General features: G+C 35.6%; 2 protein-coding genes and 1 pseudogene across 12 annotated transcripts; 1 reads left to right on the plus strand and 2 right to left on the minus strand.

Annotated features, from left to right (window-relative positions):
• The first annotated feature begins 3,926 nt into the window (after nt 1-3,926).
• Nucleotides 3,927-8,925, plus strand: LOC132280236 (uncharacterized). Of its 4 annotated transcripts, none has more exons than XM_059782420.1 (4): nt 3,927-4,265; nt 4,492-4,627; nt 7,597-7,802; nt 8,032-8,925. In XM_059782420.1, the coding sequence occupies exons 1-3, from the start codon at nt 4,020-4,022 to the stop codon at nt 7,653-7,655; spliced, it is 441 nt and encodes a 146-aa protein (XP_059638403.1). In that variant the 5' UTR covers nt 3,927-4,019; the 3' UTR covers nt 7,656-7,802; nt 8,032-8,925. The 4 variants fall into 4 exon arrangements, with proteins under 4 accessions (XP_059638403.1, XP_059638404.1, XP_059638405.1 ...); XM_059782421.1 differs by having other exon boundaries at nt 7,548-7,802; nt 8,032-8,924; XM_059782422.1 differs by having other exon boundaries at nt 6,512-7,802; nt 8,032-8,911.
• An 831-nt stretch (nt 8,926-9,756) lies between these two features.
• On the minus strand, nt 9,757-21,085 carry LOC132278129 (uncharacterized; annotated as a pseudogene).
• On the minus strand, nt 13,874-41,913 carry LOC132280238 (uncharacterized). 8 transcript variants are annotated; one of them, XR_009471522.1, is made up of 12 exons: nt 41,762-41,913; nt 39,678-39,755; nt 38,866-39,311; nt 38,635-38,713; nt 38,094-38,510; nt 35,998-36,095; nt 35,819-35,856; nt 35,634-35,716; nt 32,783-33,040; nt 17,345-17,427; nt 14,462-14,595; nt 13,874-14,204 (listed from the first exon to the last, which is right to left on the minus strand). XR_009471522.1 is itself a non-coding variant. In XM_059782427.1 (11 exons), the coding sequence occupies exons 4-10, from the start codon at nt 39,210-39,212 to the stop codon at nt 32,795-32,797; spliced, it is 1,308 nt and encodes a 435-aa protein (XP_059638410.1). In that variant the 5' UTR covers nt 39,213-39,311; nt 39,400-39,490; nt 39,678-39,755; nt 41,762-41,913; the 3' UTR covers nt 32,164-32,514; nt 32,783-32,794. The 8 variants fall into 8 exon arrangements, 5 of the variants coding, with proteins under 5 accessions (XP_059638410.1, XP_059638408.1, XP_059638406.1 ...); XR_009471524.1 differs by lacking the exon at nt 14,462-14,595; XR_009471523.1 differs by lacking the exons at nt 13,874-14,204; nt 14,462-14,595 and adding an exon at nt 14,612-14,722.
• Nucleotides 41,914-69,680: the final 27,767 nt, after the last annotated feature.

A 69,680-nucleotide genomic window follows, 5' to 3' on the forward strand; every position in this document is an offset into this window, starting at 1 on the left:
CCACTATTATTTTTCAGGTGTTCGTCACGAGTAGAGGTTGTTCGTGCTGAGCAGGGATCAGTCTACTTCATTCTTCCGATGCTACATAGGAGTTCCTTTATGATTCAGTTTCCTGTTTTAGATTACTGTCATTTGTTTAGTTTGGATTTTCTAGGGGTCCACACAATATGGATTCCCGAGTTGTATTATGGAGGATCAGTTGTATCAGAAGAGTTTATTAATTAATGGAAATATATTATGAGGTTTATTATTAGATTATCATTTTAGTTTCTTGTCAGCATTTTATTTATTCTTCTTTATTCTTTTGTACCCTGTGTTCGTTTATTATCAATTTGTTTTGATATCCTCGGGTATTCAGGCATGGGCCTGGCCAACCCGCATTCTGAAATCCGGGGGTATCACAGTCATTCTCATAGACGACGCCAACTGTTGAGGATGAAATTCGAGCAGTCCGATACGATACCGTTTTCCTGCAAGGAAGAGAGGAGAAGATCGATGAACCTTGACGGCACCGGTGTGGTGCCTGCCAAGAGCTCTCCGACGATCAAATTAGTTACGGAGTTTTAAAAAGAAGGCAGGGATTAATAATAGTTTTTACGTCATACCTTCTTTAATGGCTTGGTGCCCTATTTATGGCTGTCGATTGGAATCAAAATTGTTCCGCCGATGTCGATGGTTGATCTTATCTCCCGCTTGTGTGAAATCATGGGAGATTTGTTGCCAGATTTGTCGGGGATATGATTTAATCCTTTTGACCTCCTCCAGTTATAATAGGATTATTTTTACCTGTTGAACCACGTCAGATTTCATTATCTTTGATAATGAAATATAATCAATCTTATCGAGGGTAGGGTAGGTTTATATTTTTCCCTATCAGTTGCCCCCCATTCCCAAGCTTGCACGTTTAGCTTTGGGAATGTAATAAATAATAATAATAATAATTTTTTTTTTTCCAACCCCTGTGAACAGTCCCCGCGGGTACTATTCGCGTGAATAGTAACTCAGGATTTTTTTTTCAACTCCTGTGAACAGTACCCGCGGGTACTATTCATGTGAATGGTAACTAAGGGAATTTTTTTTTTTTTTTTTTAAATACCCCTGTGAACAGTACCCGCGGGCACTATTCACGTGAATAGTAACTCAGGAAATTTTATTTTATTTTATTTATTTATTTATTTTTTTTTTTTGGCACCCGAGGGAACAGTACTCTTCCTTTGATAAGGGAATAAATTGTATGAGTTTCACTCCTTTAATACGGGAATTGAACTTTACGAGTTTTACTCAGCTCGTCCCTTTAGTAAGGGAATTGAACTTTATGAGTTTTACTCAGCTCACTTCTTTAATAAATGATTTTTATTTACTATCCCTTATTGTAGGGGGATATTAATTACGGGATTCATCCAACCCGGGTCCTTGTAATATAGGATATTCATTTATTATCCCTTATATTACGGGGATATGGATTACGGGATTCATTCAGCCCGGGTCCTGATAATACAAGATACTTATCCTTATAGTCCGGGGATATGGATGACGGGATTCATTCAGCCCGGGTCCTTGTAATACAGGACACTCATTTACTATTCCCTTATAGTGCGGGGATACGGATTACGGGATTCACTCAGCCCGGGTCGGACACTCATTTACTATCCCTTATAGTACAGGGATACGGATTACAGGATTCACTCAGTCCGGGTCCTTATACTACGGGACACTCATTTATTATCCCTTATAGTATGGGGATATTACACGTATAAACTAAAAGGAATTTTATTAAAGACCATCATTGCCTAAAGGCTTATTAAAAACAAAAAAACATGTGATGGAGCTACCCTCCATTTAAAATGATTAACTAAGATGCCCCCAGTCTTTATTGTGAATGACTTGATAAAGCTAATTCCAGCCGTGAGACAATTTCTAGTCGGTATACTCATCTGAGTCCTTCTCATGATATGTGCTGTCGCTCTGGCTGAAGAACGATTTCTTATATTTAGTATTATTTTCATCCCTGGCGAGAGGGGCTGGCCTCTTCTTGTCCTCTCCTTTCTTCCTTGCACTCATGGTGTCTTCAGCGTTGATGTGTTTTTGCGCTCTGACCAGCAACTCTATCATGCTGGTGGGAGGTTCTTTTGATAAGGAGAACAAGAATCTGGAGGTTTGGAGTCCTCTTATGAAAGCGGTCAAAGCTACCTTGTCGTCCGCCTCTTCTACCTGCAACATCTCTGCGTTGAATCGGGTGATGTATTCCCGAATCGACTCTTCCTTTTGTTGCTCCACGGTAAACAGGTAGGTAGCCGGCCTCCTATGCCTCTGACCTGCAATGAAGTGGCTCACAAACTGCTTACTCAATTCTTCAAATGTGTTGATGGTTCCTGGCTTCAACTTGTTGAACCAAACTCTCGCTAATCCCTTAAGTGTAGTGGGAAAAGCTTGGCACATGATTTCATCTGGCACAGTATGTAAATGCATAAGAGCTTGAAAAGTTTCCAGGTGATCGAAGGGATCTTTGGTCCCATCGAAGCTTTCGAACGAGGGCATCCTGAACTTGCTAGGTAGTGGACATTTCATAACGGCGGGGCTGAAAAGCAGGTTGGTCCTTTGTACCTGGTCATTTACGGCTGCATGACCTTTCCCTTTCATAGCTTGCATTACATCTTCCATTTTCCCCTTGAGATCCTTGATCTGCAAGTCGATATGGGTAACTTTCTTTGTCTTTTTCTTAAGACAGAAGGCTATGCTTTCAGGAGGTCGGGAACTCCGTGGGAGAGATGGGTGAACCACCTTTCTAAGTCGGGTTCCGACCTGGCTTTGTTCGACTTCAATCTCATTTTTGGGGGAATGATTATCCTTCTCTTTAAGATTCCCATTACCTCCGTTTGGACTTGAGAGATCTTGTCCTGGAAAGTTTTGTTAAACTGGTGGAACAAGTGTTGCAAGAGGAATGCATTTTGTTGGATCAACTGGTTCATACCCTGACTCAGAGTTTGAACCTGCAGTTCCAACGCTGCAAGCCGTGCCTGGTCGTTTGGGACGTCCAGGTTTTCACCCGACTCTACCCTTTGACCAGATCCCTGTGACGGTGTTCCTTCGGTAACCATACCAGACTGCAAACTTATATACCCAACGAGTAATTAATTGATTCAAGGGAATCGTCGTTCCCACAAACGGCGCCAACTGTTGAGGCTGAAATTCGCGCAGTCCGATACGATACCGTTTTCCTGCAAGGAAGAGTGGAGCAAGGAAGAGAGGAGAAGATCGATGAACCTTGACGGCACCGGTGTGGTGCTTGCCAAGAGCTCTCTGACGATCAAATTAGTCACGGAGGTTTAAAAAGAAGGCAGAGATTAATAATAGTTTTTACGTCATACCTTCTTTAATGGCTTGGTGCCCTATTTATGGCTGTCGATTGGAATCAAAATTGTTCCGCCGATGTCGATGGTTGATCTTATCTCCTGCTTGTGTGAAATCATAGGAGATTTGTTGCCAGATTTGTCGGGATATAATTTAATCCTTTTGACCTCCTCCAGTTATAATAAGATTATTCTTACCTGTTGAACTACGTCAGATTTCATTATCTTTGATAATGAAATCTAATCAATCTTATCGAGAGTAGGGTAGGTTTATATTTTTCCCTATCAGTTTGAATGGAGGGAATTGAAGGGATCGTGAATGAAAGGAAATGACATGTTGGAAAAAAGTTAATTGCTTTTGGATGAGTTCAAATAATAATAAATAAATAAAAGAAAGAATAGGCTCCTTATTCATCCTGTTCTAATATTTTTATAATTCTAAAACTCCTCTCAATAATTTTTTAAAAAAATTATTAATCTACTCATATCTTATATATTTAAAATAGTACATAATAATTTAATTAGTATTTGTTTTTTCAATTACAATAAAAATTATTGCTACGTAGTATCTTTTATTTTCTCTTCTCTGTAACTAAACTAAGCCTTAAAAAAACCTCTACCGCTCGTCTCTCTCTCTCTCTCTCTCTCCCCAAAACCCTAGATGTAAGAATGGCATCAAGAGATCTCATCACAAGCCACTCGAAGCTCCTCTCTCGAATGGCTGTTCGTTCCCTTCGCACCTTCGCTTATTCCGACTCCAATTCCGAATCATATATTCCAACTAACAATTCGGATTCGGACTCGTGCTCCAAACAACTTCCTCACGCTGAAGGTAAGAAAAACAGAGCATTCAATCGATTCCTAAAAGAAGGACCAGCATATCCCTGCAAAGATGATGATCAACACTTGATCAATGTAATTATTTGACTTGAATAAGATTGCCCTTTGCTGCGTTCTTCGCATAGTATATATAACAATTTTTTGTATTTTTTTTTCTTCATAGTGTTGTGGAAGACTTTTGGTTTACCTTTAAATTTGGTTTGGGCTTGAATTTGGATATTCTGTAGGAGTTCAAATTCAAATGGAAATTACATCTTCATCTGTCATATCATATTTGGCTGACTAATTCTTGCATTGTTAGCCGCAAATGATGATGAGGAACACTTGCGACAGCCGGCAATGGTTTATAAGCTTAGAGCCTGATGCAGTTAGAGATGTTGTGAGTAATACCTTTTTTACTAATGAAGCTGGTGATGCAATCAACGGTGAGGGCCCAGGTAAGTGTGTTTATGATGCATGTTCCCTCATTTTTCATAACTTTTCCATTCGAATGATATAATTTTGTTACAAGTTATGTGATCCAAAAGCTCTATTTATAGCTTATGAGCTTAGAGCCTGATGCAGTTGTATATTTTCATTGTTTTAACCTCTACTTCTCTGTTCATTTGCATTATCCTCGTAATATGGTGCACAATTTTTTTTTTTTTTTTTTTTTTTTTTTTTAATATTTGTCATTTTAAAAAAAAAAAAAAAAAAAAAAATCCATTTTGAATTTGGGTAGGAGCATCCTATAGATTGATACCCCATATTTAAAGAGATAAAAGGAAAAAGAAAAATATGGAGGGGGGAATTTGTAAATCTTATATCTAGGTATCCTAGTGGGATTCAAATGAATACGTAAAACATGGATATTATTTGTTCGGAGATTCGGAGATTTGGTATGTTCAATCTATAGTTGTTACATAACAGTACTTACATTTTTCACAAAATTCATCTTCGATTCTTAATTAGTTATGACCAAACCTGGACTGAGAACAAAACTCAAGTCATGGTCATGATAAGAGCATGAATTTGAGGTTGCAGTTTACAATTATGAAAAAATTGAACCAGAAAGCAATGCAAATATTAGTTGAAGTTACATTTCTTATCCATTATTGAAGTGCTAATGCTGCTGCTTCTTATTCTTCTTCAATTTTTTTTTTTTTTTTTTGGTGATAACTAACATATCATAGAATAGCGCTTGAACGCATCCCAAATACAAATCTCACAGCCAAAACAATATGCTATTTCCTCAAACTATCCTTAAAAATCATCGTATCCTCTGCAAATTTATAATTTCAACCATTTACAGTAACAACTAACAAAATAAGAATAGAGAATTTGAGTGCCCAAATAGGAGTCTCCTCCCCATCAAAAGATCCCCTATTACTCTCTCTCCCAAATACCCGACCACGAGCAAAGAGGAGCAACCATCCAAGCATCTCGAGTTTGCTTCCTCATTGTACATCCTCTCCAAGCTGTAAGCATGCTTTAGGTAGAATTAGGCATGACCAAAGAAACACCAAAGCAGACAAGAATAAAGCCCCATTCCAGTCACCGGGCAATGCAAGAGTAGATGGTTTACCGACTCTCATCCATCTTACGCATACAACACCAATTGACGATCAGATACGCAGCCTACGCCTTCTCCGGAGGTTATCTATTGTCAGAATCCTCCATAAAGTTCTTCACCCAAAGAAAGCTACCTTTAAAGGGGTTTTGGTGTGCCAAATTGCCTTCCAAGGAAAAAGGCAATCCCTCCACGTTCAATAATCACTTATAAAGGGCGAACCTCAAAAGTCAAATCTCCAATGAGAAGCCACTCCCATGCCCACTCATCCTCCTCCCCACTACCTATCGACTGATTGTACAACATCCCCTGGAGCTCAACAGAGTCCTCCACCTTCCAATCTTGGGATGGTCTTATGAATTGTGTTATACAAAATCAGTCTCCTGTTATGAAGGCAATAGCAATCGGCTATTGCAGGAAGTTTATGTGCTGCAATCCGAAACAGTCTCAGAAAAACCACCGGAATGTGAGTGCATGCATAAGATGCCCAGTGAGTGTTAAAGAAGAAATAAAAGAGGACATTAGAAAGAAATAAAAGAAGAAAAAGAGCAAATGAATTTGTTCCGAATGATGATATTAATATCATTCATGGAGAGGATAAGGAAAGGTCAAATTGCAATCATTTATTGCTATAATTCCAGAACATCAGTTCCATGCTTGTCGTTGCTAGTTTTAAAAAATGAAGAAAAAAGTCCGTAATGAAAGCATATTGCCCAGAGTTTGAAATGGTTTTGAAGATCTAATTCAGTTTGAATTTTTGCATTGTGTTTAGGTATACACCCTGCCTAATTGTACAGCGTGGCTATGCCACACAGGCGACACCCGAGCGGTAAGGACTTCACATGATGACTACTACGTGGCATGAGGCAAGTGGAGTGCTAGTGTATTCCAGCTTAGTGTAGAGAAATATACAGTATTGTAGAGAGAGTCGGAAGATTTTAGAATATTGGAGAACATGTAAATATGTAGAGAACTAGAGAAGAGAAGATTCTAGATGAGTAGGGAATTTTGTTGAGTTTGTAAATACGTAAAATATGTATGAAGTTAAAGAGAGTGGTGAGGAGGCCTATAAATAGATGACTAGTGTCATATGTAACCAACAAGTCCTAGAGTGTGAGTTAAGAGCCAAGTGTCATTTGTAACCAAGTTCTAGAGTGTGAGTTGAGAGCTAAATAGAGAACTTGAGCTAGCCTTGTACAAAGCATTCTTTGTAGTAATAGAAGTGTTCATTCCTTGTACAAAGCATTCCTATACAATATGATTAACTGGTTTATAATTACATGTTTAAGCAGCAAATTTATGTTTTGGAGAGTTGTCCGATTAATTTACCAAGAGACGGTATATTTGCATGTATTTGGCGTCCGCCACCTGTTGGTTGGCACAAGTTAAACGTCTCTGGGTTTTTTAAGGAAAATCTTGGTGGGACTAAAGAAGCTTCTTGTGGAGAAGTATTCCGAGATTGTAAGGGAATGATTTTGGAAATTTCCATAAGCCACTTCCTGATGCAACGTCTAGAGATGAAGTATTCTTACTTGGAGTGCATCATGGGATTGATGAAATTCTCCGAAGTAAATCAGAAGTAAAGGAAATGATATTTGAGATTGACCATAAAACAATTGTCAAGGTGCTAAATGATGAGAAGCGTATACCAGTGGAGTATTTAGAACTTTTTAATTACGCTTTTTGTATAAAGTTTGGGTTTATTCTTTAAATTTAGATTTCTGTTTTCAATTATATTGATATAAAAACTATTGTTTTGCATAAAAATTATTGATATGTTGAAAATTTTTGATGTTTATCACATAAAGTTTCTACATCCTCAAGGAAATGCTATAGCTAATAGAGTTGCGTATATAGCTTCACGTTTGACCTTGGGAGTTGGGACAAAGTTTTCCGAAAGGCAAAAAAGGTTTTGAGACACAAGTCATGTGTGATCAATTGAAGATTCCACGACATGAGATCTATCCGAAAAAAGGAATTGAAGCTGAAGAATCATCGAATAACGAATCATCCAATGGCGAATCGTCTGATGAGGAATTGTCTTTAGACAAATCTGAAGTCAGGTACTTTTACTTTACTTTTTAAAATGTATTTTAAATTCCTGAAAAGAAAAAGTTATTAGGCGTGATCTTTTGTTGTTCACATGGCATTGAAAACAAAAATAAATAATAGGGGGAAATTTAAATGGGCTCTATTTCATTAGTATCAAAGTAATCCTAGTAAGTTTGTGTTTTCTATATATAATAAACTCTACATAATGACAATTACACTTTTTTCTGCTATTTTTTCTAGGTTTTAGGGGCAACATGGTATTTGCTGTCAGCTGACGTGCTGGAAATCATACTGCAAGAGGGATTGCAAAAAAGATTCTGGCCCTACAAAATGCCGCCTTAATTATTTGGAATGTGATGCTCTTGACCATGAGGATTGCAAGAATTGTGCAAATTGTAGAAATTTTATTAAGGGTTGGATCCCGAGAATGTTATCAAGTACGTAATATTTAAAAAAGCAGTGGTCTCCCCAAAGTTTCTTGAAAAGTAAATTTTTTATTGTTTGTGATTGGGTTTCCAAAAATTTAGGAATGTTTTATCCAATGGGTATCACTTGCATCCACAAACACTTCGTTGTTTTTATTTCATTACTATTACTAAATATTAGCGTCAGTTCTCTGTGGATTCTGTAAACATTTTATTCTAATGGGGCTCAACCCATAATTGAAATCTTAGTGCTTAGAGATAAAAATGGAAGAATATTAACAAACCAACTTGGTGAGATTGATTTTTCAATCCTTGAAGCTGGTCTAATAATCTCTCTCATTACCTGTTCCAAAACCTATATAAATTTGTTATACATATAAGCACAATGAGTTGCATGGACCATTTGTTCCGGTGAGAAGACCGAGCATCAACGACCCAATGGTAGTGACCAAACCAGACGGTGAAGATGAAGAACTTTGAATTCCGTCAAGAAAAAGATGAAGAGCTTCAGTGACCCATCATCTCCGGCGAGTTGCGGACCCTTGCCCAGATCAAGTGTCCATTATTACACAATGGTCAAGTCAATATTAATGGGTGGTCATGGTTTGTCACTTCTATAGCTCTTATGAAAAAAAAAAAAAAAAAATTATTCAATGTCCAAATTTAGAATTAATGAATTATAAGTTTTCAAGGTGATATGTAATTAATGTATTGTTTTCTTTTAAAATTATTAATTTGTCTTAGTTTAAGGGCTAGTTTGGTATGAAGAAATGAAATAAGGTAGGAATGAAATGAACTAGGGAATGAAATGAGAACCCATTCATTCATTTGGTCATGACTTAAGAAGGAAAATTAAACGTAAATATATATTTTCGATGTATATTTGGAAATTAAAGAAGAAATATCAAGAAAAAATTGACTTTTGTTGGATCTCCTAAGTAAAGCCATTTTTAATGTTATTTTGGGCGAATTACAAAAAAAAACCCTTGACTATTACCCATTTGTAAGAAACCCCATTGTGAATGTTTTTGGCAAGAAACTCCCCTCAACTATGAGAAGGGGGTGATTTAACTTACCTCCGTTTAACAATCTGAATTTTTTCTGAACAAATTACCCTTACATTTGGGTTAGTAGCTTCAGTTGGGTCTTCACCAAAAAAATAAAAAAATCTCCCACACTTTCTAATAACTGTAAGAAAAAAAGAGAGCAATATATATTTACCACCCATTAATCAACCAAATGGAGCGCAGTTCAATGACCTAGCTTAAAAAACAATATATCCCTTAGAGAGAGAGAGTGCTTCGGAGTTTTTTGCAAGCAGCATACTGGAGATTCCTGTGTGTTCATTTTCGTCGCTGTCATGAAACAGGAAACCAAAAAAAAAAAATAGTATCAAATAGTAACACACAGGGTTTGTTGACTTGAATCACAATAACAAATTTATGAAATTTATGAACTTCAATATAACATTATGGATTTTATGTGTAAAACTTGCATAGTGTTTCTACTAAATCTATTTATTACAAAAGTTAAAGTGAAATCATGGAAATGTGATCAATATATGATGAGTTTGAAACAAGCTTGAGATGCACAGAACAAAATTACACATCGAGTGTCTTGTGTTGCGAGACTGTTGTGGCCTTTCCTCTCTATTGGCAAACCATTGAACTGTTCTTCTTGCAATTGGCAACCAAAGCCTCCTCAATCTTTCCTCCTTGACATTATTTTCAGGAAGAGAAGTGTCTCTATTACTATTTCTCATGCCCAACTCTGTGAATCTTGGATGAACTGTTATATCTGACATCGATCTGTGTGTGTTGGGATTCAAAAATCTTGATGTTTGACTTTGATATATTTTGGACTCCAAAGTGTTAGGAAGATCTGAATCAGTTTGGTTGATTTTATTGACCCTGCTCTCAAACACTCTCTCCCTCTCCATCTCCTCCTTGATCTTCAAAATTTCTGTCTCTTCAACCCCACTTGGTGTCGCGGATTGATCATTATTTACATCCAAGGAAGAGAATCTATTGCTTGACATAGCATTAAGGATCTCCGAATTCAGGAGCATGAGGTCAGAAGAACTCACACTGCTCCATCTATTCTTGAGGACCACATCAGACATAATGATCCTGTGATTGAACTTATGTAGAGCTTTTTCATTTTCGTCGCTGTCACAATCTACTTGGATGGGAAATTCTTCTTCTCTTTCTTACCCTTTTCAGATTTCCTAAAGCTGCTTCCAATGCTAAATCTCGAAGAACCATGATGGTCTTCCTCTCTCTGGACAAAAAGCTCCATGGTTGAGTACACGAAGTATGTAAGGTCATCAGCACTGACCTTAACCCTGCAAAGAGGACAGCTTGAGTGCTTCTCCAGCCATTGTCTTCGAACTTGGATATGTAAGGGTAACTTGGTCAGAAAAAATTGCCTCACAAAATTGTTAAATGGAGGTAAGTTAAATCACCCCCTCCTCATAGTTGAGGGGATTTCTTGCCAAAAACATTTACAAGGGAAATTTCTTACAAATGGGTAATAGTCAAAGGGTTTTTTTTGCAATTCGCCCTATTATTTTTGCTCCGTACTTTTTTTAAGTGATCCTCTTGTTGGAAATTGAATGATTTTGATGAAATGACTATTCCAAGAAAGGAGGGGAATGAATATTCCATCTTTAAAATTACTTTGTGAATGAAATTAAAAGCATTGCATTCCACTTTATAGGGAAAAGTGCACAAAAAACCCCTGTACTATGGAAAAATCTACAACTAACCCCTTGAACTACCAAAAATGCAAGAAACCCCCCTGAACTATGCAAAAAAGTTACAGATCACCCCATCCGGTGACCAGCCGTCCAGTAATGAGCACGTGAGAATCACGCGACGAACAAACTGAGTTTTTTGGCCAATAATGCCCTTCCATATATAAAAATACCAAATTGTCCTCTAACCACCACCACCACCGTCTACGACCACCAACATAACCACCACGAAACCCCCCTGAACTCATGCCAAAACACACCGTTAAACCAAATCAAACCCACCACCATCACTACCACCTCCATCGGCATCTCAACGGCACACCATTAAAACTAGTACACAAACCGACTACCACCCCAATCCCGCCACCCATCTCTGCAAACCCAAAACCACCACCGCACATCACCCTATTCCAGTAACCAAATGACACATCAAACCCATAACCACCACCACGTTCAACCAAAAGCATCACCGCTCCTCCACCCAAAACCTCCACAATCACCACTCATCCCCATCACAAAGCCAACACCAATTGGAATATATATATATATAGTTTGGCTTTGGTTGTATCATCAGCTTCGGCTCTGATTCTCTCTCTCTCTCTCTCTGTGCAGAAAAATGAGGCCCAAAGACAGGTCGCTGTGGATAATTGAGGGTAATGTTGTCTTTTGGCTTTTCCAGCACCCTATTGTTAGTTCAAAGGGGTTAAATGCAACAATTTGTTAGTTCAAGGAGGTTTTATGTAGTTCAACGGAATTAGTTGCAAAACCCAATAGTACAGAAGGATTTTTTGCACTTTTCCCTGCTTTATATTATATAAGGGGAAAAGTCTGAAAAACATCCCTATAGTTTTAAATTTGTGCGAATTACACCCCCATAATTTAATTTGGGTCAGAATTCCGATAAAAAATAGATATTAGTTGGTCATGTGCATGGTACATAACCATTTTAAACCCTTTATTCCCAAAATTACCCTTCTAATATTTCTTTAGTACCCTTCATCATATATATTTATGATTGTACTGATTTTTCCTGAAGTATGATTCAATTGATTTTCCTTTTGATTAATTTATTAATTTGTTATTAATATATTATATATAAAAAAATGTATTTTTTCAGGGTAAAAATTTGTAAATCGAGTATAATAAATTTCATTATAAATAGTTAAGTTTCATATTAATGATTCCTTACTTTAATACAACAGGTTTTTTTTTTTTTTTTTTTTTTTTTTTTTTTTTTCATAATTGATACTCACACACGCATGCCACTAGGGGTGTTCAAAAAATCCAGTAAACCGAAAACCGGACCGGGCCGTACTGAATTGGGCAGTTTGGGCTAGTTGTATAGCCGTTTGGGCTAGTTGTATAGCGGTTTGGTCCAGTCCTGGGCCCAAAATTATGGAACCGTAATTTTTCGGTCCGGTCTTGGTTTAGGGTCGTGCTGGACCAGACCAGCTCGAACCGAACCGTTATTATGTTATTCTTTATGTATATACATAAAATCATATCCTAAACCTAAATCAAGTAAAGTTCTCACGTGCCCCATTTCTTTCTTTTATTCTTTAAATTTCTTAATTTCTTTAAAAATAAGTCAAATTTCTCTTTTCAAATATATCTCAATTTTCTTTCCTTTATTTCTTCTTAAAATTCTTCTCTTTTTTTTCTTTTTTCTTTTTTTTTTTTTTTTGCGTGTTATATCAATGTTGGTTGATTTTTTAGGAAAAAAAAAAAAAACTTTGCTCCCTTTAAATTAAAATAAAATAAAAAGAAAATCTACCGAAACCGACAAACCGAACCGAGCCGAACCGGTTTTTCGCAGTTTGGTTTGGTTTGGTTCAAAATAGTGGAACCGTTATAAATAGTTTAGTCTCAAAATACAATCAATCTGGTCCAAACCGGACCGTGTGCACCCCTAGATGCCTCTTTGGAGGCTAGAATTCTTGACATTCCTCTGAAAAGTAAGGGCCAATACTACTAGGCCCGTTGGTAATACAATAGGATTCTTAATAGGCATACGCAAACCCAAATGATTTAAACCTATAATAAACTCACACTAATTCCATTTTTAAGCTTATACCCTTACTATTGTAAACATTGACACTCCTTAATTTGTCAAAATAAATATTAATAATAGATTTTTATTTTAATACAATTTAGGGTACTAATCAAATATATAATTATATAATCTTATTAAAAAAAATTAAAATATTATTAACTACAATATTGTATATTCCTTACTTTTTTTTTTTTTTTTTGAATTATATTACACTCCACTAACATTGCACGTGCGCTTTACTGGTGTGATAATAAATTCATTCTATAAGGGTATGATAATATTGGGACATCCTAATTCTAAAATTAATACTTTAACAAATTCTACCAAAAATTGAGTGATTCAAGCTAAAGTAACAATACAATTAATAAAAAGATATGAAAAGGCATAAAATGTCATAATTTATTATTTTTTAGAATCAAGGCATAAAATGTCATAATTTATTATTTTTTAGAATCAAGGCATAAAATGTCAGAATTTGTTCCTCCTATTTATTATCGTGGTCATAAATCATAAATAATTAATTGAAGAAAAAAACATAAATTTCAATTATTCATCCTCAGTTAGGCATAAAATGTCATAATTTATTACTTTTCAGTACATAAAATGTCAGAATTTGTTCCTCCTATTTATTATCTGCGTCATAAATCATAAATAATTAATTGAAGAAAAATAAATAAATTTTAATTATTCATCCTTAGGCATAAAATGTCATAATTTATTATTTTATTTCTCAAATAGTCCAATGAAAATTACTAATTCATGATTATATGCAAGTAACCTTTATGCTAGACTCCAAATACAATCAATTTTAGTCTACGGTTAAGTAAATGAAATTAACAAACTGGAACATGCATTTAAAATTGTTTAAATATTTTATTGAGTTAGTATGAACATCAAACAAATTTAACAATTGAAAACATAGAGTTACAAGACTAACTTACTAAAGCTTCCTCTCAGCCAAAGTTGAGAGATTAGAACTCAAATAAATAATAAAATAACAACTATAAAACACGGCATCATGAGTAGAAGAAGGATCTTCTGTATTTTATTTGTCACTTGCATAAGCCTCCCAGCTTTGCTTCTTAAGAAAATGCACGGCCTTTAGTGCCCTTATAACAGCTTCCATTTACAATTCAAACAGTGGCCAAGTCAACCCCCAGTGCAATCATGAGTCCATTGACTACAGTAAGACAGTATAATTTTCATTATCCATAAAGATCCAATCCAAACAGGTAATAATTCAATCACCAAAAATTCCATATGCACACTAATCAAATCAAAATCAAAACATATTGTAGAGGTAATTATTTGTAAAAGCTGAAGATAGGGCAAGAGGATATGCCAAAGTTGAGTTGTCGATCAACAAATGAAACTCAAGGAATAAATTTGAAATGAATAGACAAAAATTCAAAAGGCAGGAAAAGCAATCATCAGTACCTTATTTGCCAATCATATGCAAGTTATACTCTTCTTGATTGCTAATGCCAAGGAGGCAAACTGATTTCTTGATAGAAGATATGCCGCAGATACTCTCATTGCTGGGGGTCTACCAGTTCTCGAATATTTAACACCTATGGGAATAGGATGCGTCTTTTTTTTATCCATGAGTGGGAATGTAAAGTATGACCGTGATGAAGGCATAAAAACAAGGGGCCCATATTGGATGAATGTTCTAATAGTTTTACATGTGTCTGAACTCTGTTCAAAAATACAGAAAAAGCATACTTGTTAAGGCTCATGGTATACACTAAAGTGCCAAAGGTCTCCTGGAGCACAAGCGCAAGGCACAATATAAGGCACAAGACTGATCAAAGGCGCATGTATGATAATGATGCATATTAAAGATTAATTTAATAAAAATTATTAAACTATGCAACACATACTAGTCAATATCAAAATAAAGAAATCTTTCCAACATTTCAATGATGTGCTTAAATCATATCAAAATAATAATTCTCTAAAAATGGGATTTTTGACCTATCAAGCTAAGAGGATCCAGTAAATTGATGTTGCATAAATCATTTCTTAGGCGTATACATTTAGTAAATTAGATGTGATTACAAACGTAAAACAATAAAAAAGCTATGATCAAGTAAACATTAAACATATATAATCATGTTTATTTAGAATCAAAATGAATGCAATTAACGTAATAAGTCAACCATAAATCTATGAATTTGTCAAATATATCATAAAGTCAAACAATATGATCCATTAAATATGATCATGATATTATACAAAACATTTTAATTTAATGGTCATTAAATAAAGGACGTAAAATGCGTGAGTCTGGGGGCTTGGGCTTGGGCTTGGGCTTGGGCTTGGCCTTTAGTAGGTTGAAGCACTCTTAACCGAGCCTTGACAACCCTGTCGCTTTTTTGGATACACACTTTTAATGTTGATCAACATTCCCGCTTTGTTACTTCTTTAGCCAAGAAAAAAAAAAATTAATGAAACAAAAATTACAAGTACACATACGAGGGTACCAATATTTCTCTAAAAGTGAGTCTTAACTCATTGAATGTTTGGCACTCCACTGTTGTAAGGATTTAATTGGTAAAATTGTTGAAATAAAGAAAAATGGAAGAAAGACATCCTCAACATCCCTGATTTGCTACTTCTTTATCCCAAAAAAGAAAAAGAAAAAAATACATTTAATGAAACAAGAATTACAATGCACAAGGGTACAAAAATTTCTCGAAAATTGAGTCTTACCCATTTAATGTTTGACATTCAATTGTTGTCAACAGGCTATCCGCTATAACACATAGAACCTTTGGATTAAATGAGGTTGGAAGGAAAACAAAACACACGACTTTTGGTGCTCATATATAGCCAAAGAAATTTGCTAATTGTAGAAGTTATATATATATATATATTCCAGAATTTCAAGCAAATTGTATAAAACAATAAAATGTAAAAAGTGGACAAGTCCACCGGATAAGATCTCTAAGTGAGAGACCAGGCCCAATTAGAAACCATCACTTATAAATGGGAATAGGATACAAAAAAAGCCCAAAACAAACCCAAGCCCAGTAACAATTCTCAAGCCGATCTCAAGTCAAGAGGCTTCCTTGGAGGATGGCTGGAGGAGGGGCAGAGACCCCAGCTGAGCAAAACACGATAAGATTGGGGTGAATCTTTCAAAAACCCACCCATGAGCCTCTCTATGATGGAGGAACAGATTTGGTCCAAAACATGGTTCAGGGAGGAGATCTTGCCTCTAAAAACACAAGCATTTCGTTTGATTTCCAGTGGTGGGATGACGCATTAAAAGACCTATCAATATAGAACTCATGATGTTGGCTGACTCAGTAGACTTAGTAATATGCTACATACAAATAATTTTCTGTTGTTCTTTTATCAACAAAATCATATAGAACCATCGCCCTGAAAGGTAGAGGAACATGTATATGGTCTATAGATGAAAGGGGTCAGAATTAGTTTGGTTTGGGAAGTGATCGATTGCTAGATTGTAGATACAAAAACTTTTCCGCACTAATGAAGTAATGCAACCCTAAGGTTACCTAGATTCAGATTATTAAGAACAATTTTTTGGGGTATAAATAAAAAATTGTGGAGAATATCGTGGAACGGCTCTTAATAGACACAAGACCAAATCTGAGATTATGTAAAATGCACCTCTAGCCTTGAAAGCTTCATGCTTTGATAGACTAAAAAAAAGGGATATAATAGAGGATGCAGAAAAGTACGTAAAAGTATGAAAGTAAAGAGTAGATTTCAATAATATTGTAATGAGAGCCTGGAATAGTCAGGACTATGCAAATGGCCACATAAGACACTTCCAAAACCCAACTGAAGTTACTGAACATACAGGAAGAAAGAGAGTAATGCAATATAAGATGAATAGAGGGAAGATGAAGAGTAGAGAGAGGCAGCAAAAACATTTGGAATTTTTCCAATCAACCCAACCATAGTTTTGGGAATGAGTAAGAAAAAGATAAGCCACGAGATCATCACCCTCGTTTTCCAAACCTCCAGTGCTAAGATCCTATGTAGGTAGAATCAATGCATCATATAACCAACCACACATAGGTGATCCTCAAATGCCACATAAAAAAGCTGATAATATAGTAGCATCAACCTCGGATATGAGAAACACCAAAAATGAGTGTTTGCTAGGTCGGGAGGAATGATAAGTGGATGGGAGAGAGATGAGTTGCTCAAGTATTCATGAATATAATTCTTAACAGCACACAAAAAGATTAAAATTTATACTTCAAAATATGTGAAGCAAGAATTTACCATCCCTAATGAGAAAAACATCAGCAAGGACAAACTTCTGTCTATGTCTCTTACCTTTTCCTTGGAAAAACTGTTAGACAGTGAGGGAGGTGGCATGCAGAGATCCTTTGAATAAGACCTCAATGTTAAACTCTCTTCTGTGTAAAACAAAACATAACAAAATCAGACTACTTTAAGGCCCCGTTTGGTTACATATAACTAAGCAAGAAAAGAAAAGAAATGAAAAATGAAAGAAAAGTGAAGTGAATGAAAAGAAAAGTTATTTTCTATCAAGCATTTGGTTAGCATGAAAATTTATTCAAGAAAATTGTATGAAAATATTAGTTTGTTAGTTTGGATAGCATGAAAATGAAAAGAAAGTGATTGTGCATACCAAAATTACCCTTATGATTTCAAATACTAAAAAAATAAATAAATTTGTGTTTGATGATATCTATTTTTATCAAAGTTTTAAAAAAAATGATGAATTATTAAAGTTAATAATATAATTATTTATATTCATTTATATTGTATAAAATAAAACAATACTTCAAGACTTCTTAGGTAGAACCATAGAAGTAAAACTAACTATTCATTTAAAAGGAATAAGGAGGCTTAAAAATAAAATAAAAAATAAAAAATTTGGGCTCATGGACTCATGGGCTTTCAACTAGAGAACACAAAAAAGCAAAACATATATTATTCTATGTATATATAATAGAGGGGTATATATATATATATATATATATATCAAATACAATGTATATATTTGGAACCCAAAAAAAAAAATCGTCCAAATAGTATTGCAAAAGAACATGTTTAGAGAGAACTTGCCTTTTAGAAGTCCACTAAAATAGAAATTGTTAGAAAACTTGCCTCTTTGAAACTCAGTAGAAAAGAAACTCAGTTAGAAAAGAAAGAAGTTAGTTGTTTTACATGATTCAGTTGTTGGAAAAAATAGGAACTTTAAATAAAAAGAAGCAGTTTTCAAGAGAAAATATTATTTCCTCGTGTTTTATGTGAGAAAAGTTTTGGGGGAAACTAGTCTAATGTGGGAAACTATATTTTCTATTACGATTCTTTTTCCATCTATCCAAACTCTAAAAAAATTTAAAAATTTTCTCTTTCCTTTCTTTTCTAGTTGATTCCATCTAATCAAACAAAGCCTAATGGATTTTTTCTGGAAAATTCCTTTGAAGCATGAGTCAGTTGAAGTGGAAATCAACCAATCACCTAATTCTTCCGTTGCCTCTTTGATACTTTCACTTTCACTATGGCATTTTAATGTCACGAAAAAATAAACATGCATTAGAATACTAGAGCTTATTCAAAATCAAATCACCTAAAGAAAGAGAGATAAGAAGATACAAAATTTTCACCGATCAACTGAACAAAGTAATTAGCTGCCAAACCAGTCAATGTCACTTAAATCAACATCTTTGTCGTTTATAACAAACCCGGCTCTCTCAAGCAGCGCCTTAATGTCGTTGACCACCTTTTCTTTTGGAATCTATAAGAAAACATTAAGGGAGTAACTTTGTGAAGTGTTGGGTCAAAACTTAAAACATGAGGAAACTGGTAGTAATACGAGTTGAAAGATGACCTCTTTCATTCAAAAGGAAAAACAACTAGCATTCACAACACCCCCGTGGTTTGCCTCTTTGACACCCAATTCTTTCATAGTGACACCTCCTCAGATTCGCTCCATTAGACAAAGACACTCCGTGAACGCTCCGGCACATGGTAAAATGACCTGAATGCCCTTTTACTTGTGAAGTGACACTTTGAATAGTTAAATTACCAATTAACCCATTCTAACTAATTTTAAATGTCCAAAATAACCTCTTCATCTCAACCACCTACCCACAATGCTGCCACCACCACCACCCACAGCCACCACCTCTTCTTTCTTCTCTTCCTTCTCTCTCTAAAACACATACATTGCAATCCTCTGCAACCACTACTCCATGGTCGAACCATCAAGGTCCAGACCACCCTCAATCACCCCAATTGAAGTCTTCGCCAATCAAGATGGCCCCATATAACCCCTTCACTGACAAAACAAATAACTAATGAACCAATGAAGGCAAGTCATGCAATTTCATTCCACCAAACACCTTCTGTAAAACCTCCCTATGCCTTCCCTTATCAAGAAACAAAAAGTTCTCTCCATAATGTTTATATTTATAAAAATTTCCTCCATTTATTGGGGGGAAAAAAAAAAACAACAAAAAACAAAAAACAAAAAAAACAAAAAAAAAAAAACAAAAGTTCTCTAAAAAATGACACCATCTTCACCATCAAAACCTTAAACCAATCACAACCAAAACATGAAAGAAACGAAAATTCTCCAAAAATTGACACCATCTTCACCATCAAAACCATAAACCAATCACAACCAAGCAACAATCACGAAACACGGCAGACGTGGCTCGCCAAAGCCTACATCCACAATGAAGTTCCGGTGAAAGCATTCACTATGCAAAAATCTGGTAGGTACAAGTTTCAACCCCCAAACCCTTTCTCTCGCTCTATTTTCTACGATTTTCAGTGTCTATCTATATCCCACTCCAAACCCTAAACGCCCATTATATATCGGGCTACAAGAGGGTACTAAACAAGGCGTAGTTGCGACCCTAGAACCAAACTCAGGCCACAACATCACTGATTCTAAGTAATTGAGTTGTCAATAGTGGTAAAGGCTAGGGATTCAGAGGTGTGTGGTAGTTGGGTGATTAGAGTGGTGGAGTATGGCGAAGGGAGTGATGGATGTGGGTGGTTGGAGTGGTGGAGGTGGACTATTGAAAAAGAGAGTGAGAGAGAGAGGAAGGGTGGAGGAGAGAGTGTCCCAATTGAAATGTGTAGAGAGGGATGGTGACAGCTGATTGTGGTGGTGGAGGAGAGAGAGACGTACTTGAGGTGTATAGGGGTGTTTTTGTCTGCCTCGGTTTCGAGGTCGAGCAAGGCTTCAATGGCGAACGAGTTGGACTCAACTGAGTTGGGGTTCGGGTTGGTATGTGATTGATGCGAAGCTTGTTTTAATGGTGGTAGTGGGGTGAAGGTTGCGGTGGTGAGTGGGGAGAGAGAAAAAGAAGGGGCAGGTGGTGGTGGGCGGCAATGGTGGGTGGTGTTGGAAATGGTCGGTGGTGGGGTAAGCTAAAAATGTGAGAAAAGCATTAAAAATGGGTCTTTTGGTTTTAGGGGCAAAGTAGTCTTTTGGTTTCTCTATTTTTTATAATAAAAGAGCATTAAAAAATTAGGGCAATTTAGACATTTCACACATTTTTAATGTGGAAAAGCTAACGGGAGGTGTGACTTTCAAAAACATTGCCAAGTTCTATCTGGGTGACAGAGGCAAACCACATGGGGGTCAGTGTAATTTTTAATAGGTATAAATATCATAACCAAATAAATTTCTACACAATTTTTGGAAGAAAAGAAAAAAAGTTTAAATCTATGCATGTTGCAAACAATATGAGAATTACAATAAATCGCAAGAAACAAGCACAAAAACCATAAAAAACACAGATCATAACAACTTACTTCACTTTGTACTAATTGCCTGTATTTTTCAAGAGCAACACCAGCCTTCTCAAACACTTTGAGCAACAATATTCCCCGCGTCATCGCTGCCTTAATATCGTTAAGCGACCGAACCAACTTACCAATCTTATTAATTCTGAGCAACTTGCTTTCATCTTGAGTTAGTCCTACAATCTCGTCAACCAACTTATCATTCTTGTGACTTCCGATCAATTTGAATTCATCTTCAGTTAGTCCTACAATCTCTTCAATGATGCTTTTGAGTATTGACATGCTCAAAGGGTTAACTTTTCTCGAGCAACCAACAGTAGAGTAGCCATCTCAATAAGTTCTCCCTCCATAGCATAATGAATAAATACTTTATCAACTTCCTTTGTGTTCCATGCCAGCAACCTATTAATTTCTAATGGTACTTTCTGCCACATTTAACCATAATAAGCAACAAACAGAAAGGAAAAAAAAAAAAAATAGATCAGACCACTCAACCCATTCAAATGTATAGAAAGTAAACATTATTTGTAATACACATAAATTTTGTCTAAACAAACCATTTGAGGCAGACAAAAGAACAACGATCAACTTGAAGATAGATTGTTTTGGGGTCCAATCAATCAAGGATCGATGATAACTGCATCAGCCACATTAAAAATACAATCAAGAAAAAGGGAAAAGAATTAGGTAGTTAAGAATGATGTATTAAACCTTGATCTAAGTTCATATTATAGGCCCCATGAAAGATATAAGAAAGAATAATTTTATATTATAAAATCTGTCTTCTACCTTACTGTTTCAAGTGATACGTTGAGAGGAAACAAGTCGCCCCTAAATTCACCCTCTATGGTTCTGCATCAGTCCGAGCTCCATGGCAAAGTAATGTCGCAATCATTTCATATGATAAACTATTAGCTGCTAAATGCAATGGATATAATCCATCGTTAAAGGGAATATTGAGATCAGCGATGAAACCAGTCTCCCCTCCGAGAAAAGCGATGGCACAATCTATTATGCCAAACTGACAAATTTGATACAAAATTATTGGTGGGCAATATTTACCTTGTTAATCAGATGATTCCTTCTTTCCAACTTCTTCTGTTTTTGGTACTTTTCTTTGAAATAGCTCATTCATAAAAGAGAGAAATAGAGGTTTGTCATCATAACAAACAATTTCTTCTTTAGATGAGCATATCCAACCTGTCATTATTTGAACAACACTAACATCAACACGCGAAGACGACCACAAAAAGATAATAGCGCATATCATTAAAATAAATGCACGAACAGTAATATAAGTAAGAAAAAGGGAGCCCCGATCCTCTGCTGTAATCTCCCTTGCTGTAGTGGTGCCATAGGGTTTTTCAACACAATTACACCTGTTTTCAACATATTACATATGCCCCAATTACAACAGAGGAGATTATAAGTGAGGATCCGAGTGCATGAAAAGGGAATGTGAATGTATTCAAGTTTAAGTAGACACCTCAGACATCCTTGCCCCAATTACAGTATCTGCTCTGAATTCTGACCTCCTTAAAAGGTACTCCAATATAAGAATAACCTTCAGAAGGAAAAAAAAAAAAAAAAAACATAATCGAAATAAACAACTAAATCACAATGGGCAGGCAATCACATAATTATATACTGTACTTCAATTCAGTTTATAGTGCAAAATAACTACTAGAGAATGGAATCCCAACATTCGTCGGATGCACAAAAGGGTTTATGCACTTGTGTATAAAAAACATAAAAGCTCGCATACGAAACAAGAGGCCATTACTGGCCTAGTTGATAGAGCACCTAGCTCCTCGAGCAGGTGTGCCCGAGTTCAAATCCCCACTCCACCTAGTTTGCGAAGGGAAAAAAAAAAAAAACAAAACAAAACAAAACATATGAAACAAGACAAACTTAATCCCTACCACTCGCGCCTGTTAAGGAACATAAGCCGATGCTATGTATTTGCTACAATCAGATCTACACCAAATCAAACTAGGTAGAGAATATCTGAATCCAAAAGCACAAATATTTCCAATAGAGATGAAATGCAAATTGATCCAATATAGTCAAGGGCATAAAACTTCTGCACAATAATCATACAATTTCGGAAAAAATATTGAAACAAATACAGGCCAACGAAGAGATATCAGAGACCAAAGGAACGCCGAAATGGGTGTGGCGGACTAGTTTCGATCTGGTGGCAGTGGTGCTCATAAAATTTAAGCACAACAATCATACAATTTTGGAAAAAAAAATAAAGAATACTGCCCCACGAAGAGATAACAGAGACCAAAGGGGACACTGATATGGGTGTGGGGGACTAGGTTCGATCTGGTGGTGGTGGTGCAGTGGGAGAGAAGAAACCCACCTGGTGCACAAGGTCGATCACTCTTGGGGGAGAGGCACGTGAGATAGAAGCTGGGGAAGTAAGTTTTGAAATAACATAAATAGCCACCTTTTATGAGCTGACATACTCTGAGGTTATTTTTTCCAACAAAAAAATTTGGGGGAGAAATCCTCCCCATCAAGGAGGGGAGCTCAGCTCTACAGTATATATCCGATTCATTGTTAGGGTTGATAAGTCGGGTTTAAATATAGTTCAGGACCGCCTCAGGTTAGGCTTCAAATTGATCCACACAGTAACTAGAGCTCCAATCAAAATGAAATGGGGTTGTTACTTTTCAAAACAAGCTCGGACCAAATTGCAAGTTAAACAGCCCGCCCAAAAACTTTGGAACTAGGATCGAGTTTGTCCGAATTGGGCCCAACAATTTGCATCCCTAGCTATATTTACTATGGAAAGCTAAGTGACCTCACTGAAATTTCGATATTTGATGGGTAATTAGTTGGTTATTACCAAGTGAAACTAATAGAGAGAGTGCTCTTACTACTACCTTTCTTCATGATTATCATTACAACCTTTCTTCTTCTTGATTAATTACAACGTACATAGGGATGGTAAAGGGGGCAGGAGTACCTTCCCCCTCCCGTTTAAGTCTCCCCACCAAAAACTGTTTAGCAAAACCCCCCTCACCGTCCCACTTAAGTTTCACTGCCCCGCCCCATTTAAGTTTCAATTTACTGATACACTAACATATAATCAAAATGAATGATCAAGTATGCGTTCTGTGAGCTTAAATGATAAATGAACTACTGTAAAAATAAAGGAAATATATAAATGATATGTGTTCTGTTAAAGTAATTTTATGAGATCAGAATCATTAGATCTGTGTAAAAGATAAAGAAATTTCATAAGATCGGATGTATATTCTGTTCGAATTGAACCCATAAATCATAATCCAACACAAATATCTGTAAAATAAAGATTTACCCATTTTTCAAGTAATAAATTGGTGTAAATCTATACGCACTTTAGACATATAATATATAGACAGCCGCTGTCCACGCACGAAGTAAGTTCACTGAGTTTTACTTTATGTATACCACACGCAGCAAGTTCACTAAGTTGTACTTTGGGTATACCACACACAGCAATGGATCTTTAACTTTGAAGAAAAAAAGAAAAAGAGAGAGAACTGACCGTAGGCCGTAAAACCAGTGGGCGGGTGGTCGGCGAGGTTGACGAAGCCGGCTTCGGTGGCAGGCCGTGAGGGATGCGAGAGTGAGGGTTTTTGGTTATCTCTAGAACGGCTGTACGCTGAAGCGATGAGATATTGATTTCTATTAGTCTAGTACCATATCGTGGGTGTATATATACGTATGGGTAAATTACAGACTTCCCTCGAGTTCTGGGTAAAGAAAGACCATTTGGCATTTAGTTATTCCTCATATTTGTGATTCTATTGTTTTGTTTTCGATGCCAAATTTTATAAAATAATAATTTTTTTCCTTTTCTTCTATAAAATAAAATTTATATTAATTTTTCTTAAAGTTTATCATAATTACCGAACCTTCCTTAAATTTTAAAAATTACTCTAACCCCCTAAAACAAATCTTGTGACATAGGTCTCCCTTTTTAACAATTACCACTAGTCCATGACGAAAATTCAATTTGCTTCCAAACATTTTGAATTCTACCTCACTCCTAATCTATACATACATCCATATATGTATGTAAATCACCTCCTAAAATTCAAGTATACCTTCTCCAACACCATATTGCAACAACACAATGTTATAATTAACCATAAATAACGGGTGTTGTCTATAAGGAGGTGACTTATGAAGTTAAAATTATGGAAAAGAAAAAAAAATATGTTTGTTGCAAGGGTGGTGTGTGTTACAAGGTTTAGTTTTTAGGGGATGCTCGAGTAATTTCAAAAATGGTAGGGGAGATCCATGTAATTATGATAAATCTCGAGGAGGTCAATGTAATTCGCCCTATATTATAATATAAGGGCATTACTGACTTTCACACTTTTGGGCCACCCGTGAACCAGTTTAAGGGAGATTAAAGTAATAAACGCTGAAATATTCTTTATATTTGTAATTTGTTCAAACATCATGGGAGGTCAGTGTAATTTACCATATATATATATAGACACACATGCAATATTGTTCAACAACGCAAAGGCTCTCGCTCACCTTAATTATGATACCCCTAATTTTCACACATAAGTTTATCATACACGCAAAAATCGGGTGATATCATAGGCAATAGATAATAAGCAAGCAAATAGTACAAAGTGATAAATAAAATAAAAAAATTAAAAGCAAAAAGAAATAATAATAAATGATAATAATCTTCAACCATCCATAAAATCGATAAATGTTTAAATCTCCAAAAATACAACTCAGAAATCAATAAATAAAACAAGGACCCCTAAATCCATATTTAATTGTGTCCAAATTGTTTTACCACTTTAAGTGGGTATTCGCTTTTTGGAAAACGTTGCATTGGTTACGTATTGGTTAAACTATATCGTACATTAAATAACGTGTTAGTTATATATTTTATCCCAATTGTTATAACCAATTTGGATAATGTTGTGTTGATTAGGTGTTGGGTGAATAATTCTAAATAGTTATATAACGTGTAACGTGTTATTTAAATATTTGTTATAACCACTTTTTGGACAATATGGTAGTGGTTGGTCAATTTTACCACTTTAGTGGAAAATACATGCTATATATTGTTACACGTAATTACTATAAATGGTTAAATTACGTAATAAGTTCTAAATTATTTTGTGCTAACACGTTAATTGTGCAATTAATTTCATAATCTAATTTATGGTTTAATTATATATGTTGATGTCCTTGTGATCTATAAACATGATCTATGGTTGTATTATTCGTTATATCTCTAATTTATGCCTTGTGGATGAAATAAATGAATGTATGTGATGTAATCATTGAGATAACTAATAAGGTAGACTCATTGTTAGATATGGCTTTATATATGACAGAATCATTAAATTAGCTACAGGGACAGAGGCATAATTTTTTTTTTTTCAGGGGGGCACATTATACACTAAATACATATAAATTAGTATTTATGGAGTATATATACATAAAGAGACATAGGTGGATATATATAGAGATTGATATTTCTGGGATGAGATAAATTAATCAATTACATATATATAATATAATAAAACAATTTAAGAAAAAACATTTAAGGAAACATATATAGTATATAAAGGAAGGAGAAAATTCAGGGGGGCGTTTTTACACATTTCCAACATATGTGACGTTTCTGATTTTTCTCATTTTCCATTTTTCTGGAATTTCTGATTTTTTTCTAGTGTATTTTTGTCTTTTCTCGTTTCGCGTGCCAAACACCGTGGGGTGTGCCAGTTATGTCTAAGAGTTGGTTGGGGGCATTCCATTGAGCTCAGGACTCTTAGAAATGAATGGGTTACCATTTCGGCATTTTTCTGTTTCTTATGCCGGGAGTCCTAGGTGGGACCCGCTACCGGAATTGTCGCGTCCGGGGGTTTTGTTTGGGTCTAATTGTATTTCATTTATTTTGTTTAATGTGTTTTATGTGGTTGTGATTTATTATGTGCATATATATATTTGTGGTAGAAATTAAAAAAGGGAAAAGATATTTTAAAGGGTGGGACCCACTAATTTTTATTAAAAGAGGGCAAGAGGCCAATTTTGGCCTCACTTTTCCTCATTCCTCTCTCTCTCTCTCTCTCTCTCTCAACGAATCTCTTTCCCTCATTCTCTTTTCATTTATTTTCCCTACAAGCTTTAAATCTCGATTTTTCTCAAACCATTAGGAAATTTTTGGTTCCGTTTGCGGCAAATTGAAGAGCTCGTTAAGATTTACGATTTGATCGGAGCAAAAGTGTTTTTGGTGCACCTTGGAATTCCAAAAATTAGGGCTTGGATTTGGGGATTTTGGGGTTCTCTACATCAACTTAAGGTATGTCTAATTGTCGATTTCCTTGGATTTAATAGCTAGTTTGATGTTTTTCCCATCATTTGGCATGTCAATTTGATTATTAATTGAATAATGCAATTTCTAGTGTTTTAGTTTATGCTTGAGTTTAACCCAATTGATGGTTTTGATCGAATCAAAGGTTTATTTTGGGTATGAATTTATAATAACATGCTAAAAAATGACTGTGGTGGATTATATATGTTATTCCTAGTATGGTTGTTTAGTGTATATTGAAGCACGCTAAAGTTGTTTAATTAACTTGTTGTGGCCATGAAATTGTTTATTGCATAATGAAGGAATGTTGAAAATTGAGTGATTGAAACTAAGATGTTCCATATGCATCACATGAGGGTATTGATAGGCATAATAGAGGTGAGGGTGTAGATGAGATGTGTAGATGTGTGGGAGTGGAAAAGAAAGGTGTGGATACACGGTGGTATGGATGGGATGTGTGAATAAGTGGGGGTATGGTGTGACATGCAGTTGCATTGATATTTTTATGTATTGCATTGTATGTGATGGTGATATGAATTACTTGAAAATTTAAGTGCCGTATGTGAAATCCCTCGCATGACCCCACTCATTTTACCTATTCATTATGTGTAAGGCATTAGATTACTTACTTTGTTTGAGGAGGTGCCACTTAGGCAATCTCAATTGAGCCGTTGTGCTCACTCCTCTACAATTTTTCAGGTCACGGGATTGAGCTGGTGGGTGTTGAGCTTCCACGAACACGGATGGGGTTGGACTTATATCACATTGTATTAAGATATATATTTTGTGAATCTTAAACAATTCTATGTAATCGTTTTATTGTTATAATTTGACAATGTATCCGTATTTTTAGACAACAATTTGATGTATTTTGTGTATGGCTATGGAAGTATGTAATAATCATGATGGTTTATTGGGATGGGTGAGATGACTATGGGTTATTTGATTAATTTCATTGATGATGATGACTCATGATGTGTATCATTATTGTTGTGAGGTTGGGATAGGTTGGGCACTGGGTTTGGCTCACAAAGAGCCTAGAGTTTTTAAACATTCAGGCTGCACATAGCTGCATTCCAGGGCTCATTAGCCGACTGGCAAGGCATGTCAGCCGACTAACAGGCATCTCGAGACCATTCCATTGAGTTGTGTAGTTGAGAAGTCTTATTTCGGCCAACCGAACCTCACCATCGGTCGACCGAAACTCCATCATCAGTCGGCCGACACTTCATCACCAGCCGGCCGACACTTCATTTTTTAGAAGTCCCGGGAGTAAACAATTTTGGAGATCATTTCAGCCGGCCGAACCTTACTTTTAGTCGGCTGAAGGATCATTTTACCAAAGTCTCGAGAGTGAGCAGCTTTGGGAGTCGTTTCGGCCGACTGACTATCTCAGTCGGGCCGACCATGCATTCTCAGCCGGCTGACCTTTCCATTGACCCGGCTGATCCTTCCATTGACTTGGTTAACCTCTCCATCAGCTGGCTGACCTTATCCATTGACCTGTACTTTGACTTCTCCTTCTAAGCTGTGTTTTAGAATGACTCTGGACCCTTGAATGATCTGAGTATCCCTGTGAGCATAGGAAATGACGGAATTGCCCTTAGTTGACCCCGGTTTGGGTCGTTACAAAATTGGTATCAGAGCTTTAGGTTCGAAAACCCAAGGACGACGGGTAGGGTTGACCCAGGTTGAGTTAGAGTTGAGATTGACAGTATTGCATGCTTATGTAGTTATAGTTTATTTAGTTAAAAAGCACGGCTTGCTATTACGTGTTTACATGCGAATCGATTATAAGACTTATAAAATGGTGATTAAATTTAAACATGCTAAATGATAATGTGCTTATTTTTCTTAAGTCATTGTTTAATGAATGTGAAAACATGCCTATTTGCTAGATGCTTATGTGAAATTTTTTGTATGATTAATGAAATGGTTAAATCTGTTTAAAGCATGCTTAATTGCTATATACATATATGTTTAAATGTTAGTATGTGTATTTCATGACTATAATTATTAAGTGCTTAATTGTCTACTATTTATTGAGTCCTTGCTTAGTAAATGTACGTATGACTAATGCGTTTCATTGTTGATGGGTTTGAATGTTCGTGGCGGTGTTGTGTGTTGGGTTACGAAGGGTTCTAACCCACGTATATGGAGAGCTTAGTCATTCCTATGTTTCTGAACGTTTTAGTTCTTATCGAACGGATAATGTGAGCACCATAGCTCGTGGATTGAGTTACTTCATGTATTCTTGTTTTGATCGTTTAGTTGTCTTTGTAGAACCGTGTTTGAGGACGACGTAGTGAGATGGATCCAGATGAAGTTGGACAGCGAGCAAGTGAAGGGCCATCCTAACCAGACAGGGTTTCAATAGGACAGGGTCGAGATAGAGAGACGGATGATAATCCACAAGTACCGGTGGATGATATCTTATTAGCAGGGGCTGTAGCCTCAACCTTTCAGAATTTAGCGAATACCACATCTCCTCAAGTGGTACCACAATCGGCTATTCAGCCATAGGAGACGGAGACGAAGCAGAATCTTAGGTACCTGATTCAGTTTGACAAAATCGGCTATTCAGCCATAGGAGACGGAGACGAAGCAGAATCTTAGGTACCTGATTCAGTTTGACAAACTCATGAGAGTAGCATTTGAGGGAGGTCCAGATCCGTTGGTAGCGGACGATTGGTTAAATGAAGTTGAAAAGCATTTCAGGGCAATAGCCGTGCCCGATGATCAGTTGAAGATCACCCCAGCCACGTATAAGTTTGTTGGCAACACGGCAGTATGGTGGAAGACCATGACTAGCGCACATGATATTGACAGTATGAGTTGGGATGCATTCAAGAGTCTTTTCTTTGATAAGTATTTCCCGCAGACTAAAAGACGGGAATTGAGGACGCAGTTTGACGGGCTTGAACAAGGTGACATGGTAGTGACAGAGTATGAGAATAAGTTCACTTCTCTTTCACGTTTCGCTACAGATGTGTTAGGGATCGAAAATAAGAAGACATGGCAGTTTATATACGGTCTAAATCGTTTAATTAGGCCGGGGGTGACACTTTTGGGATTAAAGAATTATTCGGAAGTGGTTACGAGCTGATGGCAGAAACAGAAGCCAAAGATTGGCAAGAAATGAGTGGTATTGTGGGTTCTTAGGAACGAGGTACAAATGTGGGTACTTCTTCCAAGAGCCAGGACAGGAAAAGGCACAGAGGTGCTTCATTATTTTCTCAGGAGCAGCAAACGACAGGTGTTACTCCTATTGTTGGTGTTTCTTCAAGGTCCTTTAGGACGAGTGTGATGTGTTATCAATGTAGACAGCCAAGACACAGCAAGGCAGAGTGTCCTCTTGAAAGACCTAGTTTCGGAGTTTGTTTTCTATGTGGTCAGCCGGGCCACATGAAGAGGGATTGTCCACAGAGGAGATGAGATATTACTGTGATTGATTATGATGTAACGGGGGGTTACCTGTGACTGTGATGTAACGAGGGCGACCTGTGACTGTGATGTAACGGGGGGTTACCTGTGACTATGTAAAGGGGATACCTGTGAGTTTTGTAATGAGGGCTACCTGTGAGTCGTGTCGTGTTGTAACGGGGGCTACTTGTGAGTCGTGTTGTGTTATAACGGAGGACACCTGTGAGTCATGTCGTGTTGTAACAGGGGAAACCTGTGAGTCGTGTTGCACGGTTGTCTGTGAGTCGTGTTGCATTATTGTCTGAGTCGTGTCTTATAGTTATCTGGGAGTCATGTCGCATTATTATATGTGCGTCTTGTCATGTTGTCGTCAGTGCGTCGTGTTGTGTTGTAACGGGAGTTAGCTGTGAGTCGTGTTATGTCGTAACGGGGAATACCTGTGAGTCTGGTGCAGTAACGAGAATTACCTGTGACCATGTAACGGGGGATACCTGTTAGTTCTGTAACAGGGGATACCTATGAGATTGGGTGTGACAGGAGATGCCTGCACACTGTTGTTGTGGTAATAGGGGCTACCCGTGAGTTTGGGTAGATGCCTGTGCACTTTTTGTAGGCATCTCCTTAATTTGTAAGCTTATACCAAACCCAAATAATTTAAATCTTAATAGGCATACGCAAACCCAAGTGATTTAAATCTATAATAAAATCACACTTATTCAATTTTTAAGCTTATTCCCTTACTATTGTAAACATTGACACTCCTTAATTTGTCAAAATAAATATTAATAATAGATTTTTATTTTAATTCAATTTAGGGTACCAATCAAATATATAATTATATAATCTTATTATCTTATATAATAATATTATTAAGAAAATTTTATATTTTTAATTACAATATTGTATTTTTCTTTCATTTTATTTTATTTTATTTTGGTTGAATTATATTACACTCGACCAACATTGCACCTGCATTTTACAAGTACGATAATAAATTCATTATATAGGACACATGATTATTATCCGTTCTTTTATTTATTATTATTATTATTATTTTCTCATTTAACTAATGTTTTCATTTCATTCATTTTCCATTGGACCGAACAAAGCCCTAGCGATCTTTGATATTACAGAAACCTCGTAGAAAAGTGAAGTGCAATTATCATCTCCCTTACAAGATTGTTTCCAAAAGGAATTGATTAGGACACCCATAATCTAAAATTAATACTTAACAAATTCTACCAAAAATTGAGTGATTCAAGCTAAATTAACAATACAATTAATAATAAGATATGAAAATAAGTATCAAGGCATAAAATGTCATAATTTATTATTTTTTAGTATCGAGGCATAAAATGTCAGAATTTGTTCCTCCTATTTATTATCTTGGTCGTAAATCATAAATAATTAATTGACGAAAAATAAATAAATTTCAATCATTCATCCTTACTTAGGCATAAAATGTCATAATTTATTATTTTTTTCTCAAATAGTCCAATGAAAATTACTAATTCATGATTATATATAAGTAACCTTTATGCTAGACCCCAAATACAATCAATTGTAGTCTATGGTTAAGTACATGAAATTAACAAACTGGAACATGCATTTAAAATTGTTTAAATATTTTATTCAGTTAGTATGAACATCAAACAAATTTAAAAATTGAAAACATAGAGTTACAAGACTAACTTACGAAGGCTTTCCTCTCAGGCTCTCAGCCAAAGTTGAGAGATTAGAACTCAAATAAATAATAAAATAACAACTATAAAACAAGGCATCATGAGTAGAAGATCTTCTGTATTTTATTTGTCACTTGCATAAGCCTCCCAGCTTTGCTTCTTAAGAAAATGCACGGCCTTTAGTGCTCTTATAACAGCTTCCATTTACAATTCAAAAAGTGGCCAAGTCAACCGCAGTGCAATCATGAGTCCATTGACTACAGTAAGACAATATAATTTTCATTATCCATAAGGATTCAATCCAAACAGGTAATAATTCAATCACCAAAAATTCCACATGCACACTAATCAAATCAAAATCAAAACATATTGTAGAGGTAATTATTTGTAAAAGCTGAAGATAGGGCAAGAGGATATGCCAAAGTTGAGTTGTCGATCATACAATATTGATCAACAAATGAAACTCAAGGAATAAATTTGAAATGAATAGACAAAAATTCAAAATGCAGGAAAAGCAATCAGTACCTTATTTGCCAATCATATGCAAGTTAACCTCTTCTTGATTGCTAATGCCAAGGAGGCAAACTGATTTCTTGATAGAAGATATGCCGCAGATACTATCATTGCTGGGGGTCTAGGGGTTCTCGAAAAGTTAACACTTATAGCAACACGATTTGTCTTTTTATCCATGAGCGGGAATGTAACGTATGACCGTGACGAAGGTGTAAAAACAAGGGGCCCATATTCGATGAATGTTCTAAAAGTTTTATATATGACCGAACTCTGTTCAAAAATACACAAAAAGCATACTTGTTAAGGCTCAAGGTATACACTAAAGCGCCAAAGGTCTCCTGGAGCCCAAGCGCAACGCACAATACAAGGCAAGAGACTGATAAAAGGCGCATGTATGATAAAGAAGCATATTAAAGATTAATTTAATAAAAATTATTGAACTATGCAACACATACTAGTCAATATCAAAATAAAGAAATCTTTCCAACATTTCAATGATGTGCAAAAATCATATCAAAATAATAATTCTATAAAAATGGGATTTTTGACCTATCAAGCTAAGAGGATCTGGTAAACTGATGTTGCATAAATCATTTCTTAGGCATATAAATTTAGTAAATTAGATGTGATTACAAACGTAAAACAATAAAAAGCTATGATCAAGTAGACATTAAACATATACAATCATGTTTATTTAGAATCAAAATGAATGCAATTAATGTAATAAGTCAACCATAAATCTATGAATTTGTCAAATATATCATAAAGTCAAACAATATGATCCATTAAATATGATCGTGATATTATACAAAACATTTTAATTTAATGGTCATTAAATAAAGGACGTAAAATGAGAGAGTCTGGGGGCTTGGGCTTGGCCTTTAGTAGGTCGAAGCACTCTTAACTGAGCCTTGACAAGCCTGGGGCTTTTTTGGATACTAGGCACACTTTTAATGTTGATCAACATTCCCACTTTGTTACTTCTTTATCCAAGAAAAAAAAAAATTAATGAAACAAAAATTACAAGTACACATACAAGGGTACCAATATTTCTCTAAAAGTGAGTCCAACTCATTGATAGTTTGGCATTCCACTGTCGTAAGGATTTAATTGGTAATATTGTTGAAATAATAAAAAAATGGAAGAAAGACATCCTCAACATCCCCGACTTGCTACTTCTTTATCCCAAAAAAGAAAAAGAAAAAAAATACATTTAATGAAACAAGAATTACAAGTAGACAAGGTTACAAAAATTTCTCTAAAAGTGAGTCTTACTAATTTAATGTTTGACATTCAATTGTTGTCAACAGGCTATCACACATAGAACCTTTGGATTAAATGAGGTTGGAAGGAAAACAAAACACGTGACTTTTGGTGCTCATATATAGCCAAAGAAATTTGCTAATTGTAGAAGTTATACATATATCTTTTTCCAGAATTTCAAGCAAATTGTATAAAACAATAAAATGAAAAAAGTGGACAAGTCCACCGGATAAAATCTCTAAGTGAGAGACCAGGCCCAATTAGAAACCACCACTTATAAATGGGAATACGATACAAAAAAAGCCAAAATAAACCCAAGCCCAGTAACAATTCTCAAGCCGATCTCAAGTCAAGAGGCTTCCTTGGAGGATGGCAGGAGGAGGGGGAGATACCCCAGATGAGCAAAACACGACAAGATTGGGGTGAATCTTTCAAAAACCCACCCATGAGCCTCTCTATGATGGAGGAACAGATTTGGTCCAAAACATGGTTCAGCGAGGAGATCTTGCCTCTGAAAACCCAAGCATTTCGTTTGATTTCCAGTGGTGGGATGACGCATTAAAAGACCTATCAATATTGAACTCATGATGTTGGCTGACTCAGTAGACTTAGTAATATGCTACATACAAATAATTTTCTGGTGTTCTTTTATCAACAAAATCATATAGAACCATTGCCCTGAAAGGTAGAGGAACATGTATATGGTTTATAGATGAAAGGGGTCAGAATTAGTTTGGTTTGGGAAGTGATCGATTGCTAGATTGTAGATACAAAAACTTTTCCGCACTAATGAAGTAATGCAACCCTAAGGTTACCTAGATTCAGATTATTAAGAACAATTTTTTGGGGTATAAATAAAAAATTGTGGAGAATATCGTGGAACGGCTCTTAATAGACACAAGACCAAATCTAAGATTATGTAAAATGCACCTCTAGCCTTGAAAGCTTCATGCTTTGATAGACTAAAAAAAAGGGATATGATAGAGGATGCAGAAAAGTACGTAAAAGTATGAAAGTAAAGAGTAGATTTCAATAATATTGTAATGAGAGCCTGGAATAGTCAGGACTATGCAAATGGCCACATAAGACACTTCCAAAACCCAATTGAACATACGGGAAGAAAGAGAATAATTCAATATAAGATGAATAGAGGGAAGAAGAAGAGTAGAGAGAGGCAGCAAAAACATTTGGAATTTTTCCAATCAACCCAACCATAGTTTTTGGGAATGGGCAAGAAAAAGATAAGCCACGAGATCATCACCCGCATTTTCCAAACCTCCAGTGCTAAGAACCTATGTAGGTAGAATCAAAGCATCATATAACCAACCACACATAGGTGATCCTCAAATGCCACATAAAAAAGCTGATAATATAGTAGCATCAACCTCGGATATGAGAAACACCAAAAATGAGTGTTTGCTAGGTCGGGAGGAATGATAAGCGGATGGGAGAGATATGAGTTGCTCAAGTATTCAAGAATATAATTCTTAACAGCACACCAAAAGATTAAAATTTATACTTCAAAATATGTGAAGCAAGAATTTACCATTCCTAATGAGAAAAACATCAGCAAGGACAAACTACTATCTATGTCTCTTACCTTTTCCTTGGAAAAACTGTTAGACAGTGAGGGAGGTGGCATCCAGAGATCCTTTGAATAAGACCTCAATGTTAAACTCTCTTCTGTGTAAAACAAAACATAACAAAATCAGACTAGTTTAATGGGTTTTTTCTGGAAAATTCCTTTGAAGCATGAGTCAGTTGAAGTGGAAATCAACCAATCACCTAATTCTTCCGTTGCCTCTTTGATACTTTCACTTTCACTATGGCATTTTAATGTCACGAAAAAATAAACATGCATTAGAATACTAAAGCTTATTCACAATCAAATCACCTAAAGAAAGAGAGATAAGAAGATACAAAATTTTCACTGATCAACTGAACAAAGTAATTAGGTGCCAAACCAGTCAATGTCACTTAAATCAACATCTTTGTCGTTTATAACAAACCCGGCTCTCTCAAGCAGCGCCTTAATGTCGTTGACCACCTTTTCTTTTGGCATCTATAAGAAAACATTAAGGGAGTAACTTTGTGGAAGTGTTGGGTCAAAGCTTAAAACATGAGGAAACTGGTAGTAATACGAGTTGAAAGATGACCATTTTCATTCAAAAGGAAAAACAACTAGCATTCACAACACCCCTGTGGTTTGCCTCTTTGACACCCAATTCTTTCATAGTGACACCTCCTCAGATTCGCTCCATTAGACAAAGACACTCCATGAACGCTCTCGCACATGGTAAAATGACCTGAATGCCCTTTTACTAGTGAAGTGACACTTTGAATAGTTAAATTACCAATTAACCCATTCTAACTAATTTTAAATGTCCAAAATAACCTCTTCATCTCAACCACCTACCCACAATGCTGCCACCACCACCCACAGCCACCACCTCTTCTTTCTTCTCTTCCTTCTCTCTCTAAAACACATGCATTGCAATCCTCTGCAACCACTACTCCATGGTCGAACCATCAAGGTCCAGACCACCCTCAATCACCCCCAATTGAAGTCTTCACCATTCAAGATGGCCCCATATAACCCCTTCACTGACAAAACAAATAACTAATGAACCAATGAAGGCAAGTCATGCAATTTCATCAATTTCATTCCACCAAACACCTTCTCTAAAACCTCTCTATGCCTTCCCTTATCTAGAAACGAAAAGTTCTCTCCATAATGTTTATATTTATAAAAATTTCCTCCATTTATGAGGAAAAAAAAAAGTTCTCTAAAAAATGACACCATCTTCACCATCAAAACCTTAAACCAATCACAACCAAAACACGAAAGAAACAAAAATTCTCCAAAAATTGACGCCATCTTCACCATCAAAACCATAAACCAATCACAACCAAGCAACAATCACAAAGCACGGGCAGACGTGGCTTGCCAAAGCCTACATCCACAATGAAATTCTGGCGAAAGCATTCGCTATGCAAAAATCTGGTAGGTACAAGTTTCAACCCCCAAACCCTAGCTCTCGCTCTCGCTCTATTTTCTACAATTTTCAATGTCTATCTATATCCCACTCCAAACCCTAAACGCCCATTATATATCGGGCTACAAGAGGGTACTAAACGGGGCGTAGTTGTGACCCCAGAACCAAACTCAGGCCACAACATCACAGATTCTAAGTAATTGAGTTGTCAATAGTGGTATAGGCTAGGGTTTCAGAGGTGTGTAGTGGTTGGGTGGTTAGAGTGGTGGAGTATGGCAAAGGGAGTGATGGAGGTGGGTGGTTGGAGTGGTGGAGGTGGACTATTGAAAGAGAGAGTGAGAGAGAGAAGAAGGGTGGAGGAGAGAGTGTCCCAATTGAAATGTGTAGAGAGGGATGTGACAGCTGATTGTGGTGGTGGAGGAGAGAGAGACATAACTGAGGTGTATAGGGGTATTTTTGTCTGCCTCGGTTTCGAGGTCGAGCAAGGCTTCAATGGCGGATGAGTTGGACTCAACTGAGTTGGGGTTCGGGTTGGTATGTGATTGATGCGAAGCTTGTTTTAATGGTGGTAGTGGGGTGAAGGTTGCGGTGGTGAGTGGGGAGAGAGAAAAGGAAGGGGCAGGTGGTGGTGGGTGGCGATGGTGGGTGGTGTTGGAAATGGTCGGTGGTGGGGTAAGCTGAAAATGTGAGAAAAGCATTAAAAATGGGTCTTTTGGTTTTAGGGGCAAAGTAGTCTTTTGGTTTCTCTATTTTTTATAATAAAAAAGCATTAAAAAATTAGGGCAAATTAGACATTTCACACATTTTTTATGTGGAAAAGCTAACGGGAGGTGTGACTTTCAAAAACATTGCCAAGTTCTATCTGGGTGACAAAGGCAAACCACATGGGGGTCAGTGTAATTTTTAATAGGTATAAATATCATAACCAAATAAATCTCTACACAATTTCTGGAAGAAAAGAAAAAAAGTTTAAATCTATGCATGTTGCAAACAATATGAGAATTACAATAAATCGCAAGAAACAAGCACAAAAACCATAAAAAACACGGATCATAACAACTTACTTCACTCTGTACTAACTGCCTGTATTTTTCAAGAGCAACACCAGCCTTCTCAAACACTTTGAGCAACAATATTCCCCGCGTCATCGCTGCCTTAATATCGTTAAGCGACCGAACCAACTTACCAATCTTATTAATTCCGAGCAACTTGCTTTCATCTTGAGTTAGTCCTACAATCTCTTCAACCAACTTATCATTCTTGTGACTTCCGATCAATTTGATTTCATCTTCAGTTAGTCCTACAATCTCTTCAATGATGCTTTTGCGTATTGACATGCTCAAAGGGATTAACTTTTCTCGAGCAACCATCAGTAGAGTAGCCATCTCAATAAGTTCTCCCTCCATAGCATAATGAATAAATATTTTATCAACCTCCTTTGTGTTCCATGCCAGCAACCTATTAATTTCTAATGGTACTTTCTGCCATATTTAACCATATTAAGCAACAAAAAAAAAAAAAGAAAAAGATCAGACATCTCAACCCATTCAAATGTATAGAAAGTAAACACTATTTGTAATACACATAAATTTTGTCTAAACAAACCATTTGAGGCAGACAAAGAACAACGATCAATTTGAAGATAGATTGTTTTGGGGTCCAATCAATCAAGGATCGATGATAACTGCATCAGCCACATTAAAAATCCAATCAAAAAAAAGGGAAAAGAATTAAGTAGTTAAGAATGATGTATTAAACCTTGATCTAAGTTCATATTATAGGCCCCATGAAAGAAATAAGAAAGAATAATTTTATATTATAATATCTGTCTTCTACCTTACTGTTTCAAGTGATACATTGAGAGGAAACAAGTCGCCCCTAAATTTACCCTCTATGGTTCTGACATCAGTCTGAGCTCCATGGCTAAGCAATGTCGCAATCATTTCATATGATAAACCATTAGCTGCTAAATGCAATGGATATAATCCATCGTTAAAGGGAATATTGAGATCAGCGATGAAACCGGTCTCCCCTCCGAGAAAAGCGATGGCACAATCTATTACGCCAGACTTACAAATTCCATGCAAAATTTTTGGTGGGCAATATTTAGCTTGATAATCAGATGATTCCTTCTTTCTAACTTCTTCTGTTTTTGGTACTTTTCTTTGAAATAGCTCCTTCATAAAAGAGAGAAATAGAGGTTTGTCATCATAACAAAGAATCTCTGCCAATGTTGCTATGACATCATGACCAATTTCTTCCTTTAGATGAGCATATCCAACCTATCATTATTTGAACAACACTAACATCAACACGTGAAGATGACCACAATAAGATAATAGCGCATATCATTAAAATAAATGCACGAACAGTAATATAAGTACGAAAAAGGGAGCCCCGATCTTCTGCTGTAATCTCCCTTGCTGTAGTGGTGCCATAGGGTTTTTCAACACAATTACACCTGTTTTCAACATATTTACATCTACTTATTTTTATTGCGTTGAGAAACAGATGTAATAAGTTGAAAAATCACAGTTGAAAAGCAGATGTAATATGTTGAAAAACCATCAGCACAGCAAAGGATATTATAGGTGAGGATCCAAGTGCATGAAAAGGGAATGTGAATGTATTCAAGTTTAAGTAGACACCTCAGACATCCTTGCCCCAATTACAGTATCTGCTCTGAATTCTGACCTCCTTAAAAGGCGCTCCAATATAAGAATAACCTTCAGAAGGAAAAAAAAACATAATTGATTGAAAGTTTTTCAAATAAACAACTAAATCACAATGGGGAGGCAATCAAATAATTATATACCGTACTTCAATTTAGTTTATAGTGCAAAATAACTACTTGAGAATGGAATCCCAACATTCATCGGATACACAAAATGGTTTATGCACTTGTGTATAAAAAACATAAAAGCTCGCATACGAAACAAGAGGGCATTACTGTCCTAGTTGATAGAGCACCCAGCTCCTCGAGCAGGTACGGCCGAGTTCAAATCCCCACTCCACCTAGTTTGCGAAGGAAAAAAAAAAAAAAAACAAAACAAAACAAAACATATGAAACAAGACAAACTTAATCCCTACTACTCGCGCCTGTTAAGGCTACATAAGCCGACGCTATGTATTTGCTAGAATCAGATCTATACCAAATCAAACTAGGTAGAGAATATCTGAATCCAAAAGCACAAATATTTCCAACAGAGATGAAATGCAAATTGTTCCAATGTAGTCAAGGGCATAAAACTTCTGCACAATAATCATACAATTTCGGAAAAAAATTTGAAACAAATATAGGCCAACGAAGAGATATCAGAGACCAAAGGAACGCCGATATGGGTGTGGCGGACTAGTTTCGATCTAGTGGCAGTGGTGCTCATAAAATTTCAGCACAACAATCATATAATTTTGGGAAAAAAATAAAGAATACTGCCCAACGAAGAGATATCAGAGACCAAAGGGGACACCAATATGGGTGTGGGGGACTAGGTTCGATCTGGTGGTTGTGGTGTAGTGGGAGCAAAGAAACCCACCTGGTGCACAAGGTCGATCGCTCTTGGGGGAGAGGCACGTGAAATAGAAGCTGGGGATGTAAGTTTTGAAATAACATAAATAGCCACCTTTTATGAGCTGACATGCTCTAATGAGGTTATTTTTTCCAACAATAAAATTTGGAGGAGAAATCGTCCCCTTCAAGGCGGGGAGGTCAGCTTTACAGTATATATCTGATTCATTGTTGGGGTTGATAAGTCGGGTTTAAATATAGTTCAGGACCGCCTCAGGTTAGGTTTCGAATTGATCCACACAGTAACTCGAGCTCCAATCAAAATGAAATGGGGTTGTTACTTTTCAAACCAAGCTCGAACCAAATTGCAAGTTAAACAGCCCGCCCAAAAACTTTGGAACTAGGCTCGAGTTTGTCCGAATTAGGCCCACCCAATTTGCACCCCTAGCTATATTTACTATGGAAAGCTAAGTGACCTCACTGAAATTTCGATATTTGATGGGTAATTAGTTGGTTATTACCAAGTGAAACTAATAGAGAGAGTGCTCTTACTACTACCTTTCTTCTTCTTGATTAATTACAACGTACATAGGGATGGCAAAGGGGGCATGAGTACCTTCCCCCTCCGGTTTAAGTCTCCCCACCAAAAACTGTTTAGCAAAACCCCCCTCACCGTCCCATTTAAGTTTCACTGCCCCGCCCCATTTAAGTTTCAATTTACTGATACACTAACATATAATCAAAATGAATGATCATCAATTTACTGAGACACTAACATATAATCAAAATGAATGATCAAGTATGCGTTCTGTGAGCTTAAATGATAAATGAACTACTGTAAAAATAAAAAATTATATGTGTTCTGTTAAAGTAATTTTATGAGATCAGAATCATTAGATCTATGTAAAAGATAAAGAAATTTCATAAGATCGGATGTATATTCTGTTCGAATTGAACCCTTAAATCATAATCAAACACAAATATCACCATCTGTAATGTAAAATAAAGATTTACCCATTTTTCAAGTAATAAAATGGTGTAAATCTATACGCACATTAGACATATAATATATAGACAGCCACTGTCCACCCACAGAGTAAGTTCACTAAGTTTTACTTTATGTATACCACACGCAGCAAGTTCACTAAGTTGTACTTTGGGTATACCACGAACAGCAATGGATCTTTAACTTTGAAGAAAAAAAGAAAAAGAGAGAGAACTGACCGTAGGCCGTAAAACCAGTGGGTGGTCGGTGAGGTTGACGAAGCCGGCTTCGGTGGCAGGCCGTGAGGGATGAGAGAGTGAGGGTTTTTGGTAATCTCTAGAACGGCTGTACTATGAAGCGATGAGATTTTTTTTTTTTTTTTTTGGTAAAGTATACAAACACCCCCACGAGGTTCGGCACAAAGACAAGTAGATACAAGTTAGTCTATTTTTGGACAATCACATCCCCTGGTCAAAAACTTGATTCAAACCGCTCCTTAAATTTTGTAAAAAGTCAAGATTGCCTTATAATATTTTATTAATTTAAATTATAAAATATCAAAATTTTTAAATGACTCTTTTACCCTTATACATTTATTACACCAATACATACATATATATATATATATATATATATTTATATTTATATATCTATATGTATATTGTAAACCTATCAAACCCAGACCCGGCCATGACACCACTTCCACACCCTCTAACCACCGGTCGACGAGTGGTTCACCATTTCCTTCATTCACATGTTGGTTACTCCTTTCACCGACACCTTCATCCTCCAAGAACCCCTCAAATAACTCCTCAGCCGCCGCCGCAAGTTTCTGGCGTGAAGCGGACAGATCAAGGATTGACAGAGACATATTCCCTACGCCGGCGTCTTTGATTCTTGACGGCGGCAGAGAGTTGATGTTTGAGTGTAGAGCGAAGCTTTGAGTATGGAGTGATTGCTGAAGGAGGGGCGTTTGGCTTGACTCTACAATTGGTTCCGTCATCTTTAGATCTGGATGATGTGGACAGTTGAGGATGAAATCGGTGGTTTCACCGCCGATAAGGGTTGCTGTGAGCTCTGTATGTGAGAGAAAGCTTGTAGATGTGGCCGTTGTTGGTAGGAGGTGAAGCTGGAGCAAGGGTTAGCAAATGTGGCTTCGGTCGGTTTCTAAGGCCGAGAAATTGAGGTGGTGAGCACCGGCGGCAGATGGTGAACACCACAACCTCGTCTGTAACTTACAAGGGTTTCATGAAGGAGGTGGTGAACCCCAGCGACAGATGGTGAGCTTCGAAAAAACATCGCTGAAGAAGGAGCGCGTGAAGGTGTGATGATGATGAGCGTGAAGGGTGAACCCCGACGGCTGAGGTGTGATGATGTGACGGCGGTGGCGGAGTTTGAGGTGTGATGTTGGCGACGGCGGAGGGGTGATGTTGATGGCAGTGGCAGTATATGCAGTGTGTGTATATACACATACAGATGCTTCTGGGTTTCGTCGGCAATTTCTTTCGCCGATGCTTCTGGGTTTCGCCGCCACTGTCGCAGTCATCGCCGCCGCCACCCCCACTGTCGCAGCCATCACCACAATCTCTCTCCTATCTTCTTCCTCTCTCTCTCTCCTTTTCACCTCATCTCTTCAACTAAGGCCTCCCCTCTCTTCCCCCTCTCTCTACACCCACCACTACAACCGCAGCCACAACCACTATCCATCTGATCTCCCTTCTCTCTCCTCTGGTGAACTGTACAAGGCGGGTTCGGGTTTGGGTTTGGGTTTGGGTTCAATCAAAGGGTATTTAAGTCAATTAAAATGTTAATTTTATTTGAAAGGGTAATAAGGTCAATTCACCATCTTCAGGGTCTCTTTGTCCATTTTTCAAACTTGAAGGGGTGTCATTGTCCAAAAACAGGCTAACTTTCCTCTGCTTGTCCTTTCCTCAAACCTCAGGGGGTGTCAATGTACTTTACCCTTTTTTCTTTTTTTTTGGGTTAATTACAATGACACCCCCCGAGATTTACCTTAATTACAGCCATATATAACTTAGTGTTTTTTTGAACAATGACACCCCTTCTTAGTTTTATATCAAATTTTGGCAGCGAAATGTCTACATTGCCCTTCAATATTTAATTAATATATGATGAGAAAATATTAGAATCGTAAAATGACTAAAATGCCCATCTTAGAAAACCCAACCACCACAACTCTCTCTATCGTTTCTCTCTCTAACCTTTCAACTCCTTTGTCATCACTCTCTTAACCCTTGCAGATCTCACCTCTCTTATGTAACCCTAGCCTTATTTTCAACCGACAAAATCTCTTTATACCCTTACCCTTAGATCATGACAAACCCTCTCGAAATCCGACTGACTTACAACGACGACCAGCACCACCGACCATCGTCGACGATCAAATTGGCAGCGATGATCTTGACGTCTTGGCCAAGGTGATCATGGCTTTGGTGTTGAAGAGATCATGGTCGTTGATCTGATGAAAACGATCATCCCGATTGCCCGCATAGGTGGTCTCCTCGAGCTCTCGATGAACCTCTCATGTCATCTCGTTGGATGCATTTTCTCAAGATCAAGGCATGTTTTTGCGAAATCATTCCACAGCTAGCTCATAGAACTCCAATGAGAAGGAAGTCGCAGTAGGGGAATTCTCAAGTACGACAATTAGGAATTCTTCGTAGAATTAACAAACCTGCCTAACAAGTTAAACCCAAGTTTGGTTTGATACGTTCTTCACCAAAACTAGGTGTGTGACCCCAAATGCCTCATGGGTTTCTTCGATTGGTCTCGTCTCTAAATGGGTATCCCTTAATTCTTGCGATTTTACTCTACAATTTGTATTTATTTACGCATACAAATTAAGTTATTGAGTGAATGATTGAAAGCGATAAGCCCGTTTCGGTAATTTTGGATTCAATTGTTACTTGTTATGCGAATCTTGTGTTTATAATGGAGGTAATGGTTGGGGTTCTAGAGAGGTGAAAGCTGAAGTGGGTTTATTGAGATAAACATGTGATCATAGAGGTATAATTTATGTGTGGAGAGCATTTAGCATAAGGATCTAAAGCAAGAAAATGCAAAAAAAGAGAATGGGAGAATCTTCCTTGATCGTCGCCATCATAGGATTCTCACCACCATGTCTGTTCTGTGTCGCCATGATCTCGTCGCTTTGTCTACGTTGGAATTGCATCACCACACGTCGCTGCTAGTCGCCAAACAAGATCTGGTCGACGTCAAAATCGCTTCACCATCATGCCAACACCACTGCTACTCAATGTTGCCAGAGCATCGTCACCGTTGCTGGAGCCCGAGAGAGAGAGAGTTGCAGAAGTATATGGGTTTCTCGTTGAAATGATAGAGTTTAGACTTTATTAACTAATCGTTTGATATGGATGAATTGTTTAGAGTGAGTGAATGTAAGTCACCGAGCTCGGCAAGGACAGTTCCGGTGAATTTAGTACCTGAAATGATGAGCCTTGAATCAATGAAGATAAATTCAAATTCAATGGAAGTTGTAAAGGGACTGATTGGATATTGATTTTGGATTGTGGGTGGAGAGAGATAGGGAAGATGAGGGTATTTTTGTCCTAAAATGGCCTTTTGATACATTTTCTTATTTTAATTAAAAAATTAGGGTAATTCAAAAGCTAAAGGGTAATAACGTCATTTTAACTTGTGTCAGACCTGGCAGGAGTGTCTTTGTTAAGTTTATGAAATCTGAAGGGGTCTCATTGTTCAAAAAGAGGTTAACTTGTATATGGCTGTAATTAAGGCAAATCTCAGGGGGTGTCATTGTAATTAACCCCTTTTTTTTTTATGGAGAAACAATGAGATATTGGTTCCTATTAATCTATTACCATATCGTGTGTGTGCATATATATATATATACACTATTTTATTTTATTTTTAAATACAAAAATAAAATTTTAATGAATTATAAATATGTTATAATTTCATTAGTTGAGTTTAAGCTTTTGGAATACGCACTTAATAAAGTTATAAATAGCCATTTGAATATCATTGAAATAAGTATATTTAACATGCAAAGGAAAACCAAAAAAATGGAGTTTATATGTTTTAACTTGAAACTCAAGACTTGCAATTTATTCTTCAATCTTTGTTCTAATCAACTTTCTTTCTATCACGATCGCTTCTTTCCTTTTAACATCTTTAGTTTATCAGGTAATTATAATTCTAAATTTCTTGTTTTCAAATTCAATATTTTTGTTTGTTTTTTGTTTGTTTCATTGTAGATTTTTTCTATTTTGTGGGAATTTTGAGGTCAAACTTTTAATTCCTATCTCTTTATTCTAGTTCTAAAGTATAATGAACTTGTTATACCAGCTCTTTTCCACATATGATTGCATACATATATTTTCTCATCATTTAAATATATTTTTGTTAAATGTCATTTCTTGCTATAAATTATAATTGAGAAAGTGTGTACTTCTATCTCAAAATGTCTTCTTTTGATTTGGAAATCATCTGCATCCAATCCAATCAAATGAATATATGCTTAATCTTGAGCTAAGAGCAACCAAGAATATAAATGGTATATTTTGAGGTGTTTGTTTCTTTCTTTCTTTCCAACTCTTTTTTTTTCTTCTAGTTTTTTATTTATTACTTAACATATTTTCTCTAGATTTATGAAGTTAATATTTACTTGTGATTCATAGAGTTAATATACAGATACATATACATATTGTGAATTATCCAAATTAATTTTTTTATTATTTTTTAAAAAATTTATCTAAAATTCATTTATAATATAAAATGTTTATTTTATCACGTGCATCGCACGTGGATTACACTAGTATATATATACATATGGGCAAATTACACAGACTTCCCTTGGGTTCTGGAAAGACCATTTGGCATTTATTCCTTTTACCACTCCCTCATATTGTGCTCAAAGACACTTATATTGTTTTGTTTTCGATACTAGATTTTATAAAAAAATAATTTTTTCCTTTTCTTCTATAAAATAAAAATTATATTAATTTTTCTTAAAGTTTGTCATAATTACCGAACCTTCCTTAAATTTTAAAAATTACTCTAACCCCCTAAAAACAAATCTTGTGACATGGGCCTCCCTTTTTAACAATCACCACTAGTCCATGACGAAAATTCAATTTGCTTTCAAACATTTTGAATTCTATCTCACTCCTAATCTATACATACATCCATATACCTATGTAAATCACCTCTTAAAATTCAAGTATACCTGCTCCAACACCATATTGCCACCTAACAACACAATGTTATAATTAATCATAAATAATGGGTGTTGTCTGTAATGAGGTGACTTATGAAGTTGAAATTATAGAAAAGAAAGAAAAAAAAATATTTGTTGCAAGGGTGGTGTGTGTTACAAGGTTTAGTTTTTAGGGGATGCTCAAGTAATTTCAAAAATGGTAGGGGAGATTCGTGTAATTATGGTAAATTTCGAGGAGGTCAATGTAATTCGTCCGATATTATAATATAAGGGCATTACTGACTTTCACACTTTTTGGCCACCCGTGAACGAGTTTAAGGGAGACTAAAGTAATAAACGCTGATATATTCTTCATAATTGTAATTTGTTCAAACATCAGGGGAGGTCAGTGTAATTTATCATATATATATATATATATATAGACACACACACAATATTGTTCAACAACGCAAAGATTCTTACTCACCTTAATTATGATACCCCCAATTTTCACACATAAGTTGATCAGGCTTACACAAAAAAATCGAGTGATATCAGAGGCAATAGATAATAAGCAAGCACGGAGTACAAAATGATAAAATAAAAAAAAAAAATTAAAAGCAAAAAGAAATTATAATACATGATAATAATCTTCAACCATCCATAAAATCGATAAATGTTTAAATCTCCAAACATACAACTTCGGAATCTTGTAAAACAAGGAACCCTGAATCCATATTTAATTGTGTCCAAATTGTTTTACCACTTTAAGTGGATATTCGCCTTTTGGAAAACGTTGCATTGGTTATGTATTGGTTAAACTACATCATTCATTAAATAACGTGTTAGTTATATATATTATCGCAATTGTTATAACCAATTTGGATAATGTTGTGTTGGTTAGGTGTTGGGTGAATAATTCTAGATAGTTATATAACGTGTAATGTGTTATTTAGATATTTGTTATAACTTTTTTTTGTACAATACGGTAGTGGTTGGTCAATTTTTACCACTTTAGTGAAAAATACGCGCTATATATTGTTACACGTAATTAGTATTAATAAATGGTTAAATTAAGTAATAAGTTCCAAATTATTTTGTGCTAATACATTAATTGTGCAATTAATTTCATAATCTAATTTATGGTTTAATTATATGTGTTGATATCCTTGTGATCTATAAACATTATTTATGGTTGCATTATTCATTGTATATCTAAATTATACCTTGTAGATGAGATTAATGGATGTATGTGATGTGATCATTGAGATAACTAATAAGCTAGACTCATTGTTAGATATGGCTTATATATGACAGAATCATTCAGATAGCTACAGGGACAGAGGGCACATTATACACTAAATACATATAAATTAGTATTTATGGAGTATATATACATAAAGAGACATAGATGGATGTATATAGAGATTGATATTTTTGGGATGAGATAAATTAATAAATTACATATATATATAATATAATGAAACAATTTAAAAAAAAACATTTAAGGAAACATATATAGTATATAAATGAAGGAGAAATTTCAGGGGGGCATTTTTACAACATATATATATATATATATATATATATATATATATATATATATAATAAGGGAAAGAAAAAATCCAGGAGAGGGGGGCACGTGCCTCCCGTTCATATACTGGTTTCGTCCCTTAATAGTTAATAAATTAGGCACCATGATATTTTATGCCATTGTTAGACATGCCTTTGATGATTCGATTTATAGGTGGACTGGCTAATAAGTCAAGACACGCTACTTGTGTCATTGTTAGATATGGCTTTACTTATTGATGATGTTATATATATTTTTGTATATGCCCTGATACGAGTTGATTCGTGGCCTCGGGATCAGTGGTTAGGACTGAGGTGTATATTGCCGAAAAGATGAGTAGCTGAATATAAGAGATGTGTGTGCCCTGATAGAGGGGGACTCTTAACCACCCAGTGTGCGATTTTTCATGAGATATCCACTATCTGGTTGAGACTGTCCCGTATTGCAATGAACATTTTATTGTGTATATATATGTATCGACTATGTAGCTATAACATGAGTTTGATTAGGGATATATCGTTTATCGGTTCTCTATTAAGGATGCAGCGAAAATAACCCATACTTATTTTTCAGGTGTTTATCAGTTTCAGTCTTAGAGGTGATTCGTGCTGATCAGAGAGCATTCATCTTCATTCTTCCGGAGTCATTGACGTAGGATATTATCCTTGTGTAGGTTATTTAGTAGTCTTGAGACATTTATATTTCAGTTATGGCATTTCATCAGGGGTCCATGAGACGGGTTCCCAAGTTGTATTTTGGAAACTTATTAACTACTGGTATCAGAGATTTATTATTCATCAGCTAGTTTTATTTCGACGTTATTATTTATTTTATTATTTTATCTTGTATTATGTGCTTGTTAATTACCAATTGTTTTTTTATATCCCCGAATTTTCTGGTGTGAGCCTGTCCAACCTACACGTGGAAATTTGAGGGCATCACACGTAATACCCCTATAGTCCTTAGTACTAAAATGGCATGGAAATAGGTACAAATGGCATCAATGAACATACATGATATAAAGACTAATAAAACTTATTCATATTAACATTTTATTATTTACAACCTACTACAACTTAAACAGTCATCTATTCACATATATGAATTCATACCCCAAGATTAAACAATACTTTCATAAGATTAAATATAAACCATATACTAATCTCATGAAATAAGATATATAGATGGAGGTATAAATGTCAAGTATTCCAAAAACACATTTCATCTCATAACCACAAAGATACATCGATGAGTATACCATTTATAAAGTTACTTCTATTCGTGATTTAGAACATTAAAGTATATATTAATTATAACAAAATATGATGAAAACTCTCACAACTCAAACTATACAATCACAACATATAGTATACTAAAAAAAAAAAAAAACACTAGTTTAAAGTTATACTACACCCTCCACCTCACTCTAAGACAGCAACCTAGAAAATCCAAAAATAAAGAAGTTTCAAATCCAAAATAAAATGGAAGGTTATGTCAGCAATGGAGTCCACGAGCTTTTCCCCTATAACGACAACACCAAAATTCAAAAGGAAGTGATGAGCACTGAATATTGCATATTTAAGCCCCTAAACGTGCGTATGTTAAGACCTTAAGTAGTACTTATATCTAGTTTTAGACTGATTTGAGTTTACTTTGCTTTTGTAGGTACTTTCCCAAATAAATGGACAAAACCTAGATTTTATGATGAAAAGACTGATATCGAAGCTTATAGAGTTGTCACCGATCATCTGAATCAAGTTTGGAGTCAAAATGGTGATTTTGAAGAAGTTCAAGTGCCAAAACTTGAGCACAAAGTCAACTGAAGCAAGAAAAGCAACAAAGTCCAAAAGGTTCGAGCAGAGGTTCAAGGTGCTCGAGCCTTTGCAAAAGGGATCGAGCACGAACTCCATCGGAATATGAAAAAATGCTTCAGAAGATCCATGTTGCCAGACCTCCAGCAGAGACCAAAAGGCTCGAGCATAATTCAAAACGCTCGAGTAGAAGTCCCAAGGCTCGAGCACCAACTCAAGGTGATTGAACATCGTGAAGAAATTATCCCAAAATATTCTATGTGTTGGTGAAAAAGACGTTTCGAAAATTACTTGAAGAATATTGGCTAAGTATGGAATTCCTGCTCGAGCACAAGTCAGAAGGCTCGAGCAGATGCCAAAAAGCTCGAGCCTTTGCTGTTAAGTCAGACTTTAAAGTTGTAGGATTAATTATAATTAAGTCCTAATTCGTCTCAGATCCAATCCTTGTTAGAAGTCAGTTGCTTATATAAAAGGATGCATGAGGCCACAAAAAATCTATTTTGTTCTCTAGTTTTAGTTTTCATTATATAGCGGCTTTTAGTTGTTCTGAAGCATTGAAGGTGAAAATCCTCAAAAGAGAAGTGCAGTCCATGATGATGAAGACCACAATAATACAGATGATATCTTATGTCGTCATGAGTAGCTAAATCTCCTCTTAGGGCATTGATGTAATCTGAATCCGAATACTATGGTTTGATTGTTCTATAATTTGGGAATTTAACTTTTTATGTATTTTGATTGCATAATTGTGGGTAATTGACTTAGATCAATTGATTTTTAATGAAGTACACGATTTTTGAATGATTAGTACCTTGTCTTAGATTTAATTGTTCATTAATTATATTCAACCTATTCTTAGTATACGAGATTGGCGACTAAGGGCTTCTCGGACAATAAGAATAGAGATCATGCAACAGTGTTCAAATGTTTTTCATTAATGAATATTTTCATAGTCTATGCATAGGGAATAGTTAGAAGTAGGTAGGTAGATAATTCGTGCCAATCGAAGATAGATTATTATTAATTAAAATTCATAAAACATCTTTTATTAAATCTGAATTAAGCGAATGTAATTGAGTTTAATTCTATATTATACATAAGTGTTGAAATACCAAGGTTAAACAGTTGACCATAATATAAGGTTTGTGGTGAAGTCAATCCCTAAGATCTTCTCTCTCTAATCTTATTCCTTTATTTAGTTTAATTTTATTTATGCCAGTGACACACACCAAATCAAACAATCTTTTTCTCTAAATTAAAATAGTATTAATTGAAGGCTTGATAATCCACCAGAGTCCGTGAGGTTTGACACCCTCTAAGTAGCCCTATCTTGCAAAGGTTCTATTACGAGTGGTAATTTTATAATTGGAAATTTCACAGATATCAGAATGCAAGCCAACACAAAGAGAGAAACCATAAAAATAAAAAATAAAAAAACAAAAAAAAACAAAAATAGAGGAAAAGGAGGAAAGAGATAGCGAAAGAAACGAAATGGGGAAGAAGAATAAAGAAGATGGATAACAAATATCATAAAAGAATCCCAAAATCACAAAGTGACGCCTCTAAAATCCAAAATGGAAACATTTTCATAACATAATTGCACTCTTGCCCCAAATAAAAATATATGAAAAAAATAATTACACAAATACCCCCGAGCAATAAAGTCAAAAGTGTAAACAAGTACAATATACATCAATGACGATATGAGGGTAAAATATGCAAGTATGGAATGAATGAAATGTCTGGAATTATCCTTGATCACTTGACTCGATTTTGGGCCGACATGTCCTGAAGACAAAAGAAATAAAATAAAAATAGGATAAATGCAAAAAAAAAAAGAAAAAGATGACAAGGTCATCACAACTGTTGACGATCCCCTCTCTATGTGTTTAGAAAATGGACTTTGTAATGCGAGAGGTCGCTTCGCAAGGTCAAAATATGAATGTGGTTTCGGAAGTTTTTCTAGTCAAATTTACATTTGTAAAAATCACTACTACAACTGATAAAGTATAGTGAGTAGGGATCGTCCATAGAGATTATACGTGTTGGAATTTAACTTCGACTTTAATGTACCAATTGATTGCAAAGAGAGAGATTGATTGATTAAACTAAGATACAAGGAAATTAAAACGCAATTAAAATAAACTAAGTTGAGTTAGGGATTTAAGAGATGAGAAGTGAGGTCTTAGGGTCTATTGGAATTGCCACCAAACTTTTTCACCAAACCACACACTTTCAACTAATTTGGGGAAAACATTCTTGTGAACAAAATGCGATTACCATTACAATATTAAGCACAGACCATCAAATTCATGTATGAATTGTCTACCTAACCAATAAATAAACTAAGTGTAACACAACCCATCAATTTTAAGCATGAAACATCAAACTAGTCACAATTGTAACACACATCATTCTAGAGAATCATGGAATTTGCAATAATAAGCCATAGAATATCAACTCAAGTATAGATTGTCTACGTACATACAAGCACGAATTAAATTGTAGAACAACCCATCAAGCATAAGAATAATCCATCAAATTAATTGACAAACCCATCTAGTGAAAACCATGTCTAGCCATCACTAGATTCTCAATCAACCACACATAGACATGCAATTAATATAGAAAAATTAGTGTAGAGATCAATTTCAAAATAATCACATATAAGACAACATGTAATCATATAGAAAATCAATATAAATAATTAATCCATAGAAATCAAAGAAGAACCCAAGATTCATTAAATTCACAAGGCTAAAACATTAATAACAAGATATTATTCCCCAAAAAGTATAAAAAAGATAGAAGTTTATATTACAAACTTGGGGCTTATCCAAGCCCCAAGGAGAAGTCTAGCCAATCATGGAGGAGGTGGGTGTGATTTTGGAACCCTCAAGGGCAATCCCCAAACATGGCTCCATCTTCTTCCTCTTCTTCTTTGTTGAATTCTAGAGAGAGTGTGTGTGTAAATATTGAGATGTGTTCTTGGACCCTCCATTCTTCTCTTTTCTTCTAACCCTAATCTTTAACTTTTTCTAGAAAGAGAAGATAAAATTATAATGAAAAATAAAATTGAAGACTAAAGATATTGATATATTACAAAATGGTTCAATTTCCCCTTTATAAAAAGTCCTTGGAGTAGTGAACAAGTCATAAAATAAACCCTTAAAATATATAATCCTGCAACTATGTGGTAGGTGGAATTCGGGCGCGCGGGAATAAAACAGCTCGCTGCCAGCATATTTTCGATCGATCGAACTTCGATCGATCCAAAATATCTTCGATCGATTGAATAAATCTTCGATCGATCCAAATTTTTAGCATTTTTGACCTTTTTCTGGATTTTTCTGAAATATTTCTGGAACTTTTGCTTGACTCCAAAAAGGCTGTAATAAACCATTTTTAGCCCGTTTGAACCTTATTGACCTGAAATAGACAAAAACACAAATAAGTACTAAAACGGGAAAATAAAGATAGATGAATGAACTAAAATACCCTCACTTAGGTACTAAAATGCGTCACATTTAAGTGCTCATCACATCCCTAAACTTAGATATTGCTAGTCCCTAGGAATGAACTACAATGAAAAGAAAGAAACAAACAACTATACATCTATAAACTAGAAATCAATAAAAGGAAAACGCCATTTTCGTAAGGAACGCGATTGCATTTAGCGTATACAACAAGCCTTTTAAACCTCTAGTTTACCCCTAGTGGACGAGTAAAGTCTCGCGAAGGTTTCCAGAAATGATACTCACAAACATTGAGCTCTTTCTCATTAAAGAGGGATACCAATATACAAAATAAGCATTGAGAGAAAACTAACTCAAGTATTCAATTTTTCAACCCTTTCCAAGCAATCTCCCAAAAATTTAGCATCAAACAAACAAATATGGTTTTCCACACATCAAGACAATGATTATGTAAATCAAAATAACACTAGAATCCTTTTTGAGTGAACCGGTATCAAATATGTTGCTATCTAAGCCAACTAAAGAAATAATCACATCCTTTCCCTCAAACTAACACACAAATCTAGTCCCGATCATCAAAACAAAGAATGGACCTTTTATTAAAGTTTTATTGATCTAGGTGCGCTTATTCTTTTCACTCGATTTTTTATTTTATTTTTTTTATTTATCCTAGAGGATCAAAGATGGAAGTATGGCGTAATATAATGATTTATTAAGCTTTTTAGCGATCCATGAGGTCGAGCGTTAGGTCAATGACTCCCAAACAGGATGGCTTTAGGGCATTAGGTGTTCAAACATCCCTAAGGATTTACAAGCTCAAATCGACTAGGTTACAAATTAAAAAAACCTCCATCTAATCATTTCCCACTTCTCACCTTTTGGGAGAAGTCCTCACTTTTAATTTATTTTTTGCAAACTTACTTTTTTTTTTTAATCAAGTTATTAACCTAGAGTTTGAACCCTCCACCTTTCGGCGCGATAAATTCAATGCTTGATGAGGCTAGAATCCTGGCTACTCAATGAAAAGGGTTTGTTATCCACTTTTGTCAAGATGAAAGCTTTTAATGCACTACTAGCCCAATTGGGATATAACTAAATCAATAATCAACAAATGATGTACTCCATAAATGAATACTAGTGTGCGCATGTGCTAGTGTAGAATCCTAGAGAGAATCTCAAAGCAATCATAAAGTCAAGATGATGTGGATCACAAATGCAAGCATGATATCAATCTTTCAAAAAATTTACTCTTAAATGGCATCCACAAGGCATACAAGGAGTATTGAACTCTCAAGTCAAGCAATTTTTAAATTCTAAATATGATGGTCCTCAAAAGATCAAAATCATAATTCAAATGGATCTCAAATCTCAATCATGCAATTAAGTCTCAAACTTAAGTAGAATACAACAAAATCACCTTACCCCGAACTTAAATCGCACATTGTCCTCAACGTGCAATGAGAACAATGGAAAATATGGAAAGAACATACTATGGTGGCAAAGACATGAAGCCTAGTAGTAATCCATTGGGAAATAGTGCACCTCCAAACTTGGAATCAATAACCTACTTGAATAACCACGCTAGCAAACTCGCATCAAATATCAAATGGGATAAAGATAACCAAATCAATCATTTTAAGGCAATATAGCATAATATGAATGAGAGATATAAGATCAAGCCCAATAGAAAATATGAAAGTAGCATGACTACACATAAGGGCACAATGGTGAAATAAATTTTTATATTTTTCATTTTATGAAAGCAAGTATAGACAAAATATAAGAAAAATAAAGAATAAAATGTATGAACAAAATACAAAAAGAAAAATAAAGAAGGTAAAATGCAATGAAATAATATGTACAATGCAAGAAATGAAAAACAAAAAAAAAAAAAAAAAAAATGCAAGAACAAAATAATGAAAAATGAAAATAAAAACTTTTTTTTATTTTTTATTTTATTAGACATAACAAGTCTGTACACACACACAAAAATAAAACAAATAAACATGCAAGGAAATAAGGGATACAATTTTTTTCTTTTTTTTGAACAGTGCTCGATTGATCGAAATTTACTTCAATTGATCGAGCTGGCCATGATCGATCGAAAACATGAACAGTATTGCCTTGAAATAAAAAAAATTTCGACGCAATTTCGATCGTTCGAAATTATTTTTGATCGATTGAGACCATATTCGACCGATCGGAATAAGTGTTGATCGATCGAAAAAGTCTTCGATCGATCGAACTACCTGGGCACAAATTGCTGAATTTCGAAAAAATTTCAAATGCAGAAATTTTCTAAGGGCCCAAAATGCATGAATATGGTCTAAAAACCTGATTTTTGACAATGAAGTACAATGAAACGTATCTAGGCGCCGCAAGAAAAAAAAAATAAAAAAAAGGGGGAAGGAATAAAGTTGTGAAACTTTACGAATATTAGTGTTTAACATCTTTAGCAAGACGTTGGTTCAACTTACTAGTCAAATGTATCCAAAATCGGATATGAAACATCTTTATTGACCCTCTTTTCCATTTTCTCATTAATGCCTCACTTACAACAAAGAAATCATCTTCCAAAAGAATGACTTGAAAAGAAATTATGGAAGATGCAATTTGTTTCTTTTCATCCACGGTCTTGAAAATAAAATCAACGATGGGCGGCCTTACACTTAGCAATGCAAAGTATTTCAAAGACTCAATTGGATTAATAGAAGTTACATTCTCTTCATTTTTTTTCCCTTCCTTAAAAATCACCATCTACTCACCTTTTAAGTTAGCTAAGGAGTCCATTAGAGAGTTCACTTCATTTTTGGAGCTTTCAAGGTCAAAACCACAATTTTTATACATTTCAAAATGGCATGTCTCGAGAGGATTTTTGGAGATAATAGAAGGAAGGCCTTCTTCAACAAGTTCCTCCTCCATCTCTTCTACCTCTATAGTGGTCAACATTTCCTCACTCTCTAAAGTAACAATGGCCGGGATAAAATCATGATCAAAACAAGGGAAGTCCTCATTAATCATGTTGTACTCTATTGGTGTAGCCACTAACTCACTTGCCACTTCATCCTCTATACAAGATAAAGTGCTAGGCATTAGATCATTTTTCTTATCCTCCTCGATCTCCTTATCCTCATTTATATAAATTGAAGTTCTTGCCATTTTTTCAGTTGCCTCTTCCTCCTTCTCTTAACGAGAAAGAGTACTTGCAATTTGCTCAGTTTGAGCTTCAAGCTTGGCTAAGATTGGAAAATGAGAATTAATATCTTGAGTGTGTGAATTAAGCCCATTAAGTAGAGCTAACACTTTTTCTTGAAACTCGGGTGAACAAGGTGATGGAGGTGGTTCTTCATAAAATGGTGGGGGAGGGTAGTAGTCATAAGAAGGATTAAAAGAGTGATTAAGTCCATGATAAAATGATGTATGTTGAACATTGAACTCAATCTCATAAGGATTAAAATATGACGGAGGAGTGTAAGGTAAAGGGATATAATTTCCCCCCAAACTTGGATCAAACAAGTCCTCTATTCACAATTAAAAATCTAAATGTAATAAAATATTGGCCTCCACGCGGGTCGATGCTTGGACAAAAAATTTAAGCAATATAACGAGCCTCAACAAGGGCTATCACAAGCATGCAAAGAAGTGCACAATTAAAATACAAGAGTTCCAAGAATTACTCACAATGGTCCTTAAGCAATTTCAAATTTTAATATTAGCTTTAAGCTCAAATGATTGCTTCAAGTTCCAAAGTTTGTCTTTCTTGTATTCAAGTACTGTGATACCCCCGGATTTCCGAATGCGGGTTGGCCAGGCCCACGCCCAATTACCCGAGGATATCAAAACAATTAGCAATAATCGAACACAGAATATAATTAAGATAAACATGAGTAAATAAAATTCGCTGGAAAGAAACTAAATGCAAATCCTTTACTGAAAACTTCAGAATAAATCTTATAAATAAGAACTAGTCTGTTACATCCAACTCCTCCAATTATAATACAACTCGGGAATCCATCTGGTGGACCTCTAATCAAAAGCCAATACTGGAAAGCGAACAACTAAAAAGAAGTCCACTGCTAAACCATGAAGAACCCCCTACATCGTCGATAGAATGAGTAGTCATCTCTGCTCGGCACGAACAAGCTCTAAGACCTGGAACCGTCCATTACCTGAAAAATAATAGTGGGTCAGGCCCACGAACAAGTTCTATCCTAACTACAATCCAAACAAAGACTCGATACGCAGATACATCCTAGACGTCTCAAACATATCTATATAGTCCGTAATAGATAAATATATATCCATACTACAGGACTCTCACCAACTATGCTGAGGGTCTCAACCTGAATAGAAGGTAACATGCAATACGCACCTGAGTGGGCATGACTACCTAAGCCTAACAGGGTATACCTCAACCAACATAGCTAGTTACGCATCCTACTGCATATACGCACCCTAACCGTCGACTACGAGACTCAAGCTCTTGTCACGGTAACATAATGATATATTTAAAATCCATTCACATTCATCCATAAAAAATTCAGTAAGTCGTTCAGCTTATTCAACTGCACAGACTTAAGTATTTAGGGTGGATTCTGTTTTAATCATCCGAACCCTTATTCCAGTATAGGTAGGACTTTAGCAACTGGTGCTGTCCAAACCTAGTATGACACCGTCCCATACCGGTTCATAAAATCCTCCATATCCATGTAATTGACTGAACATATAATAATTCAGCAATTAAATCCACGACCATGTAACAATTACAGACTATTAATAATAGTTCAGCAATTAATATCCAAAAACAAATCCATCCATGTAATTAAACGAGACAAAGTTTAGTAACTCATTAAGTTAAAATCCAGTATCCATCCCGTCAATTGACAGAAAATATAAATATAATTCCTCAATTAATTCCAGGCCAAGCATTGAATTAGATTTATAAAGCCTAAGTACTGGTTCAACAATTTAAATCCAAATCCTAACCCAAATAATTGCAGTGTAATGCTTAATATTACAGCAATTGTAATTCAAATTTTACATCCATGTATTGCAGAAAAGAATTTAATATTTTAACCAATAATGTCCAAACTATACATAGACCAAACTTGTTAATTAAATGGACCTAGCATGCCACCAAAAATTAAGATTTATAATTATAATAATATTTCGTTAAATTGCTAAAGTTTACTTAAGCAATTAAGCTCATTCCATCCGTTAACCGCCTGTACTGTTATATACTTTTCTACGGTTAAACTCATGAGTACTAAGACCTTAATTTATTAAAGATAGCATGGTATAATGTTTGGAATCCATGTTCCAACTCTTTTTAATTTTTAGACACAGTTTGCACAGTTAAATCCTTTCGATCCGCTAAATCCGTAAACTGCCTGCGACTTGCCTTAGATTTTCCTACGGTTTAAAACATTAGCATATAGTTAAATTAATGCACCCTAAGGCTTAAACACTTCATGAATTAATTTTTAAAAACCTTTCCCTAACTCAACACAGTTCAGAAAGTCTAATTTAAACTCAAACAGTGCCAAAAATATCAAACAGTGCCTTAAAACTAACCACCGAACGTCGGAGAAAAGTGGAGCTGGCTCTAGACAAGTTGAGCAGGCTCCAAAACACTTTGGAGCTGGCTCCTATACTCTTGGAGCCGGCTCAATGAAGGGGGAGCCGGCTCCCAACTTCCTGGAGCCGGCTCTCACCTTATTTGAAAGCTCCGTTCCCCTTTTTGCTCCGGCATCAACCCTCTGCTTCATCTCTGGCATATTTCTACCATTCAGTTGATTTATAAAACTGATTCTAAGGGTTCTAGGAGTATCCAGTAACATCTTAAACATTAGTTACACTAGTGGGCATCATTGAAAAATCTTAGAACACTTACCAAAGAGAATATGCTTAAAGACTAACACTGAAACTCAATAAGCACAAACTGAAACAGATTAAATTGCAACACATAATTAAATAGGATAAAACTGACCCCATGAGTTTTATATAACCCCAGTAGCACTCCCAAATTTTATATTCAAAGGTTGCAAACAAATACAGAGATTAAACGTGCTACCGATTTAGCATGCGTATAGATTTAATAGTGAAACCAAACTTAAAAATAAAATAATTTCAGTTTAATTTCAACCCCTATAGATAATTAATTTATCATATACTAAGCATGCATAATACGTTTAATATCCTAGAGAACAGCTATGAATGCACAGAACACAAGCCAAAGGGAGAGAGACAGAATAGAACTTGCCTCTGTAACTTTAGTTTGCCGTCCTCTGTCCAGACTTTCCGGTGACCTCTTGTGATACCCCTCGGATCCGAGACACGGGTTGATCAGGCCCAGGCCCAAACCCGAGGGAATATCAAACAATTAAAGTATTTTAAAACGAACACAGATGACAAAAAGAACAATAAAGATAGAATAAAACTGAAAGAAACATTAATTATAAAATCCTCCATGGACAACTGAAAAATGAAAACTCCAATCCTCCAAAACTTCAAGGTTACAACTTGGGAATCCACTGATGGACCCCTAACCAAAAGTTCAACTGAAACTGAAAACTGAAATAGATAATGTTAGGAATATCGAGAGAAGTCCTACGTATCAAATGAAGGTGAGACTGTCCTCGACAAGCACGATCAAGCTCTAAGGCTGGAACCGTCCTGTACCTGAAAAGAATAATAAAGGAGTGGGTCAGACCCACGAGCAAGTTCTAATCTAACTGCAATCCATACAGTGACCCGATACGCAGATACACCGTAGACACCTCACAATATCTATCTAGTCCATACGTATAAATATATCCACACTAAGGGACATTCACCAGTCTATAATAGGGGTCTCAACCTGAATAGAAGGCAACATGCGAATACGCACCCATAGGTGGGCATGAGTACCTAGACCTAACAGGGTACACCTCAACCTATTATAACCAGCTACGCATCCACTGCATATACGCTCCCTTACCAACGAGTCTGAGACTCAAGCTCAACTCGTGGTACCATAACCATATATATAAAGTCCGTCCAAATCCAGGGTATGCAGTTCAACTATTTATTAAACTGTCATACAATAAACCAACTAGTTAGTCATTCAACTTATTCAGTCGATATGACTCAACTACCATCCGTTAATCCAGGAAGTCATCCAACTTGTTTATAGCTGATCTGACTTAGTCACAATTAGGATTCGATATCTTTCAATCCATTCCATTAATCCATTAGGTTAGGTTTATGCGTTTTGAGCTAAACCGTCCCTAGTATGTTACCGTCCCATACCGGTACATACCATCCTCCATATCCATGTAAATTACAACATATATAACAGTTCAATAATTTACAGACCAAAAACTACCATGCAAACAATTGCAGAAAACTATTTAAACTTCAGCAATTTAAATCCAAGCATTTAACCATATAGTTGCAGGAGACGATTTAACAAATCAACAACTAACATCCAGAGCATGCATAGACCAAATTTAATATGTAGGGACTCCATCATGCATGTGAATAGGTTAAATAATCCTATTATTAACCAATAAATTGCTAAAACAATTCAGAAGATTGTTTAAATATTTCAGCAGTTTAAATCCAAGCATTAACCATATAGTTGCAGTAAACAAATTAATAATTCAGCAACTAGCCTCCTAAGCATGCATAGATCAAAATTAATAATTAAATGACCTTATCATGCACTTGAATGCATTCTAAAACAAGTTTTATAAACACATTATGTTCCATTAAATTGCTGAATTTTAATTCAACAATTAATTCAACTTCTATTTGTTAAGTGCCTTAATTTTTACACTGTTTGTCCCGACAACTTAGAATTAAACTTTACTCAATTTAGGGTCTTAATGACACTCAAAATTCATTCCTTGATCCCTCTGTAAAGTTCCAAATTCATTCCAACAGTCTCCATGCTCCAACAGTGAACATAGTATGTAGAAAATTAAAAAAAATCGTAAAATAAACCAAAAATACCAAGGGAGCCTGCTCCAGAGTTTGGAGCAGGCTCTTTTCCAGCCTAGAGTCGGCTCTAGGACTTCTTAGAGCCGGCTCTACTTTGTTGTGGGAGCCGGCTCCCACTTCCATGGAGCCGGCTCTCACCTCCTCTGAGAGCCTTGTCCCCGTTGCTTCGTTTCAGTCCGTCCGCTCCTTCTCTGATCAAATCCACCCACTCTGTTGGTCTCTAAAACCAATCTTAGGACTCGTAATTTAGTCTAGAAGCATTCCCCAAGATTGTTTACAATAGTTTTGAAAGCAATTACAGAGTTTAACCAGGCCATTTAAACTAGCGTTTGAAGAACAATACTGAAACTAAATTGCGACATCAGTTTTATCCCAACCCCTCTGTTCTTCCTCCAATTTTAAATTTGAAGTCTTAAATTACATCTAGTATCCAATCAGACCTCGGTTGATTTCAGTAAGATTCAAAATAAAAATTAAACCAGTAAGACGTTACGCCAAAACAGAGTCAAGAAAAAATACGTGCTATAATTGTTTTGTAAATAAATTTCACAGATAAAACGATCAAGTAAAACATATATCAAACATGCATGGTTCAGTTTAAGGCCAATTAATCTCCTAGAGATGTCCAGGTGCACAGAACACAAATCAAAGGGAAGGAGGAAGATAAGAACTTGCCTGTACAGTTTTATAAACAGAACCTTGACGCCGTTGTTCTAAGCTTTCCGGCAACCACTGACTACTTTCTAGCCTCCTCTGGTTCTAATCTAATCCACCAAACACCTCCCTTGGTCCTCTCTGTTATTCTCCTTGACAGACCGTTGCGACGCTCTGTTCTCTCAACCTATCTCTTTACTGTATACGGGAATATGGTGAATAGGGTTTTAGAAACCCTCGGCAGACGTATACCCATATATTTATAGAGTTATACCAAAACCCTACATTAATTAGAGCCCTAACTAAATCCTAACCGGCCCATAGAACTTAATTAAATCCTGTGTCGGCTAAAGAAACTAAACCCTCAATTATGAAAAAAAATAGTTAATTAAAATACTTCCTAAATTACTTCCTAAATTAAAACCTTTAATAAGCAATTAAATAAAATAAAATGCAATTTAAACAAATAAATAGATACCAATTAAATACACGTCACACAGGTAAACAATAATAAATAGATACCAATTAAATACACGTCACACAGAATAAAAGAATTAAACCAAATAATCATGAAAAAAAAAATACAACAAAAATAATAATAAATGCCGAGACTATCCTTTTAAATTAGGGGTATTACACCTCTTGACTATCATCCACTCCATTGTTGCCATAGGTTCAACCCATGAGCAGCATCCCTTCTTCCTCTCCTTGGTTCAGCCTTAATTCTTGGCCAAAACCCTCGTCTCCTCCTCTGTTTTCCTGTGATACCCCCAGATTTCCGGATGCGGGTTGGCCAGGCCCACGCCCGATTACCCGAGGATATTAAACAAATTAGCAATTAACGAACACAGAATAATTATATCAAAAGAGATAAATAAAATTTGTTGAAATGAAAACTAAAAGAGTAATCCAATATTTGAAAACCTCAGAAAAATAACTCCATTGATAAATAAAATATTTCAGAAACAACTGATTCACCACGAACACATATCGTTCTCCAATACAACTCGGGAATCCATCTAGTGGACCCCTAAAATAACCCACTGAACTCAAAAGACGGGAAACAAAACCCAAGTCTACACACAAAATATACTCCTATGTCATCGGTGGAGTGAACAACTGTATCTGCTCAGCACGATCAAGCTCTGCAGCCTGGAACTAACGAACACCTGTAAAGAATAATAGAAGAGTGGGTCAGGCCCACGAGCAAGTTCTAATCTAACTGCAATCCATACAGTGACCCGATACGCAGATACACCATAGATACCTCACAATATCTATTTAGTCCATACATATATATATCCACACTATGGGACATTCACTGAACTACAATAGGGGTCTCAACCTGAATAGAAGGTAACATGCGAAAACGCACCCAAAGGTGGGCATGAGTACCTAGACCTAACAGGGTACACCTCAACCTACTATAGCTAGCTACGCATCCACTGCATATACGCGTCCTAACCAACAAGTCTGAGACTCAAGCTCATCTCGTGGTACCATAACCATATATTTAAAGTCCATTCAAATCCATCCATAGGAACTCCAATAAATCGTTCAGCTTATTCAGCTGCACAGACTTATATAAGAGATCCAGTAAGTCGTTCAGTTTATTCAACTGCACAAACTTAAATATAAGGAGAATTATGTTTTTATAATTCGTACCCTTCTTCCCAAAATAGGTAGGACTGAGTATTTTGAATCAGTCTGTCCCTAGTATGTCACCGTCCCATACCGGTACATACAATCCACAAAATCCATATAATTGATAGAACAGGCAAAGCTGTTCACCAATTAAAATCCATAAGGTAGGAATTAGCATTTTGAGCTAAACCATACCTAGTATGCCACCGTCCCATACCGGTGCATACAATCCTCCATATTCATGTAAATTACAACATTCAAATGATAAGCAAGTATTTTACAATGCAAAACCAAACCCAGATAATTGACAGAATTTTAATGTGAGAATTCAGCAATTAAAATCCAATACATAATTCTAAATAATTGGCCAAATTTAATATAAGAATTCAGCAATTATAATCCAATATATGATTCCAAATAATTGACCGAATTAAGTATAAGAATTCAGCAATTATGTTCCAATACATAATTCCAAGTAAATTACAAGGCATAAATAATAAGCACGTAATTTATAGTCCAAAACTAACTATCCATATCATTGCAGAATAGCATTTAGTATTCCAATAACTTAATTCCAAAACCATGTAAATTACAGGCTATAAATAATAGTACAATAATTTAAAATCCAAAACCAATATCCAAATAATTACAGAAGATTTTTAAATGTTTCAGCAATTTAAATCCAAACAATTAACCATATAGTTGCAGGAGATGATTTAATAAATCAACAACTAACATCCAGAGCCTGCATAGATCACATCTAATACATCAATGACCCTATAATATATTTAAAACCATTTTATAAATATATTAAATCCCACTGGAATGCCTAAAAATAAGCTTAAGTATTTAAAACTTCTTCTATCCACTAACCGTATACAATGTACATAAGTGTTATACAGTTTGATCCGTTAATTTAGAATTAACCTTAAATCAATTTAGGGTCTTAGTAACACCCAAAAATTAACTATTTAATCCCTCCGTGAAGTCTCATTAAATTTCTAAATTTAATCAAGCCATTTAGTTCCTTTCTCTGTTAGTAGCATACACCGTTGTATATTTTTACACTGCTTCATCCTTTGTCTTAGAGACTTAAACCATACAACAATAAGTTTAATAACACTTAGAATTAACTACTTAGATCCTCTGTTAAGTCCCTACAGTTCATTAGAATCACTCAGAAGCTCAAACAGTGCTCAAAACACCAAACAGAGCCCTAGAAAACACTTTCTGGACGTAAAACAAATTGGAGCCGGCTCTTGGAATGGAAGAGCCGGCTCTTCCCCTATTGGAGCCAGATCCAATTCCCTAGGAGCCGGCTCTTGCTGAAGGGGAGCCGGCTCTTGACTTTCTAGAGCCGGCTCTCTCCCTCTTGAGAGCCTCCAGTTCATCTCTGCTCCGTTTTTACCTATCTGCTCGTTCTCTGGTCAGTCCCTACCCTTCTGTTTATTTCTTAAACTGATCTTAAAGGTTTATTATCACTCTATTAACATCTCCAAGGTTTGATTACAGTAATTTAAATCAATTACAAAGCTTAAGGTTGCTATTGAACTTACCAAGCTTTTAGTATCAAAACTGAAACTATATGCAGAAATAGAAACAGAACAGATTGCACACGTATTTAAAACAGAATAATAACATCCCTATGAGTTTTGTATAACCCCAGTAGAGTTCCTATATTGTGTCTACAAGAGTTGCAATCAAATACAGAAACTAAGGCTACGATAGAAACCATATGCTTAAAGTACAGAAAACTGAAACAACACTTACATACACTGTAACAGATATTGATTTCAACACATACAGACCAACAATATAACACATACTAAACATATCAATTCCAGTTTCTGCTTGATTAAACCCTAGAGATTATCTAGGTGCACAGAACACGGCCCAAAGGGAAAGAGGAAGATAGAACTTGCCTGAATAGGTTTGCAAACAAACCCTTGTTGCCGTTGGTCTCAGTTTTTTCAACATCCACTGAAACTTGTCTAACCTCCTAGAAGCTCTGCTCATTCCTTCTCCTTGGTTAAACCTTGGAACCCCAGTCGAAATTCTCACAAACTACTCTGTTCTCACCAAAACTCCCTCTGTAACTCTCTCTATTTGGCAGACTTTTCCGTGTAAAAGCTACGACAATATGTAACCCTAGGTTTAACATATACTGAGGTATTTATAATTGCTAGATTAAAACCCTAATCTACAGAGCCCTAACTTCGTCGGCCCGCAAAGTAACCCAGTTTAGTTACATATCAGATGCTTATGAGACGGCTCCAAAAACCCTAACTAAAACGTATCTAAAACCCCAGTTAATGGGAATTACATAATTACCCTGTTCAAAAATTAAATACTTAATAAATAATGAATTTAATAAAACCCATTAATTAAATCAAATAAGCAAGCAACGAATCACTTAAAACACATAAAATAAATAAAACAATTAATTAAAATAAACAAACAAATAAAGAATTACACCCTTAATTAAAATAAACAAACAATAAAAAAAAATAACACAATGAATTAAAATAAACAAACAATTGGACACATAAGCATATAGATACAAAATCAATTTAAAATGCACAAAAATAAAATTTAAATTCTATTTTTATCCATTTTGAAATTAGGGGTATTACATTTCCTCACCATCTCTCTCTGTTCCCTCTCTGTTCTCTCTCCATTATATTGTACGTGTATAAGGTTTCCACCTTTTGAAGACCAGAGCAGTATATATATATATATAAGCCCTAAGAAACCCTAAACCCAAATCCTAATCCACGATGGAAAACTAAATTCTAGTCGGCGTGAGATGTACCAAACTCAAACCCTAATTAACATTACAATTTAATTCATTTATAATTTTAACCTAATTAGCTCCTTTAATTCCATAAATAAAATCACACAGCATTTAAACTGAACCTAACACAATCACAGAAAAATAAAACACAATCAAACTAAATAGAATAATTAATCCAATAAGGCAACTTCAAATACAAAATTTAAATTTAAATCAAATGGAAACAAAAAAAAAATAAAACAATTAAGCACCTAGCCACATAAATACCAAAAAATAATTAAAATAAATAATGAAAACAATAAAATAAATATTAAAATTTCAATTATAACCCTTACAAAATCAGGGGTATTACAAGTACCTAATTGACAAATAATATCAAGAATGAGAAATGAATATGCAATGGAAAATAAAATAAAAATAGAAGCAGTCTAATGAACACTATTATCTAGTTTAATTCCAACAAAACCGTTAATCCCTGGCAAAGGCGCCAAAATTTGACGAGCCTTTCTTCTATGTGTTTAGAAAACGGACTTTGTAATGTGAGAGGTCGCTTCGCAAGGTCAAAATATGAATGTGGTTTCAGAAGTCTTTCTAGTCAAATTTACATTTATAAAACCACCACTATAACTACTGAAGTATAGTGAGTAGGGATCGTCCACATAGATTATACGTGTTGGAATTTAACTTCGACTCTAATGTACCAATTGATTGCAAAGAGAGAGATCGGTTGATTAAACTAAGATGCAATGAAATTAAAATGCAATTAAAATAAACTAAGTTGAGTTAGGGATTTAAGAGATGAGAAGTGAGGTCTTGGGGTCTATTGAAATTGCCACCAAACTTGTTCACCAAATCACACGCTTTCAAATAATTTGGGGAAAACATTATTGTAAACAAAATACGTCTACTATTGCAATATTAAGCATGGACCATCAAATTCATGTATGAATTGTCTACCTAACCGATAAATAAACTAAGTGTAGCACAAAAGTACAACAAATCCTAATATGGCTCTAAGTTTTTAAGAGACGCAACGCGGAAGTCCTATAACAAAAACACTCCTAAGGACACTAGAACCTGGAGTGCTCTGATACCAACAGTGATACCCCCGAATTTCCGGATGCGGGTTGGCCAGGCCCACGCCCGATAACCCGAGGATATCAAATCAATTAGCAATAATCGAACACAGAATACAAATAAGAAAAACAAGAATAAATAAATTGCTGAAGAGAAACTAGAATAATAATCCAAAACCTCAGAATAAAATTACAGACTATCAATAACAGTACAGCAATTTAATAACTAAAACCAAAAGCCAGGTAATTGCAGAATAGTTTATACAACACTACAGCAATTACAGTTCAAAACCATAATCCAATTACTTGTAAGATAATATCTAAGATCCCACAATTAACACCCAAACCATGTAAATTACAACCTATAAATAATAGTATAGCAATTTACAATCCAGAACCATCCCAAATAATTACAGAAGACTATTTATAGTTTCAGCAATTTAAATCCAAGAGTTAAACCATGTATTTGCAGGAAACGGTTTAAAGGTTCAACAACTAGCATCCATAGCATGCGTAGATCACATCTAATATATCAATGACTCTATAATGCATTAAAAATAAGTTTTTAAATCACATTATAGTCCCATAAATTGCTAGATTAATTTGAGCAACTTAATTTTCTCCATCAGGTAACCGCGTGCTAAGTTGTATACTGATATTCTGTTTAACCTGTTAGCACAGAGCCCCAATAAGCTGCAAGTCTAATTGTTATTCAAAAGACTCCATCACACATTTAAACTTTAATTTAGAACTATATTATAGCCCCTTAAATTGTCAAATTAAAATTAGACAATAAATTTCCTTCCAGCCGTTACCCGTACGCACAATTGTTAAATTAGCACACTGTTAATTTCATTCACTTAGAGGTCAAGTTTACTCAATTTAAGGACTTAATAACTCTCAAATCCAACCTTCTAATCCCTCTGTAAAACCCCAGAGTCAATAGAAATGTTCCCATGCTCCAATAGTATCCAAACAGTTCGTAGAATTTTTTTCAGAAAATTACTATTTGAAAGAGCCTGCTCTAAATTCCAAGAGCAGGCTCTTTTTTGAGCCTGGAGCCGGCTCTAAGAATGTAGAGCCGGCTCAATGAGTGTGGGAGCCGGCTCCCACATCCATGGAGCCGGCTCTCACCTCCTTTGAGAGCTTCCAGTCCCTGTTTGCTCCGTCCTCGTCCTTCTGCTTCTTCTCCGGCCTATGTCCACCCTTCAGTTGATTTCTAAAACTTATCCTAGGGTCTTATTAATACCAAAACAGACTCCCAATGGTTTTAGAATAACAATTTGAAATCAAATACAGAGATTTAACTAAGCAATTTACTAGCATGCTTAAAGAGCAAAACTGGAACAAATAATAACGAATTTATTTCAGACCACTTTCTCAGACAACAGATAATGAAATTTGACATATAATAATCATGCAAGATCCATTTAAGACTCAACAAATTCCCTAGAGTCTAAAATTACAACCGGACTAACAAGCTTTTCCAATAAAACTGAAAACAAATGTGTACGAATTCTGTAATATATTCGATTACAACCCAAACAGATTATCAATATAACATACAATTAACATGTAAGTTTTAGTTTATAATTTATTTAACCCTAGAGACTACCTAGGTGCACAGAACACAAGCCAAAGGGAAGGAGAAAGTAGAAGAACTTGCCTGTAGCTTTGGTCTCAAAACTGTGTTGTCGTCTTCCTAATTTTCGGCAACCACTGACCACCTTCAAGCCTCCTATAGTTTTGGTTTAATCCACCACAACTCTCCCTTGGCCCTCTCTGTTCTCCTTCTAAGTTTTGTTCTGTTTTTACTCTCGTTCAATTCTCTCCAAACTCTCTGTATTTTCACTGTGTCGTGAATAGCGTTATCAGACCACAGGGACGTATAAGTTATATATTTATAACTAACTCCAAATCCTAAGTCAATAAAAACCCTAGACGTAAATC

The sequence above is a fragment of the Cornus florida genome, unplaced genomic scaffold (assembly GCF_030987335.1).
Source record: "Cornus florida cultivar Cherokee Brave unplaced genomic scaffold, ASM3098733v1 CherokeeBrave_3.0.0_Hap2_Chr10, whole genome shotgun sequence".
Taxonomy (NCBI): Eukaryota; Viridiplantae; Streptophyta; class Magnoliopsida; order Cornales; family Cornaceae; genus Cornus; species Cornus florida.

Coding starts and splice junctions, on each gene's coding strand:
- LOC132280236 (XM_059782419.1), top strand. CDS start 4,020: ATGGCATCAAGAGATCTCATCACAAGCCACTCGAAGCTCCTCTCTCGA. Junction 4,266..4,491: donor ATGATCAACACTTGATCAAT/GTAATTATTTGA, acceptor TTGCATTGTTAG/CCGCAAATGATGATGAGGAA.
- LOC132280238 (XM_059782423.1), bottom strand. Junction 36,096..38,093: donor GGCAGTTAGTACAGAGTGAA/GTAAGTTGTTAT, acceptor GTTTTCTTATAG/ATGCCAAAAGAAAAGGTGGT. Junction 35,717..35,818: donor AGAGGCAACGGAAGAATTAG/GTGATTGGTTGA, acceptor TGTTTTACACAG/AAGAGAGTTTAACATTGAGG.